The following is a 68,222-nucleotide window of genomic DNA, read 5'->3' as shown; positions in this document are numbered from 1 at the left end:
GTTTATTGAGAACTAAGAAAGTTATAGGCATTTAAAGTTTGAGCCAATCAGATTGCAGCGCGCGTGATTTCATGATAATTCTTATATATCATATTGTAGAACCTTCTAATATATCACTATATTTAAAATTTCAAAGTATTTTGTCAAAAAACAAGAAAGATAATGAGACTTTAGTATCAGCCAATCAGAGCGAAGCGCACGTGCATGCGCGTGAGTTCATGATAATTTGACCATATCTTCTTGTCTATAATACTTATATATACGTATATTCTGAGTTTCAACACATTTCATCAATATATAGAAAAGTTACGGCTATATCTATTATATTGGTCATTTCACGTGTTGCACGTGCGCGCTCTTGCAAGCAGGTGCGCGCAAAATGACCTTGATTCCGCAAATCTACATGACATGTCTACTTACCCTAAAAAGGTTTTACCTACATCAGATGTACAGTTTACAAGATCATTCGCGGACAAATAAGTACCCAGGAAGAAGAAAAATAATAATAAGAAACAGAGTAAAAACAATATGTTCCCAAACTTCGTTTGGGGAACATAATAAAGACAAACAATTACACTTTTGTTACGTGCTTCTCATTTGTTCCGTGTTGAATGACTAAGTTCTTGTAGTCAGATATTCATTTTCATTAAGATTTGGAACAGGAAATTAATATCGCCTACGTTGAAATGGGATATAGAAAGCGTTACTGTAAACAAAATTATCAGTGTTCTTTGTTTGCTCTTTATTGCTATAGATAACAGAGTAAAAAGAATACATTGAAATCTAAAGTCAATGAGAGCTGACATATCAAAGAATTGATTTGTTATACCTTGATTTGATTTTTTTACTCTCTTATTTGTCGAAATATAGATGTTTCACTTAAAATTCTGTCTTCAAAGACTGATCATGAAGTACCGTTTATGCGGTATTTCTCGTGTTGCAAATTCTGTAAAAAAAAAAAAAAAAAAAAAAAGGTAGATATGTACATAGCGTAAGTTATTTTTTGCGGTATTTCAAAAAAAGGGTACACAATTACCGACATTATTTCTGCGTGTTTTACTTTTTGCGAATAAAAATTGATCGCAAAAAATGCGAAAAATAGATTATAGCAAAAAAAACAAAAAAAAAAAAATAAAAAAACAAAAAAAAAAACGGATAGATGGTAAATGAAATGATACAGAAAAATAGTCTTTTTTTACTCAAATAGAGAAAATATTTTCAAATAAAGTTTCAACAGTTATTTTAAATTATTACATACAGTGCAGAATGTAAAAAAAAAAAAAAAAAAAAAAAAAAAATGGTTTGTATAACTATACAAAAGTACCCTGAAAATAGGATGCGGTGTAGAAGTGTTGATAAAAAATATTTTAAAACAACATGCATGATTCAAATTCCTACTTGTTGTTTTTATTTAAAGGAGAAAACATTTTTTTTTATTATTAATTACAATAAATCTCACCTTTTTAAAGGACATCTCACAAGGTAACTGCAAAAAAAAACATCTTCGAAACTAAAAAAATAAATCAGGAAAACTCCTATATATTTGTGTACCTTGTTAAACAAATGCTGTATTATTAAAATTAAATGTCCGCTTACTACTGAGCTCTTTAAGGATCATCTATTTAAGGTTGTAAACAAGGAGGTTTATATAAGTTTTATAATTTCCTGAGCCTCTATCGAAATAACAATACCTGTTATATTTAGGGGAAAAATCATTGGCATGTACTCTTATCACATATAAACCATAATAAAATACTAACCAGTCTTAGTGCAATTAAGAGATCACAGAAAAAAGTAAAACAAAGGCCCATGTGTTAGTTAATACACAATTGCAAAATTGTTCTACTTGTATCTTCCTTATACAGCTCAACGCACTTTTTAAACTCACATGGTTTTCGCACAAATTAAGGTCACATTTTTCTTGCAATGAAACAGTTATCGAGTTTCAGTACGAGACATAACACTTATATTAATAAATTTTTCATTTTTAATGTGCATATTCTCTAAACTCATTATCTTAAGTTTTAAAAGTCAATGTTCTAAAAGGGAATTTGTTTCTAAATTGTATGATGTTAAATGTGTATGATTCTATCATAGGTATTTACGTAATTAATCGAACGTTCTTTATTACTATTTGGTTGAAATGTTCAAATTGACTTCTTACAGATGAGTATTTTCCTAAGTACTTTGCACATTTTCCATACTTGTCTTGCTTTTGTCGAAATGCAGGGCCGAAAAATGACAAAACTGCATAAAGAAAGCATGTGTAAGGATAGGATAATAAAGTATTTTTTGTCTTTCAACATAGTAAATTGTAAATATTGAAAAGAAAATTCCTTTACATTTATGGTCTGAAACTGTGAAATTTTGCTTTGGAAGGTATCTTTCATGATGCTAGATTTTAGGAAGTTAACCTGAAAAAATGCCATCTTTTTAACATGGAAAGCAGTCGGACAGATGAGAAATACTTCTATCATCTTGCGCTTTAGTGTCATATTAATGTACAGAAAATACAGAAGTTATATGAATATATACACTGTTTCTGTATTAAGACAAGGCAAAATTATGCTTTAAAGTGAACGGATACAAAGAAGGTTGCATTTGATAAGAAACCATGAAAAAACCATTAGGAAACTCTCATAATATGTCATTCAAGAGCGTATAAAAATTCTACCAATTATTATGTGTGAATTATGTTTAAAGTAATGAAATATGATCAAAATAGAGTTATAAATCATTTTTAAAATATTTTTTGTTGCCACGTTACACAATTTTGCATTATAACAGTGACCTTAATTTGTGCGAAAAGCCATGTGAGTTTAAAAAGTGCGTTGAGCTGTACACTCTTGTGCTCTTGTGATTTGAAAAGTAGCAATTTTGAGGGTTCGTTTTACCAATTGTCTCGTTTTTCAGTTGGTGCATTTGTTTATTGATTATCTATTAATATCATAAAAAAGAATGAATATTTACAACGTGTAAAATGGTATAGAAAATTTTGTAACTTATGCAGAATGCCATCCTTTTGGATAAAAACCGATTTTTTTTCAGTATGAAGAAGGTAATAAATTAACATTAACGTTCTGCAGCTAAATCTTAAAATAGAACCGTTTCACCTTATATCAAATCATTGTGATTTCCCAAGTGCAAGTAATTGTTTGAATGACAGAGGAGAAAAGTCATGATTGCTCGCGAGTAGATTTACGAATAAAATTGGGGAGGAAATTGCCTAATTATAGGTTTTATATTGAGAACTCTTTTTTATCGGTACCTTTAGTTTCAATAAAAGTTAAGCTTAATTATTTAAAAATCTTTTTAACATCTTTTACAGAAAGATATTAAACCAAACGGTAGCCACTGTACCTAGTCATTTCCTTTCTTATACATACAGTTTAGTAGCTTAATCAAGTCGATTCCAAAAGCTGTTTCGATCAACTTAACTATAGAGACCAAATATGGGAATAAGTAATTAACAGCAACCAATCTCAAAGTCCATTAAAGCAATTATAATAACTCATTTAAAATTTAAACAAATATTTTTTTACGTATCCTCAATTCCTAGAGTATACTAGTACCATTATTTTTTAGAGGTGGCATTTCACCTATGCCTGTAAAATACCCAATAAAGAATATGGCATCATCCATATATATCAAAAATTGCGAAGCAGGAAATATTTTCCTAAAACAGTGAGAATTTCACTTATTTCAATTTCCTTATAAAAGTTTTTTGAGATATAATAACCATGACTATTATTTGTAAAAGGAAGTTATGATCATAAAAGAAGAAGTAACACTAGATGAGATCTCGTTGCGAGCAACGAGAGGTCTTCCGTCCGATTCTGAAATACAAAACGAAAAATCCAGCCAAAAAAGTGATAAAAAATACGGACACGGGGGATCGAACCCGGGTCGCCAGCGTGAAAATCCAACACGCTTTTTGTTATTCCGAACGCGCTATCCATTACGCTAGTGAGGCCACTGCTCTAAATGTACTTGTATACATGTATACAGAAAATGTCTTAGAATTATGAAAGGCGGGCCACTATTCATAATTTTGCACCAAACGCCACGAGTAAATTTTCGCGCCTCTCCTTTTGAATGTCTTATCAAATAGGGCCATTCCAAGTTTTTTTCTCTGTTTAGCGTCCATCCATCTTTCTAAAACCTAGCTACCTATTCGCAAAAAACACACAAGTCAAAAAAAATAAACACATATTTTATAGTAAAGAGTATAACGTAAAATTAAAAAGATATCATTTCATTTATCTATTTTTCATAAAGAAAGTTATTTTCTTCAGCAAAATCAAGGTATTAAATACTGAAACTATTCCAATAATGAAATATTATACAAATATTTAGAATTTTGACCTGAATAATTAATTTTCGGACTCCTGATTCTGTTTGTTTTTTCTGACATGGGGGTGTCAAAAACCAAGGCGCACGCGGACGCTAAACATAGAAAAAACTTGGAATGGCCTAAGGTGTGATAGCTTCAATGAAATGACAAAGAGCGTTCTTATCGCCAAAATTTCGAGGTGTAGAAAGTATATATAACACATCACATATCGTATATAGGCAAGTGACACTAAAGCAGTGAAACGGCTATGAATGGTTCACTTTTTTAAATTTCCTGTTTATCACGAAGTGGACTATTCCAAATACCTACACTTTCATGAAAATGTTGAAATGTTTCACCGAAAAAATGCCTCGCCCTACGACGGTTAAGGAACAAGATACCATTTATGTTCAATAACTTAGATTGAGAAAAAATGTTTATATAAAGTCAATTAAACGATCTTTTAAAAATAGTTTTCTTATCTTTTGAAAAAAAATCTTATTGTTGTCTTTTCTTTAGTTTAATATGACACAACTGTGCACGGGAAAACAGTGATCAAACTTTATTCTTACTGTATACCGGTATATTGTTTCTTGAAAAACCATTGCTTATAACCATGATTTAAATCTGTTTTTCCTTGGTGTTAAAAAAAGGTTGTTGAAATCATATTTCATTTATACATGTATATAGTTTTTGTTTTTTTTCTACTTTGAGAACCAGCCAAAACCAATTAAAAGAAGGCGTTTAAGAAGACCATGGATTAAAACTTAAGTTTTACAAGAATTGCAACGTAACTATGACGTGACAATCAATGTATTCATCTACATTTCATTGATCCTTATGTTACTTTCGGTCAACCAAACGCTTGGCTGCCTCCGTAAACCCCTATTCGCTAAATGGCGAGACATCCGCCATTTTGGACCCACTTCAGATTTTCAAATGTTAATATCTCGAGTTTGGATTTATTAATTTACAAACAAATTATATATTTAGCCTAATTAAATGGGTGTCTATCAACCATACTAAAATAATTCAAAAATATTGAAAAACAAAAAAGTTAGAAAATTTGACTTTTTAAATTCGCATCTTGTAACGACAGGAAGTAGAAACGACGAACTAAAGTTCGCGTCCTGGACAGTACTTATCACGATCTATAATCCCTGAAAGTTTCACAGTGACATCTTTCGCCGTTCTTGAGATTAACCCTGGACAAAATGTCATTTTAAAATCAGAAAAGTGTCCGTAACTTGGCACCAGAAAGGAATTTCCAAAAAATCTCTCGGATAAAATAACTTCAGATAATAACACATTATTCTTGCAAATTTCATGAAAATCCGCCCAGTAGTCTTCGAGAAATCGCGTGCACAAAATTAAATGTACGGAAAAATAATAATAACTAGATACGATCTCGTTGCGAGCAACGAGAGGTCTTCCGTCCGATTCTGAAATGAAAAAAAAAAACCGTAAAATCGAGCTGAAAAAGTAAAAAAAAAAAAAAAGTGGACACAAGGGGGGTTGAACTCAAGACGCCAACATGAAAATCCAACGCTAAATTCTGCGCTCTTCGGACCACTGTTTCTTCATCTACTTGTACGTCTACAATAGTGCATGTGTCTTAGAATTATGAAAAGCGGGTTACCATTCATATTTTCGCACAAAACGCCACGAGTCTTTTCTTTGGAATGTTCTATTAAAAAGATGTGATAGCTTGAATTAAATTAATAAAAGAAATCTGACTAGTTACACTTTCATGAAAAGGTTGGAATGTTTCGCCAAAAAAAAACATACCTCGCCCTACGACGGTCAAGGAATCACACACCATTTAATATGTTCATTAGGTTGCATCAGATTTTTGAGAAAAACATTCTTGTATAAACTTTATTAAGCGATCTTTTAAAATATGGTTTTCTTATCTTTGTCTTTTCTATAAGTTTAATATGACACAAGTGTGCAAGGGAAAAATCCCAGAGGCCACGTTTTACACTTACTATATATATAGTCTCTTGAAAAACTACTACTTATAACCATGATTTCAGATCTGTTTTTCTATTATGCAAAACAAAAGGTTGTAGATATCGTATTTCATTTGTACATGTAGTCTCATCTTTGTTTTTTTTTACATTGAGAACTGGCTAAAACCAATTATAGATGACGTTTGAGAACACTCTGGATTAAAACCGAGTTTGACACGGAATTTCAACGTAACTACGACGTGTCAATCCAAGTATTCCTTTACATTTCATTTATCCATACATTATTTTCATTCAAGCAAACGCTCGGCTGCATCTATAAACCCCTATTGCGAAATGGCAGAGTCTACGGAGGCGGCCGCCATTTTGGACTCGCTTCAGATTTTTCAATGTTAATATCTAGAGTTTGGATTTATTAATTTTCAAACAAATTATATATCAAGCATCACTACAAGGGTTTCTATTAACCATGCGAAAAGAATTCAAAAATATTGAAAAACAAAAAAGTTAGAAAATACGACTTTTTAAATTTGCATCCTGTAACGACAGGAAGTACTGACGACGAACAAGATGTCGCGTTCCGGATAGTAATTACCACAATCTATCATCCCTGAAAGTTTCATTTTGATATCTATTACAGTTCTTGAGTTTAACCGTGGACAAAATGTCATTTTAAAATCAGGAAATGTCCCGTAACTTGGCACCAGAAGGGAATTTCCAAACATTCTCTCGGATAAATAACTTCAGATAACAACACATTGTTTCCGTAAATTTCATGAAAATCCATCCAGTAGTCTTCGAGAAATCGCGTGCACAAAATTAGATGGTCACAAAAATAATAATAACTAGAAACGATCTCGTTGCGAGCAACGAGAGGAGGTCTTCCGTCCGATTCTCAAAAAAAAAAACCCTGTAAAATCGAGCTGAAAAAGTAATTTGAAAAAGTCGTACAGATGGGTGATTGAAGCAGGGTTGCAGCAAGTATTTCCAACGCGCTTACCTTTACTATGTTGGGACCACTCTTCTAAATTTATTTGTATATATTTCTGCAACAGTATACTAAGTATCTGTATTGAAATTGTGAAAGGCTGGTCACTATTCATAATTTCGCGCCAAACGTCACGTATAAATCTTCACGCCTTCTTTGGAAAGTTCTATTAAAAAGCTGTGATAGCTTCAATGAGATTAAAATAAGAACGTTCTTATAGCTTAAATTGTGAGTTTTAAAAGTCATTTAAAACGTTCAATGTACGAGACATATTAAAATATATCGTTTATACGGAAGTAATACGAAAGCAGTGGAATATGGCTATGATTCTTTAACATATTTCAATTTCCCAATGAGTTACACATTCATTAAAAAACTGAAACTGCAAAACGTGCTTCACCCAACGACGGTCAAGAATTAAGATACCATTTATGTTCAATAACTTGAATTAGATCTATTAGAAAACAAATGATTACATTAACTTCATTAAACAATCTTTTGAAAAAATGGTTTACTTATTTTATTCTTTTCTATTAGTTTGCATGGGAAAACAGTGGCCGCGTTTCATACTCACTGAATATATTGTTTCTTGATAAACTTATGCTTACATGTATATTAATCGTGATTCAAGATCTGTTGTTTCATGATGCAAAACAAAAGGTTGTATATATTAATAGTATTTCATTTGTACATGTAGTCTCGTCTTTTTCTACTTTGAGAACCAGATAAAATCAATTTGAGAAGATCTCGCATTAAAACGAATTGCAACGTAACTACGACGTGACAATCAAAGTACTCTTTTACATTTCATTTATCCTTATGTTAGTTTCGTTCAACCAAACGCTCAGCTGACTCCATAACCCCCTACGCGCTAAATGTCGGAGTTGACAGAGACAGACGCCATTTTGGATACGCTTCGAATTTTCAAATGTTAATATCTAGAGTTTGAATTTATCAATTTATAAACAAATTATACATTAAGCCTAATTAGAAGGGTTTCTATTAAACATATTAAAATAATTCAAAAATATTGAAAAACAAAAAAGTTAGAAAATTCGACTTTTTAAATTTTCATCTGGAAACAACAGGAAGTACTGACGACGAACAAAAGGTCGCGTCCTGGATAGCGAATATCACGATCTATAATCCCTGAAAGTTTCACATTAATATCTTTTACCGTTCTTGAGATTAACCGCAGACAAAATGTCATTTTAAATTCCGGAAAGGGTCTGTAACTTGGCACCGGAAGCAACTTTCCAAAAAATCTCTCGGATAAAATAATTTCAGTTTACAACACATTGTTTCTGAGAATTTCGTGAAAATCCACCGAGTAGTCTTCGAGAAATCGCGTGCACAAAATTAGATGGTCAGAAAAATAATAATAACTAGAAACGATCTCGTTGTGAGCAACGAGAGGTCTTCCGTCCGATTCTGAAAAAAAACCCTGCAAAATCGAGCTGAAAAAGTAATTTGAAAAATTTGTACAGATGGGTGATTGAACCAGGGTTACCAGCAAGTATTTCCAACGTGCTTACCTTCACTATATTGGGACCACTCTTCTAAATTTATTTGTATATATTTCTGCAACAGTGTATCTGTCTTGAAATTGTTAAAGGCTGGTCACTAATCATAATTTCACGCCAAACGGCACGTATAAATCTTCACGCCTTCTTTGGAAAGTTCTATTAAAAAAGGTGTGATAGCTTCGATGAAATTAAACTAAGAACGTTCTTATAGCTTAAATTGTGAGTTTTAAAAGTCATTTAATACGTTCAATGTACGAGACATAAAACATATCGTTTATACGGAAGTAATACGAAAGCAGTGGAATATGGCTATGATTCTTTAACATATTTCAATTTCCCAAATAGTTACACATTCATTAAAAAACGGAAAAACGTGCCTCACCCAACGACGGTCAAGAATTTAGATACCATTTATGTTCAATAACTTGAATTAGATCTATTAGAAAATAAATGTTAACAAAAACTTCATTAAACGATCTTTTGAAAAAATGGTTTACTTATTTTGTTCTTTTCTATTAGTTTGCATGGGAAAACAGTGGCCGCGTTTTATACACACTGAATATATTGTTTCTTGATAAACTTATGCTTGCATGTATATTAATCGTGATTCAAGATCTGTTGTTCCATGATGCAAAACAAAAGGTTGTATATATAGTATTTCTTTTGTACATGTAGTCGTTTTTTACTTTGAGAACCATATAAAACCAATTTGAGAAGATCTCGCATTAAAACTTCAGTTAAAACAGAATTGCAACGAAACTACGACGTGACAATCAAAGTTCTCTTTTACATTTTATTTATCCTTATGTTAGTTTCGTTCAACCAAACGCTCAGCTGACTCCATAACACCCTACGCGCTAAATGTCGGAGTTGAAAGAGACAGACGCCATTTTGGATACGCTTCGAATTTTCAAATGTTAATATCTAGAGTTTGAATTTATCAATTTACAAACAAATTATATATCAAGCCTAATTAGAAGGGTTTCTATTAAACATATTAAAATAATTCAAAAATATTGAAAAACAAAAAAGTTAGAAAATTCGACTTTTTAAATTTTCATCTGGAAACAACAGGAAGTACTGACGACGAACGAAAGGTCGCGTCCTGGATAGGGAATATCACGATCTATAATCCCTGAAAGTTTCACATTAATACCTTTTACCGTTCTTGAGATTAACCACGGACAAAATGTCATTTTAAATTCAGGAAAAGGTCTGTGACTTGGCACCGGAAGCGAATTTCCAAAAAATCTCTCGGATAAAATAACTTCAGATCACAACACATTGTTTCTGAGAATTTCGTGAAAATCCATCCAGTAGTCTTCGGGAAATCGCGTGCACAAAATTAGATGGTCAGGAAAATAATAATAATAAGAAGAAACAATAGAATCGCTATAAGGTCTTCCGTGAAGACGGAAGACCTTAATAATAAGAAACAATAGAATTGCTATAAGGTCTTCCGTGAAGACGGAAGACCTTAATAAGAAGAAGAAACAGTAGAATCACTATAAGGTCTTCCGTGAAGACGGAAGACCTTAATAAGAAACAGTGGAATCACTATAAGGTCTTCCGTGAAGACGGAAGACCTTAAATATTTTTTTTATTCTCAATTGTTTAAAGTTTCATACTCTGTGCCAACATAACATTTTTTATATTTAGATTGATTTTAGATTTATGTAGACAAGTTTGCCAGCTTTTTATTTATGTAACATTATTTACCTGTTTATGGCCCACGTATTAATGAAATATAAACATGCAATGTTATTATCCAGAAAAAATAAAATATAAGAACACGACGAATTCACGAAAGTTTCATTATTAAAAAAGAAATCAATAATTTTGTGACAGTGTATTTCTATGAAAGAAGAGTTGACATGGGAGTTTATCCTATCTGTGTAAATTAGTTTGTTTACAATGTCTGATTCATTAAACACACAGACAACCGTTCCCATCATTTTCAATATTAATCATATTACTGCTGATAACGCGCACGTCCTCGGTTCCGTGTCCTGCGTGTACACTCTTACTGCATTTATTCTATTAAACGGGTATTCATTATGATATATTCTTTTAAACACCTATCTATATCTAGATTTCGACCTCATCAGAACTTCTTTGAAGAAAACATGGTGTATATATAGAGCATCAAAACAATCCTCATACAAATATAATGCTTACACACAGAATTCTGATTTTACGAGGGCCGTTCAAAAATTACGCGGACTGTGCTATTATTTACTCTTACAGACGTCATACAGTTAAGAAATTTCACAGAAATATGTATCTTAAAGATTTCAATAAATTTTGGGCAAAATTTCTGTATATTAAAAAAATTCTACTAAAATTATCGGTATGTTGATATCGCTGATGGAGAGGTACGGAGCACGACAAAAAATTTGAAGCAAAAGCATGCGGAATCCAAAATTTAACTCATTAATTTTCTATAATTCGCGATATTTTTTGACAATTTTCTCAAATGTATCTTTAAATTGTTCTATTATTATGTATTTAGATTTCTGATGTGATATTTGAAGTACTAACAGAAATATAGTGATTTTTCTCTGATGCGATTCGCGTGAAAACGATTGTGAAAATGACGTCTCCTGAATTGATGGCGCACCACACTTTTGTAAAATTATGTGTAATGCTCGAGATATCGCCATCATAGATCCAAAATATGCATAATAAAACATGTAGTAAACAAGGGTATTCGTGACATTCGTCCACAAATAGCAAATTGAAATTTTAGACCGTTAGACCTCTGCAAAAGGGCTATACGGGAGGACGGGAAGAAGATTATCGACGAAAACTTTATCCTCACTGTAAAGAACGTGATTGAGAGTCACCAATATCACAATATATCTCATAAATACCTGCAGCTTTTGGTTTTAAAACAAAAAAGAATATTCTTTACTTGTTTAATAGATTTTAAGCTTGACAAGAAATGGTGTTTGGATGTTGAGTAGATAAGGTAACTCAAACTGTACAGGTACTCTTGGGAAAATGTTGAGAAATGAAAGCTCAATCACATATTTTTTTATAATGCCTATCACGTCGAAGATTTTGACTTAATAATGTGTCCTGAAAAATCACTCAAAATTGATACCAATTTACAACATTTTGATATGAAAATTTGAAGACCATATAAGTAAAGATTCTTTTATATAATGTGTGACATTTTGCCCGATTATGTCGTCAAATATTTTTTCTGTGCAACAAGTCCGCGTAATTTTTGAACGGCCCTCGTATCTTATCATAAAAACATGTAATATTGGGAAATATATATTTTTTTCGACATGAAAGCTATCATGTCATTAATAAAGATTATAAATTTGAAAATTCTGAGGCCGAGAAGGGGCTTAAGAATATCAAACTTAATTCTGGTTGTAATAGTGATTTGGTTGGATAAAATTAAGTTTATATAATTGTATATCTGTCTTGCCTTCGTCCCATGTACGTCACAAACGTTAACATATCAATATGCTTAAATTTTGTTATAAAACATGTACGAGGTTTACGTACAATAGCATGCATTTTGTATTAATATACTAATCTTGATTGATACAAACTTGAAGTCTTTTGCAGAGAATACAACGGGAAAAAACGTAACGTTGTCTTTGTGACGTAACTGACGTCATAATCAAATGTGCACAAAACAAGCACTCGAATCGTCGAAATTGTGTACTAAAACTGATGACAAAAGCAAAGCGGCGACCTACCTTAAAATATGTAAAATTTGATGGCATATTTGAAGAGAAAATCTTTTTATATCAGTTTACGGTTAAAAAGGGGAAAAGCTGCCCTCCTGATATCAATATCATATATATTTTCAATATCATATATATGATATTTGATATTGATTATTGACATATATCAATATATGTCAAATGCTTACTGACGTACTTTCATACTAACTCTTAGTATATACACTTATTTTCTGTTTTTATGATCCTGACAAGAAGTAAACTTGTGTGACCGATGTCCAGGGGAGGCTTACTTCTCCATGGCACCTGATCTCTGCCTTTGATGCTCTTCATGTCTATGTTACTTTTCAAAAAAAAATCCTTTAAGCACTCTTACATACTTCGAAAATGGATAAGGATGATCTTATTTAAGTAAAACTAGCGATTTATGAGTCGGTAAGAATAAATACAGTTTCTCTTCCTTGACTATTGAAAACATATCAAAGAATTTCGTGAGACAGTGAATTAAAAATATAAGTGGTGAAATGTCTTTAGATTACTTCCTGTAAATATGATATATTTTTGAAAAGCCAGTTTAAAAAAAAGATTCAAACGTAACACATGTGATCAGCCATCTTATTTTACCTAATCAAGTTCTCTGGCTAGATGTAATCATGTACATGTACAATGTATATTGAAAATGACTTTATTAAGGTTTTTTTTTTAATTTTATAAAATACCATAATGAAAATGAAACACAAAATTACTACACCAATCATTTTGACTCTTAAATCATCTGTTATTTATTAGCAAATTTATTTTCTATTTAATTGCAAGCATCTGAGAAAATCACTGATTTCATGAAGGTATTTTTTTTAATTTAAGATACGAAGTAAACCACGAAGTCAAGTCCACAAAGAAAATCAAATTTTACATAATCTCTCTATATATTTTTTTGTTTTCTCTGTGATTAATTTTTGAAAAATAACCGAAATGATTTCTTGATGATTACATTTGAATGTATATTTCGCCAAGTGAAAGGTCAGGAGACTGATTTGCATGCCAATCTTGTGCGGCTGACATCAATGGGCGGGGACTATTGAAATTAACATGTTATTCTATTATACTGCATTCTTATTTATATTTACATTTTTGTTTAACATATTTATGTTAATATAAGGAATCGCAGTCAATAGTTTGTTGGATATGCCATGGACCTCGACGATAGTTTGAAACGTTAATAGGATAACATGCATAATAGGGCTTCGCCCGCAAAATATGCAAAATATCCCACGTTTCCAACTATCGTTGATGCCCTGGTATACCCCAAAAATTAGGCACTTGATCCTTAAAAATTCACGGAAATTTTACTCAAAAACACAAAATCAGTGCATGTTAGTCATTTTTGATACACAGTTTTAGGTTATGTGGAATCGATATTGAATTATGACCCCTTCAAATAGCATACATTCTTAATAAACGACAGGGCCAAGATGGCTTACCGGTAAGTGAGCGTTATCAGCCTTTTTTACAATTTGATAATATACTTTGAAAGTAGATCAGCAAGAGTACATCGACAAATAAAAGTTATTTTCACGTGGAGCTGACCCGTAAAAAGAAAAATAAAAGTCAAATCGCACAGCTTTTAATCTATTTAGAAATAAATCCAGGAGAGATTGTCGGCTTTACTGTTTTTTAATGAGATAAATGGGAGTTTTATGTTTCGCTGCAAATTGATGTTCAAGGACAGTGGTCAGTATTTAAAATGACTACACCAAAACAGTTTTAATGGTCTTCTTTCATTCTTTTCATCGAACCACCCAATGATAAAGTATCATCAGTTTTAATGAGTGCTTCTCTACATGCATGTTTTAGTAGTGAAGTTTAACACAGTCTTAGATAAATCGTTTTTCAAAGACTTACTTAAATACAGAAACGTTTACGTCGTTCATGAATTTGGAATCGAGCATTCAATTTGCTGTTTTTAACCAGTATAAATATTGTATGTCAATGATACAGAATTTGAGTGAAATTTTCTGGACATTAAATTTACTCATGTATTGATATATTAATGATTTTAATTAAAGATGACTTGAGAATAAATCCCAAAAAAATGAAGAAATCCCAAGTTTTCTTTAGTACTTTATATATGCGCCTTTATGTTGTTTTCTATGTAATTCTATAATACGGGATTTTATATCATTAGGGCCCCGCAAGGATTTGCGGGTGCCCTATAGTAATCACTCTGTCCGTCCGTCTGTCTGTCTGTCTGTCTAGCTGTCCGTCTGTCACTCTTCCGTCCACAAATTTTCTGTTTTTTTCTAATAACTTTTTTTATGGTTGCCCAATCAAGTTCAAATTTGGTATGGTAGTTCAGTAGGCAGAAATACATATTTTGATGCTAAGTTTGGTTCTCTATGTCTTCTGGTTATGAGCTGGGTTGGTGGGGTAGATTCCTTAACTATGCATAAGAATGAACGGGCAACTTTTTTTATGGTAGCCCAATCAAGTACAAATTTGGTACGGTAGTTCAGTAGGCAGAAATACATATTTTGATGCTAAGTTTGGTTCTCTATGTCCCATGGTTTGGAGCTGGGGTGGTGGGGTACATTCCTTAACTTTATATAAAAATGCATTGGCAAAGAGAGATAACTGCTGAAGATGTTCCCATTGTAAACTGAATGCTGCTAGGAGTCCCTTGGGATTAATTAGCTTTCCTCCTGAAGAAAATCCAGAGCATTATCTTTATCTGTCACATTGAGATTAATTACTACCTCTGTCTGCAAATGAAGTTTGTTTTGAAGTTAAATCAATTTGGAATGCTATGAACACTCTGAAATGTGGATTTAAATATAAATTTTTATTATTTATTTTTGTTTGATAGAACTTATGATTTCATTGAATTCTAAAAAAGAAGAAATAGATTAAGGAAGATTTTTTGATTGACTTTTTTCACTTTTTTTTTAATATATTAATTCAAGAATATAATTAATTTTTAATGTGGTTGTATAAAAACCCCATTCTATCATTAATACTGAAAAAGTTCTTATTGTAAATTTAGAAGAAAATGATGAGAGAGGTACAATTAATCCCTTGGGATTAATTATCTAGCCTGCTGCAGAAAATTTAGTAGGCTTTTCTTTATCTGTCGCTTTAAGATTAATGAAAACCTTTGTCTGCAACTGCTGTTTGTTTGAAGTTAGGTCAAGCCTTCATGATATTTGCATTCATTGAAGGCTGGCATTTTATATAACACAAGCTTCATAATTGTTTAAATATACATTCAATGTTAAGTTGTTCTTTACTGCCTAATGTAAATACAAGGATATTATTTTCAGGTTTTTGAATATTCAGGAATTATCTTAAAATTTTAAGAATACAGTTGGTGTTGCTTATTCTTCATACATTTATTAATCATTCTGTAAGCTGCACCCTTTTAATTCTACCCCATGGCGGGGCCCTTGCTGACTGGTCAGTTTTCTAGTTGTTTTAAAGTCTAAATTAACATACTTTACCTAACAAACATTGTTCAGGTTACATATCTGAACATATCCCTTTGGGAAATTTTGCTGATTTGTGAAAAAAGCTTGTATGTGTTATTTATGTTTAAAGAATAAGGTGATCGGTAATTTAGGTAGAAACGTAATTTCCTTCTGATTTCTCCAGGGTTGAGAGGTTTTTTTTACTCTCATTGAGGCTGGGGAGGTAAGAAATACTTCTGCTGAAGTAAACAGAACAGAAAAAAAAACAGAAAGAGACCTTATTAGTATAAACACGCCGTTTTCAGACGTGTTTTTAGCTCACCTGAGCCGAAGGCTCAAGTGAGCTTTTCTGATCAAAATTTGTCCGTCGTCTGTCGTCGTTGGCGTTGTCGTTGTTGTTGTTGTCGTCGTTGTAAACTTTTTACATTTTCATCTTCTCCTCAAGAACCACTGGGCCAATTTCAACCAAACTTGGCACAGAGTATCCTTGGGTGAAGGGGATTCAAGTTTCTTCAAATGAAGGGCCACGCCCTTTTCCAAGGGGAGATAATCATGAATTTGTTAAAAATTAATGGCATTTTAAAAAAATCTTCTTCTCCAGAACCGCTGGGCCAGGAAAGATGAAACTCATGTGGAAGCATCCTCAGGTAGTGTAGATTCAAGTTTGTTCAAATCATGACCCCCAGGGCTAGGGTGGGGCCAAAATGGCCGACCCAAGTTTTACATAGGAATATATAGGAAAAATCTTTAAAAATCTTCTTCTCCAGAACCACTGGGCCAGGAAAGATGAAACTCATGTGGAATCATCCTCAGGTAGTGTAGATTCAAGTTTGTTCATATCATGACCCCCGGGGCAAGGGTGGGGCCAAAATGGCCGACCTTAGTTTTACATAGGAATATATAAGAAAAATATTTAAAAATCTTCTTCTCCAGAACCACTGGGCCAGGAAAGATGAAACTCCTGTGGAATCATCCTCAGGTAGTGTAGATTCAAGTTTGTTCAAATCATGACCCCTGGGGCAAGGGTGGGGCCAAAATGGCTGACCCTTGTTTTACATAGGAATATATAGGAAAAATCTTTAAAAATCTTCTTCTCAAGAACCACTGGGCCAGGAAAGATGAAACTCATGTGGAATCATCCTCAGGTAGTGTAGATTCAAGTTTGTTCAAATCATGACCCCCGGGACAAGGGTGGGGCCAAAATGGCTGACCCTTGTTTTACATAGGAATATATAGGAAAAATCTTTAAAAATCTTCTTCTCAAGAACCACTGGGCCAGGAAAGATGAAACTCATGTGGAAGCATCCTCAGGTAGTGTAGATTCAAGTTTGTTCAAATCATGACCCCCGAGGCTAGGGTGGGGCCAAAATGGCCGACCAAAGTTTTACATAGGGAAATATAGGGAAATCTTTTAAAGTCTTCTTTTCAAGTACTTCAAAGCTATGATTAGTGATATTTATATGGAATCATCCTCAGGTAGTGTAGATTCTAATTTGTTCAAATGATGAACGCCTGGAGGGGGGGGGATGATAAATTCAAGCCCAAGTGCTCAGGTGAGCGCTGTGGCCCCTGGGCCTCTTGTTATTTTTTTTTTATTTTTTTATGTTTTTTTTTGATAACAGTTGCTAAGTTTGTTTAGTTGCTTTCTTAAATTATTCTGTATTTTTTGAAACAATGAAGTTTAATTTCAAAATTTTTGTTTCATCGTATCATTTATTGGTACATGCAAAAGATACTTGCGATATACGGGTTTTGTAATATTTTCTTCCTTATTATGTCATCTCGTTCTGTTAAATTTAGATGGGGAAAGCTACAGAATATAAAAACTTCCTTGAAAGGCATGTTAATCTGTCTAGTGGAACAAATTTTTAATGTTGAATTTTGTGATTCTAAAGAGGAAATAAGATTTATTTTTATGTATTTGGAGTGTATCCTTGCGAACAAAAAACCACGAAAAACTTAACTGTGTCTTTGACCACTGTATAAACGATGTTTGACATAGCAAGTATATTTTGCATCTTAGATTTTTTAAAGAAACGACAATATATAAAAGATACATTTCTTTTCACATTCATAAATACACGTTATGTCATGTTAGCATTATAGGATTAACATCACTTATTTCAAGATCTTGTATATAGTTTATAATGAGCATTCTTTTGTAAATAAGAAAAGATGTGTATAGCAGATAAAAATTCCATTTTTTCTCCCAATTTCCGTGACTTTATGCATGGTCCATTAACTTTATTGTTAATTCCGCAGGTTTTTTTAGCATTGTATTTCTAGAGTAATTTACAACCCGGTTATCCATCTCCTTCTCCGTTGTATTTTTGTGTAGCAGCTTGTGTATTTATGTGGCGAACTGATGATATTCATCTACATCGAAGTATTCTTCTTCCATCATTATCTCTCTGTCTTCGGTCATATCGACTTGATGCCAAGAAGTGGCGAAGAATCACGTTGATGGTTATGCATGTACATATTGTAGCGTCCAGTGTACTTATAAATTCACTTTTACCGGAAACATTTTATATTTTCAATTTTCAACAGAATACTTTTGTTCTAATTTAATTATGTTTTGAAATTTAGAATTTTCAGTGCTTTTCGATGGATTTTCCTGTTTTTTCTCGGCCATTACAAGGACCACACGGCGAGTGAGACCGGTAGGCAGGGAATGCTCACTTCTCCATAGCACCTAATCCCAACTGTGACGTTTTAGAGGTCCATGTTTGTTCTGTTCCTGATTTGTATTGTTTGAATGGGCTTTCGAGCTTGAACACTGTTCGTTATCTCCATTTATTTAATTGTTCAAAAGAACACTTGTTAATGCTTGTATATATACTGCTACATCTACTATTTAATTAACTTTGAAAGTACTCTACTAGTCTGTGATCCATTATGTTTGAGATTGCATGAATAACCTTCAATGAAATTTGTGTGACAGGTTTAAAAGGGGTTTGTTAAAAACTATATAACAATGAAGACTGCATTAAGTCAATTCAAGTGTCATTAATGGTATACAATCAAAGCTTCTGAACTCGTCCGCCCTAACATATGTCAAAATTGATGTCGTAACCACTTAACTTATCTAAATAAATATTACTCCTTTGGTTGGAATCATTAAGTTACGTAAACTCCTTGAACAAGTAGTGAAGTAGAGCAAAATGAGTGAAGTTTATTGAAATTAATTTTCCCTCTCAGATTGGCGCCATGGTGTTGGACTGGTTCCATTCTATTCTCAGGGATCAATATTATTTCTGTTTGTGATCAGTGATATATGATGCTATAATATTGTGGGCTTTGGTATTCCTTTTTTAAATTCTATTCTAAATCAGTTCTTAATTATAGTCATCTCAATAAATGTCAATGTTAACTTGATGCGAAATTTCAGTTTTCTGCGATTTACATTAACGATTATTGATAAACTGTCCTCCTATTTGCAAACTGGTTGTTGTATATGACAAGGTAGAAGAATGTGATACTGTAATAATATTTTTTAGCTCGTGCGATTTAAACCATAATGTCATTTTTAACAAATACTTTTATTGTATCACACATAGGCAAAACATTGTATAAACACAGTAAGAACATAAGTTGACAAAAATATTAAAATTTCACATTTATTACCTTTTAAATCTGAACAAGTATTAAAAAGTACATGTATAATAAAAAAAAAATATCAAAAACAATATCTAACGCTGGGATACGAGTCATTTTTCTAACCATAGATATAAATAATCAATTGTTAACAGGAAAATGATTGAATTGATATCTGTGTTCTATACTAATACTTTTACCTTATTGCTATGTAATAATGGATTTCAAATATATGAAATATATATATTTCTTTGCCTGCCTTCATTGCTTTTTTTGGTTTTACCTAGGACCTTATACTAATATAGTATATATTATTGGCCTTTTTTACATCAACTGAATGCCCCTGAGTTAGGACATCCCATAAATTTTTATTTACTTTTTTAACAATAAAAATAGTTAATGAGATTCATGTAATTTTTAAGGAGATGAATTCAATTGAAAATGAATAACTCTAATTAAATCTAAAAGTTCTTCTGAAAAATGTCGTTCATTAAAAGTACTTTTAGTAATTTATACATCACTTTATTGAGAAAATCGATTATATCGAAAAACTGTAAATATATATCTTTACACGATTTATGTTTTTTTTTCCACAATTTGATTCGATTCTATAAACTATTTTAAGAATGGAATTATTAACTGAGGTATCAAATCTTTATGAAGAAAATGTTTTTGAATGTGATATTACTTGTAATAGCTCCTGGAAAGTTTCACATGTCAAGCTCTACATGTAAGTCATCTGTTCAGTAAAATTCAGCACACATTTGTCTTACACTTAATTTATTAGGAAATTAATAATTTGTAACGTATTAGTATTGTTTTTTAAATTACGAATGTGATATGTGTTTCACGTCTGTTAGATGCATTGTCTCAGCCACTGTGAAATCTTTTAACTTCTTTTTCCCTGGCTTGCAAATTGTGTAAAACAGCCATCGTATAGTCTGTCTTATGATATTTCTGAATTTTGGATCTCCGAATAAGTAGATGAACGGATTTATGACATTGTTAATGAAGAATGTCCTTGCAATCAAAGGAAATGTTGCCAGGACGATGGGACTAGGGGGCGCTACGTAACCGTGTTTGAATGTAGAGATGGCGTCAAGAATACAGTTAGGTATATAACACAAAATAAAAGCAACTGTTATTGCTATCATCATTTTTGTGATTCTTGGATTGGATTTCCGAACGTTGTCATTGAAGGCAAACTGTTCTTGTTCTTTAGCGTGCTGATTGAGGGAGTAAATAACTAAACTATACAGGACCACTAATGCTAAAAACACAATAGCGTACAATGAAAACAACACGGTAGAAAATATGAATGGATAATTCGTATGTGCCATGTCCGAGTTTATCGTACAGTCAAAACCTGTGATGTTGAACTTCAGATTGCGTTCCCTTATGCCTTGGATTAATATAGTCGGCCATGAAAACACAATTGCTAGAACTACAGAGACAACGCATGCTAGCCTAGCCTGAGATATGGTTGTACTCTTGCTGAATGGATGACATATCTTCTTGTATCTCCCTATTGCCATGACGACAATCACAAAAGCCGAAGCAATTTTGAACACATTTCCTAGAAAACGCCCCACTTGACATAACGTTTCATTGAAAAATAAAAAAGGAAGAACGTTGTCCGCGATTTCAAATGGCATGCTGATACTGCATGTTAAAAGGTCAATGACGGCTAAGGCTAAAATGTAGAATTTAAACGTCGTGGAGGGATATTTCCGGATGTATACAACAAGGACGATTATATTTCCAATTACTCCCACAAAAATAAGAATTCCTAGGAAGATCACTGTAGGCATTCGCTGATACGCAGCATCGTAATTTTGTTCTTCACGACTCTTGTAGTTGGCTTCTCCATTCATCATGTTGTCCAGCGAGGAATCATCAATTCCGAGCTCACCGTACAGAGTTACCAAATCCATTGACTCTCACAGATCTATAAAAGACAGAATACTTCTCATTATACTGAATTAGAGAACTGCTCTTCAAAGAAAAGAATGTTTTTCAATCCTGCGTATTTGCTCCTTATTCCCTATTCTAAAATATAAAATATTGGAATAGGCAATGTATAAGTAATACATGTAGTGATCCATAGTCTTTTAAATATAATTACGAGATGATTCAACTGTATTCTTTTGCATTCGTATAAAACATTCACATTGGAGTTAACAGTGTAATTTTATTCTTTAGAACCTCACATGGAGAAATTTTTACCACATACAGCTTTTGTTTATTAATAATGAACGACAAAATCTTTATCATTCCTTTATTGTTTCCTGGTCCATGTCGACTCCTGTTTTCTATTGGTTCGTAATGGTTGTCTGTATCTATCAATGTTTAACATTATCTCTCTAATTACACCATGAAACGGAAGTCCTGCCTCATAAAACCAAAATTATAGTGACACTAGCTTCATAAAACTGAAGATATATAAGTAATAATCCATAGAAAGTGTTGTTTTCCTGGAGAGAAAGTTTTCAATTTCAGTACATCAGCAGTATCCATAATTGATCAAGTGAATGTTCTGGGACATCACGGCTCGCATCCATTATTTCTTACAAAGTGTTACCCGTTCCGTGATTATACATACCAAAAGACTAGAAAGCGTGGTGATTGGCTGCACCATGTATTTGATAGGACAGTCACCTAACTAACAATTTCGTTTCACCAGCAGGGATGAGTGGTCGGAAAACCGTATGTCTATTATAGTTAATTCCGATCACATCAAACTACTATGATGAATGGTAATCATAACAAAATTTTATCCTGTGAATAATCACACTTCATAAAATAAAGGGATTACACTTGACATATTCGATATTTCAGCGAACACGACAATTGTAACCGTTACAACTCGTAATCATACACATGTGTTTTTTTATGTTCGTATTATATTCAATGACATGGACTTGAAGTTATAGTTAATTACATCACGTCCATTTTAGAAAATATTAATACGACAGATCACAAAAGAAGGAGTATTGTTAGTTGAGGGGGGATGAGACCGTATAAACCGAGGTTCCGTGTCGCAGTAGGTGCTGACACGAAAATAACCCCTCACTGCTCAATGGCCGTAAGTGCCGAGTGAAAGGACAAACTTTGCAGCTTTTCACCGGCAAGTGGTGGCGTCTCCATATGAGTGAAAACTACTCAAGAGGGACGTTATACAACATGCAATCAATCAATCAATCATTCAATCAATCAAGAGTTTTAATTGTGTTTGCTGATAAGGGCTTTGTATTGACCATAGAATTTGCGAAATTTTGACTTTAAACGAGGTAGTTGATATTACTGTTACATTGTCTTATTTGTCAACAGTTTTCCCTGTTTAAAAAAATTGATCGTCAATAGAGTTTGGTATTACAGGTGACAAAGGTACATTGCTACATACATATGTAAAAGTGAAGTTGATGCTAGAAAATTTGAGGTCATCACGCTCATTTAAAGTGTTCTTAGAATGACATTGATGTCTTTCTCTTCAGAATTACCCAAATGTGACAGATGTTTCACACTCTTTGATGTCTTTTATATCTATTTATCAATTGGATATGTCGAATCTATGTAGGAGTAAAATAAGCATATTGGTAATTGATAAAATATCGTCTTTTTTTCAAAATATTGAATGGAAGGCCACAACGCTATTCGATCGAGTCAGTCCATTTTAAAAACGTCCATAGTACGTCAATCTCGATTTTCCCAAGAAAAGATTGCCTTACGCTTCTTTTCTTATTCTTAGATATACCCTTTAGTTACGGACAATTCTGGGATCTGGCGTCAGAATGTATTTACACGTTTTATCATATATACTCTTTAAATGTCGTTAAAAAGAGCTTTAAGTTCATTGCATGTCATATCGTTTAGATTTTACACATGTATTATGTTTGTTATATACATGTACTCCATTAAAAAATAAGAATAAACTAAATTTTTGATTAAAGCAGTATGAGCTGCATTTTCGAAAATTTTACTTTGTTAAAATGTGTGTTTATGATAAATTTTATGTTATTTAAACTTTTTGATCAATTAGACTCTAAAATAAAGCATTAAATTGTTTCAGAAGAAAGACTTCTATACAATCGAATATACAGAATTATATAAGAAATCGTTATTGTAAAGGATGACAATAATGTAATTTTGATTCAGTTAAAACTTATAAATAGTTCTTACATCGCAAATATGAACAACAGAGGTTAATAAACATTCTTTTTTCTATCATTGAAATATTTTTTTTACAATTTTGCAACAAGAAATTTCGATATCAAAGTTGCAGCTCATATTGCTTTAACTATACATGCATTTACACCATTTTACCTTTAATAGATTTTTAATAAAATCAGTTTAGATTACCTTTGGCTGTGCAGGAAAGCACTGTTCAACACATTGCGTTTTTCCTTTATCCCAAAACATTATTTCCTAGTTGTAGACTGATAGATTAATTCATCCGTTTGTTTCTCTCTAATTACAAACTGTGCACGGTGGAGCTTTTTAAAGGTTAAATATGTTCAGCGTTTAATTGATTTTTTCACTGCCGTGCCTATTTCTCGTTTTATTTCTCGAAGGTCCCTATCTTCTGTGTTTTTGTACCTATATTTAATTAACGTATCCTACACGGAATTGTAGTACTTTCTCATTTATAAATCTAATCAAATACATAAAGTTTACCAGCAAATTCTGCATTTTCTTCTTTAATTTTTGTTACTTCGTCATGGCAACAGAAAAATGTGGGATTTTCTGACTGTATTCTATTTGTTTTTTGTGTTTGCTTTTGTTGTGTGTACTTCTGGTCCTGCAGATAACATAATCGTTTTTTTGGTTGGCAAAATTTAATCGAAATTGGCTGTGTGAATATTGACTGTCCAGTCTGAATATTTGTCAGAATCAATATTCATGTGGAAGTTAATTATAGTTTGATGGATACATCAAAGATTAATACCCGTCAACTAAACCGAGACGTCTGACCAATGTTCTGATTTAAGGTCAAAATTACATTTTAGAAATACTCAACATGCATTGCAAAACACTCCCAATCTTAGGTTATTTCAAACCTTCTTCTTGACATTCACCAAAATGCCAGATTTCCATGATGCTGATTGTGGTAATTTTTTGTTTCTTCTATTTCATATATACATTGCGTACATCTTATAAACGGGTCATGGATTATTTGAAGAGAAATTCCCTTTGATTACACAATTTTCGAGAAAAAATTCGGTCAGATGGTAATTTTCAATTTGCTGAGTGCAAGGTAATGAAGCTTATTAGTGTTTCAGTATTGAAAATAATCTCGTCCAAGATTCCTAGATCTTTGTTTAGGTGGCGCATATACTGTTTCTTTTCTATTAAAAGTGTTGCATTAAGAAAGACACAAATGTAGTTTGGAAGAACATTTGAAAAATTACAATGTAACTTATATATACAACTATACTTTTGAAGCTCAAAGCAAATAAATAAATTATTTTAAAGCTATGTTTATAAACTTGACATTGATGAAACACGGAGTCATTCGTAGCCAGGAAAAAATATCGATGAATGGTTTTCGATTTGCAAAATAAATTCATATATCTGTAATGTATTACTCTGAGAAACTCAACAGTCTGTGTAGAACCTCAAACCATCCTAAAGAGCTGAATATGCTATATTTAAGCATTTATTGAGGAAACTCCAATTTTTTTTTAACGGAACCAAGTGCTTTAAATTTGTTCGAGCTTGAACCTACCTTTTAAATTCGGATACGGTGTAATGCTCCGAAAAAGAGTCAATATTTATACCCTTCACATCGAGTGCATTTTCGAATCTTATTGTATGAACGGGAACCTGTTAATAAAAGAAAAAAATATCAAAATTTCTCTGCCCATCCTTGACACTGTCATTCAAATTAAGATATAGTATCATTTCCAACAGATTATGACTGAGTTTATCATCAACACATTTTAATAATAAGGAAACGGAGTAGTATAAGCTTTTGAAACTTGTTTCCGAATCCTTTTTGATCTTTGCACTTCCTTCCTGTTTTTCTTGCTTGTCATATTCAAATAAAATATGGTTTAAACTAACACATTTTGTTGTACATGTCGTCAACAATAGCGTAAAAGATATTCATATGTGACCGTTTGGCAGGAGATACTCACTCCTCCATGGCACCTGATCCCTCCTCTGATGTTTTGGAGGTTCATGTTTGCTCTGCTCCTATTTTTGCATTGTTTTATGGACTTTTAATCTTGAATACTGTTCCTTATTTCCATATATTTCATACATATAAATGATAAAAAAGTTTTATAAAGTCTATTAGTGTAGATAATATTTGTAGCTAGAAACACTTTCATAAAAATCTTCATTGCAAAATCCCTCTCAATCTCTGTGACAAAAATATCAACTGCCTGAAAAAAATCTAAAAGGTCGTCGAAGATGTTTGTGTATCTAATGAAAGTCTGTTTATCATAATATATTCTTTGTAGCCTAAAATAATCTCTGAATCACCTCAAGTTGATCTCTTGATTAAGCCTAACAATCTCAAAACAGGGAGACTAAGAAAATATATGTGACATACGGTTATATGTGTATCGAAAAATAATTCTGCATAGCATCAGTTAGTCCATGCAGTCTAAATAAATAAATCTCTCTAGTTTATGATATATTTTATGAAGTCGAAAAAGTTTATATTTGTGATTAAAGAAAAAAATCAACAGTATTGCATAAATCGTTATGGTGCTTTGTTTTTTCTCTGCTCAGAATCCACTTCCCATCCTCTGCCGTTCATGATATTATATTTGTGTGTATTGTTGATTGCCATTTAATACACAATACAACAATGGAATATCAAATATTCAGTATTATTTGGGGGATTTCAAGTGAAAAGAAATGAATTGCTGTTCCATTACACTATTGATTATGTTCCCCAAACGAAGTTGGGGAACATATTGTTTTTACTCTGTTTCTTATTATTATTATTATTATTATTCCTGGGAAAATTTTGTCTTTGAGTGATCTTGTAAACTACACATCCGACTTAGGTAAAACCTTTTTAGGGTCACTAGGGATGTTATGTAGATTTGCCGAACGAAGGTCATTTTGCGCGCACGTGCTTGCAAGAGCGAGCACGTGCAACACGTTAAATGGCCAATATAAGGTATATTGACTTAACTTTTCTATTTTTTGATGAAATGCTTTGAAACTCATAATGTAAGGATATATTAGTAGTATAGACAAGATGACATGGTCAAAATAGCAAGATCTCACGCGCATGCACGTGCGCTTTGCTCTGATTGGCTGAAACTAAAGTCTCAATATCTTTCTTGTTTTTTGACGAAATCCTTTGAAATTTTCAACATAGCCATGCATTACGATATCCTACAACATGATATATAGCAATTATCATGAAAACACGTGTATGCACGTGCGCTGCAATCTGATTGGCTGAAACTTCAAATAGCTATAACTCCCTTGGTTTTCAACCAAACAGGATGGGTTTTGGAACATAGATACATAACAATGGACTTCTACAAGGGGGTATGGTCACCATGCACATGCATACACGTGCGTGTACTTGCGCTGCAATCTGATTGGCTGAAACTTAAAACACCTATAACTCCCTTGATTTTCAACCAAACAAGATGGGATTTGGAGCATAGATATATATAATGGACTTCTACAAGAAGGTATGGTTACCATGCACATGCATACATGTGCGTGTACGTGTGCTGCAATCTGATTGGCTGAAACTTTAAATAGCTATAACTCCCTTGGTTTTCAACCAAATGGGGTGAGATTTAGAACATAGATAGATGTAATGGACTTCTACAAGAAGGTATGGTCATCATACTCATGTATGCACGTGCGTGCATGTGAAATGGGTAAAATAAAAAATACACTTGAATGAGCGTTTTGTTTTTTTTTTATACTTTTGGATTAAATACTTTGATATTTAGCATATTAAAATATATAGATCGTGTAGACAATATGATATGGTCATTACGCACATGCATTAACATGTGTAAGTGTGCAATGATAAAATTTGAATGAACATAGTATACACTTTTGGGTAAACGTTGTTAAAGTCTCAAATGCATAGAGTTTGTCTTATTTAATTACGCTTACAGGGAATATGACTATAAAAGGGAGTTGGGGAGCGTTTGGGGAACATCTGTAACGGTCCCCGTTACAATTAGCACTAGTTGTTAGTTGGTTTTATATTGACTTTTCTGTGTGTATGTACATTTCATTTGTCGTCAAAAATCATTGATAGTAATCCCACCCATTGTTATTAAATAAAGCAATTTAATACATTAACAACACGTAAATACGGATCCTCATCCTGAACATTTCTGAACACACCTGATACCGTTATGTTCAGGTATGATCAAAGGTTTGGGGACATTATGCACCATATTTTATATATATTATTGACACATGTTACAGTACCGGATGTAAATATAACACGATAGTCTTTGTATATAGTACTTTACATCAGTAAGAGTGATTTAGATATACACAGTACTTTGATCTTTTATGTTCATTGATTCTAGTAGAGTTTAAAAAGTCAAACACCGAGTAAGCTCAGAGGGTTATTGAAGTATTCCAGGGTAAAATATTGTGAGACATTGACCTTGTTAAAAAAGATTGTGTGACAAGTGTTTACATTCAATGATTTATGACAAACCTAACATATAACATGCTTAATCTTTGCTCTAGTTTTAAGATCACATTGTTTTGTAATTGCTCTTGCTAAAAGTGGATTAAACATGAGATTATCTTAAATAAAGTTTCACTTACCGTGCAAGCTGGAAGGCAAATTCCTATGATTTGTTTTAACACCAACACGTGTTTTCTGGTGGAAAAATTAATCAAAGGATCGGTCGCAGCCTACACACTTAAAAATCCACATTATGTTAAACTGTATGACGTTGTTCACGTGACTAATTAAATACTACAGAAGAAAAACATAAAATTACATCACTTGGCCAGAAATCCAAGATGTCAATGAAATGCACCCCAGAGTAATTATAAATCTGCCCACCACAATTCTCGAGTCAGCGATAAGGGAATCACCTTCACCTATGGCAGTGCACGCGGTCTTGGATTCAAGCAAATAGTTTAAATTGTCAACATTTCATTGAATATAAACGCTCTCTCAATGTGAATTTCCGAATGGACAAAATGATGGTTTGGTTCCACATTGTTAGGTTTATTGCCTCATCGTTTTATCAGAGCTCAAAGAATATGTGTTGAATACATCATATTCTCCTGGACAGGGCGATGGGTTCATTGCTTGTGCCATGGATATGTGTATTCTGGGAAGTACATGCATTAGTAAAGCACTTTAAGATGTCGTTCAATTTTACTCTGTAATCTCAAAAAGCTTTATGTATTTATTTTTTTTCTTAATCTTATCATTATGATATAAAACATGCTTGCAATTTGTGACTTTTACTCTACTAAATACTCAGTAACACGAAATCGCGTTGCTTTTTTTGCAAGATTGCGTTTTTTCTAGCAATTAGGTCAACTACTATCACAGAAATCAGTATGCAATGCACCCCTCAAAATGTTAACTTTATCTGAAAGGTAAGCCTATCGTATAACAAACGAAATAACATTTCGATAGGTTAAGCTTAAGAGAGAAATAAGGTTTTTTTCTGAACGGAAGAATCTTATTATCCTCAAGATAAAATCAGTTGATCTAATGTGATAGTCCTCGGCGGAGCATGTCTGCTACTTGTATAGTCTGAAAGTGTAGATGAAAAAGGTAAAGTTTACGAAAAGTGATCGATTGCAAAAAATCTATAATGAATACAAAAAAGTGAAAAGGGCATAAACACGATCCCTCGGAAATATCAGCGGCGGGATCAGGTGCCTAGGAGGATTAAGCATCCCCTGTAGATAACACACGCCGTGATCTGAATGTTTTGATTAGGTAGATATTACTTTTCGTAGTGAAATGAACTAAAAAAAAACAAAGGCCAAAAAATGGTATGATTTGAAAAATATGGAGATAACTAACATAAGTTGAGCTCAAAGTCCATTCAAACAAGAACCTCTAAAACATCAGAGGTGGGATCACTTGCAATGGAGAAGCAAGAAAAGTAAAGTAAAATTCAGAAAAACGTGTATTTCCTAAGTGAAAAACAGTAAATATATGTATTTCCTAAATAGAATTGAAATTTCATATATTTCTTAAATTCAGGGATTTCTTGAAATTCCTGATACCACATATATATTTATTGTAACATATAGATATGAAACAAAATGAAATAAAAGTTCCTAGCAAGCAGCATTTTTTTTTTAATATCTAAATTATAATAAAGGATCTTTATATTCGGTGAGGGAGGATATAAGGTTATTTATTGAGTCGAAGTCTGTTGTGTAAGACATGGACCATTAGTGGTGAAATGGAACCTGTCAAAGATTATTAAAATCATTGAAATTTGATGTTTGATTTATTAGTTTTTAAACTCATAAAATGTCAGATAATCACAGACATGAGATTCAATATAACCAATGATTGATCACAAGGTTAACTAATGCATCCGTATCTGTAAGAATCTGCTGCTTTTATTGAAGTACACCTATTTTTCAGAGCTAGAATAGTGAAATACTAAGAAAGTACATAAACCTTAGTGTAGCACGGGAATTATGACTTGTTTTCTACTCAAGACATTTTTATTTATATTAAAAAATGAGACAACTGATAACATAAATGAGACAGAAAATTAACATCTCTTAGAAGGGACCGCCTCAGGTGTATATGTATGTAAAATATGTCTTTGAAACTAATTCTACATGTACATGTACGTCATTTATCATTCTGACTGTCTCGTAAAGAATAAACAGTACTTTTATTTGTTCAGTTAGTAGTTATTGACAAAAAACCTTAACATAGAATACATTAACATGAGAAAAGAATATTACGTGAGGAAATTAGATCTTTCTCTCTTGCCATGTTCTGTATACATTTTCTCTAGATTTACCGCTTGTCCCTGCAAAAAAAGTCATTTCCCAGACCACACATTAAGTGTGAGGTTATCGCCTATTCTGATATAAATACAATGCATTTCTAACCAGTATTATTAGAACATGTTCACTTTGACTATTGAACAGATAGACTTTTCTGTACCGCTTTAGTTTCATATGTGATTTGTTAAGTTATATGTAAAATTTTTAAATTCATAGAAGAAGAGAGTATGTGTATAACATACATTCCTGAACACTGTTCATAATAGCAAGGGTACCGCAAGACAAAGCATCCCCTCACAAAAGAAAATATTGATCATGATATGAATTATTACTTGCTTTACGTTCGTTAGGCATGCATTTCTCTCCCCAATACACAAAAGAGCAATACTATCCCCCCTCCCAAACAAGAACACTCAATAGCTGTCCTAATCACAACACAAAAACGTGACTATCCCATCTCCCAAACACAAATTACTTAATCCTCTCCAATTATATTGAGAAGGAATGAGTTTATTAAGCTTAAAAACTTACGATTTTTTTCAAAATTTATTGATTGCATCTTTAACTTCAAGGTATTTTTACATCTGTATTTTTTTATTTAAAGAGAAATAAGGTTTTCAACGTTAAGGCTTTCAAAACAGCTGTAATTGTAACATAATTGGGTCACTTATGTGTTTTATTTGATTGATTATTTTACTCAATTTGCGCTGTTTGGATTCAACTGCGATGTAAATTTTCGTTAGGTATGCTATTGGTTTGAGATCTAAATAAATTTAATGCCATATTTGAAATAAAGGAATTTAAAAGGTACAGTAAAAAAAGGAATGTAAAGCATATATGATCAGTGTCTAAATTTGTGAAGTGCAACCAGTTTTTCGGTAATTCTGAATAATACTTCCCGTCCTGTTGATTTCCTTTAAAGACGTCAACATTAAAAAAAACTCCTGCATGGCTACCAGTATTGCGGTTCATTAATAACCGTGGGTTTACACTGCTTTTATAAAGTAAATTTTAGTTATTACAATCTTGTGATAAGCTTGCATTTGATGCAAATATTGTGTGGTCATGTTAGTATTCTTGTTACTTTGCATTTCAATTTCTATATCAGCCTATCAGCTAGAAGACTAAATCGTTCAATGTATTAATTTTCATATATCTTTCAGATGAACGTTTTCTCCAGTGGTAACTGTTGCTCTCATCTATGAAGTGTGTCGCATCAGAGTTGAACAGGTCGGAGAGAATACTCGAAATCGGGTATTATCCGTGAAATCGCGTATAATACCCGATATTAGGGTATCGTTGAATCCGCGAAATCGGGTATTCCCTGCAACTTTCTTTAAAAACAAAAGAATAAAGCAACGGCGCATTATGTCAGTTACTGTTACTTGTACATCAGTATCTTGTGGATTTATTTTTATTAAACCTAATTCATACGGTTGTCAAATAAGTTTAAAATCACACGACAAACACTGCTGGGGTAACAAAAAGGACACAATGGCGTTATTATTTTTCAGTATAATTTCTAAAAACAAATACTAGTAACTACACTACGTTTGTCTTTATTTCCCATTAAAGTATTCCATATACTTAATTTTCTAATTTGTGCACTATTCACAAAATGTGCAACTTTAAAGAAATTAAACGACTAATTCCGCATTATGTATTTTTACTGAAAAATGTATGGCGTCCCTTTCACGTGAAATATAAATTATTCCTAACAGTTAGAGAGTACAGTAAAAGCGAGAATTGTATATCTCTGCCATAATAGAAAACCAACGTTATTATAAAGAAGAAAATAAAATAAGATTAAATAAATACCTACGGGAAAACAGTTTGAAAATAGGTAATTGAAGGTGAGTATCTTTTTTATGTCAATTTAGCATGGAAATTTTTAAATTTTTTGGTTGCATTTTAATCGATACAAGATATGCTATTTTTTTCTTTATTTTATGCATTTGTGTGAAAATTGAGAGCGAGAAGTCATATAAACAGGATTTTCTTGGGGTTTTTTTTGTTGTTGTTTTTTTTTTGGGGGGGGGGTATAAATAAAAGTCAAATGTGTACATCTTTTCATGAGCTTATAATACATTGAATTTAAATTCTCAATATAGATCGAGGTACAGTCATATTGAAATATGAATTACATAGTCAAAATTTCACATTTCTTGTAGTTTTTACGTTTATGAATATGTTAATGAACAAACTGAAACAATGGAGTGTTCAATTGCCTTGGAAACTCTTGTCTTACTTTTTGGGAATATAATTCCTCATCGGACATTAAAATTTCATAAAAATTGTAGCCACTTCCTTTCTTTATTAGACTATTTGATAGACAGGGTAAATTTTACCTCTTTACCTTCTATATTTTTCTTATATCGCTATCTTATACCTCATTATAATATGCGAATACAATGCATTATCTGACTGGTTCTAGACAATATGTCACAGTTTTCTTTTAGTAATTTTATCTATGATACTTATTACTCATGGCAATAACTTTTTCTAATACTTATCTGTAATGAAAAAATGTGTTAAAAAATAAACATGAATTCTAGTTACTTGTAGTCTCATATTGTGTTAGAAAATAACAGGTTGCTTTTTGTTTACCTATATAATTTTTATTTGAGGAATAAATCTTCCCTACAATTAAAAATATATAACCGAGTTTAACCGACCGTGACATTCAAAGAGAGGTCTCTTGGACACATGTAGAACACATTCGAGGTTGTTTTGTCAGAGGTGGTCAAGAAGCCTTTAGCCCCCCACCCCCCTTTTGAAGTCGCCAAGAAGTGGTAAAATATTGATGACTTAGCGAAATTAATCGATCAACAGTTATGTTCTCTCATAAGCTGTATTCTTGAAACAATTACTGTCTCTGCTAAAATGTATGAATGATAAAAAAAAAAAAGATTTTCCAAAAATAAAAAAAAAAAGAAGTTTTTTTTAGCCGAAATTTTAGACATTTTTATCATTACATTATTTATACATTCATAAATGAATTTGATTTTATGTACAAGATGAATGTGAAAGTAATTAATGACGGATAATTAGATACGATAGACAATCCCTTGATTATACATGGCATCATATCTTGTGTGTGAAATGTGTTTCCGTATAATTTGATTTATTTACAAATTGTTCATATTTGTCGTGTTGATGTGGAATTATTATAAATTCCCGAATTCTGATACTTTACCATTCTGTTGTGTTGGGAATGAACATTAGGAAGATGCATATACTTTCAACATTATGAAAAATATAAAGCAAATCGAACGCCTTTTTGTGTGCAGATCATGAAATGTACTGACCTCCGCGGTAATTTGTTGTCATGAGCGCATTAATCTTTGACGCCCAAATTCTTACTTGGCTAGTGATACCTTTAGAAAACATGGGTATCTAGATGAAAGTTAACCCGGCAACATGCGCCGTCCCATTGTTTAAGTTTTATTAGGTGATTACACCTCCTATACCCGATTTCGCGGATTCAACGATACCCTAATATCGGGTATTATACGCGATTTCACGGATAATATCCGATTTCGAGTATTCTCCCCGACTTGTTGAATTACCAAAATGAATTTTACTTCCTTCTTTAGAAAAAATCTGTTTCTTCATAGTTTACCACATACTGTTGGTTTCTTGTTATTTCTGAGAACATATGAAGCGAAAATATCTCTTGTTACGCAACGAAAGAAACAGCCTTATTTTTTTTACTGTCGGTTTTCTATGAAAAATGAAATATGAAGATAACATACTAAATTCAAAAGTCCATGCAAGTAATATAAAATTGTGTCAGGGTAAACCCGGACATCTTAAATTATCAGAGGTGGGATCAGATGCCATGGAGAATAAAACATTACCCGCCGAGAGCTCTTGTAAGACAAATCCTTCGTCAAATCAAATGATTCAAATGAAATACAATTTATTAAACAAAAAAACGATGGTCAGGTTCGACCTTATCTAGTGAAATATATGGAGATAATGAACGGTATTTAACCTCTGCATGGCTTAAAATTGACTTCAGATGAAATTGTAGATACATTTGTATAATAAACATGTTTTTCAGTAGCCTTTCTCGATTTAAAAGTGCTCTTTGATACAAAGAACATCCTCTTTTGCATATCGTATAAACCTTACAAAGAATCGAATCAACCTCGAGTTATAATTCCAATTTATGATGACGTTTGAAAAGGTGAAGTAAATACGTTTAATTATGAATCAAGCAGTTAGTTTGCAAACAAATAAATCTTTTCCTAATAAAACATCCAAATATGAAGGAGTTATGCCAGACCAAGTCGTATCTTCTGTTTTGTAATCAGTGGGAAAATGTTTTAAAAAAAATTAAGATAGAATACACTTTGAAAGAATGACAACTCTTTCATCACAGAACAGTAGCTCTATTTCTTTTAGAATTCTCTCGCTTTATATTTCTCTATGTTCTCTATGTTTGTTTCAGTGTTTCACTGTGATTTTACAAGTTGATGAAACAAAAACATCAGCAGTCAGTTTTAAAGTCATCATTTCGTACGTTCTATGGTCGATACCTTACCAGGAAAACAATCTATCATTAAGTCAAATTCTGACAGACGTTTTTATACTAATTGTCAGACAAGTACGTATTTACACACCGAATTGTCGAAAGATTTTTTCGTTTTATTTCCCGATCATGACAAGGAGCACACGGCGGATTTGACCGGTCGGCAGGGGATGCCCACTCCTGCATGGTACCTGACTCCGCCTCTGAGGTCCTTGTTTGCTCTGCTTCAAAATTTGTATTGTTTAATGGACTTTTGAGATTGTATACTTTTCGTTTTCTCTTTGTATTGCATTGTTAAACATCGATCAATGAAATATATGCGGTAACGAACAGTCAATTAAATATAAGAAATAATGAGCTCATATGGAGATCTTTTTTTTATTTACTGAGTTTACAAAAGTGTGAAGATTTTTTTGCTGACATTTTTAAGTTGCGGGTTCCAATCCCAATGTGGGACGTGTGGAGACCGGTCCTTCGGATGAGACTGTATAAACCGAGGTCCTGTGTCGCAGTAGATGCTGACACGAAAACGATCTCTCCCTGCTCAATAGCCCCAAGTCCCGATTATAGGACAAAATTTGCAGCCCTCCACCGTTAAGTGGTGGCGTCTCGATATGAGTGAACAATTCTCGAGAGTGACATAAAACAACATACAAACAAACAAACATTGACATTTAAGTAGATACAAAATACTTAACAGCTTTGCAAAGCGTTTACACTTTAAAGAAAAAATTGCAAGTCAGATAAGACCTTAAAATTGATGCCCTGTATCACGGTAGGCATTGACACGATAAAAGTCCCTCATTGTTCAATGGTCTTGGGTGTCGAGTTTAAATTCAAAGCCCTTCACCGGTTTATGGTATGGTAAATCATTAGAAATCAATCAAATTCAAACTGCATTTTTGACACCTGATCCCATCTCTGATGTTTATGGAGATTCATGTTTGTCCTGCTCCTATTTTGTTAGCTCAGGTGAGCTTTTCTGATCACATTTTGTCCGTCGTCCGTCCGTCTGTCTGTCTGTCTGTCTGTCTGTCCGTCTGTCCGTCTGTAAACTTTTCACATTTTCGACTTCTTCTCAAGAACCACTGGGCCAATTTTGACCAAACTTGGTACAAAGCATCCTTGGGTGAAGGGGAATTGAAATTTTTAAAATGAAGGGACATATCCCCTCGCAAGGGGAAATATTCAAGAAAAGACAAAAATAGGGTGGGGTCATTAAAAAATCTTCTTCTCAAGAACCACTGGGCCAGAAAAGCCGAAACTTATGTGAAAGCATCCTAGGGTAGTGTAGATATTAAATTGTACAAATCATGACCCCCGGGGGAAGGGCGGGGCCACAATGGGAAATCAAAGTTTTACATAGAAATATATAGGAAAAATCTTTGAAAATCTTCTTCTCAAGAACTACTGGGCCAGAAAAGCTGAAACTTATGTGAAAGCATCCTAGGGTAGTGTAGATATTAAATTGTTCAAATCATGACCCCCGGGGGAAGGGCGGGGCCACAATGGGAAATCAAAGTTTTACATAGAAATATATAGGAAAAATCTTTGAAAATCTTCTTCTCAAGAACTACTGGGCCAGAAAAGCTGAAACTTATGTGGAAGCATTCTAGGGTAGTGTAGATATTAAATTGTTCAAATCATGACCCCCGGGAGAAGGGCGGGGCCACAATGGGGAATCAAAGTTTTGCATAGAAATATAGGAAAAATCTTTGAAAATCTTCTTCTCAAGAACCACTGAGCCAGAAAAGTTGAAGCTTATGTGGAAGCATTCTTGGGTAGTGTAGATTCTTAATTGTTCAAATCATGACCCCCGGGGAAAGAGCGAGGCCACAATGGGGAATCAAAGTTTTACATAGAAATATATAGGAAAAATCTTTGAAAATCTTCTTCTCAAGAACCACTGGGCCAGAAAAGCTGAAACTTATGTGGAAGCATCCTGGTATAGTGTAGATTCTAAATGAAATCATGACCCCCGGGGGAAGGGTGGGGCCACAATTGGTAATCAAAGTTTTACATAGAAATATATTGGAAAAATCTTTGAAAATCTTCTTCTCAAGAACCACCGGGCCAGAAAAGTTGAAACTTATGTGGAAGCATTCTTGGGTAATGTAGATTTTAAATTGTTCAAATCATGACCCCCAGGGGAAGGGTGGAGCCACAATGGGGAATCAAAGTTTTACATAAAAATATATATGAAAAATCTTTGAAAATCTTCTTCTCAGGAACCACTGGGCCAGAAAAGCTGAAACTTATTTGCACATGGAAGGATCCTGGGGTAGTTGATTTCAAAATGTCTTAATTATGATCAGTGGGGTAGGGTGGGGATACATAATGTATTACAAGGGGGAAATCTGGTAAAGAACAGAATGGTCAAAGCTTCTCAGGTGAGGGATGTGGCCCATGGGCCTCTTGTATTGTTTTATGGACTTTTGATCTTAAATACTGTTCGTTTTCTCCATATGTTTCATTAATACTAGTATAAGTAAAATGATGAACTCACTCTGGATCACATGAATTAGTTTCAGCATTAGAGGGAAAATAAAAAAGATTTAAATTTTGCTAGAAAGAAATGTTCAAATTGATAAAGATTTTATTGAAGATTATACAAATCCAAAGTAAAAGTTCTTGATGAATTTAACAATCATAATGAAATCATTCGACTTATTTACATTTCAATATTTACTATATGTATTTATTTATTTTTAGTTTTCTGTTGGTAATTTTTTTTCAGGTAAATTCATTTTTTTTCTCCCCCTCAAAATGCGATGCTATGTCTCAATCTTTTGATTACTTGGAAAATTGTATTGCCTTAAAGTAATACATTGTATTGCCTTAAAGTAATACATTGTATTGCCTTAAAGTAATACATTGTATTGCCTTAAAGTAATACATTATAGTATTTAAAAATACCTTGATAAAAGATTATTTTTTTCAACTTTGTTATTCTTAAAGTAGAGACTTTTGAAGTTTGTAATATTTTTATATTATAAAAACATTTGAAAAAAATGGATGAAATGATTTTTAACAAAGTATAATCACAAAATTGTAAGAATATCTATTTTCATACAGATTTTTCGAAGTCCTGTTTCAAAATGGGAAGGTTAATTATTTTGATCCACGTTCATCAAAGTTTTATCGATTGTTTACAATTGCAACGCACACAAAATGTTGCTTATAATAGGTAATCAAACATTAATATTAAATGTACATCCATCAATATTTAAGTCAATCAGTCTTTATTAATTCAATCAATTGTTTTAATTTCATAACTTCGGATGAGACCGTATAAACCTACGTCTTGTGTTGCAGTAGGTGCTGGAACGAAAAAGATCCATCACTGCTCAATTGCCCTGAGTATCTAGTATAGGACAAAATTAAGTGACCAAAGTCAGTATTTCAGTTGCATAATACCGGAAAATTTGATGGTTGCATATGAAGGTACGACTGTAGTTATTTTAAAAGTTTAAGAACACATTCCCAGTTCATTCCTCTCCGCCTTTCCCATAGTACATGTTTGTGCACAAATGACTGTGGAAGAGTCATTCTTGACAAAGGAAATAAGTATGGTTGATTTCTCGAGTTACAATCAAAGGAATATGCATAATTATAAATGGATAGAAATGGTAGCGTTTTGAGACGTTGACAATGACATTGTCTATGAATACTTGATAGCTCAGCACTTCTGAAATGAAACTTATTCTGGCACATGAAAAAAACTTGTAAATTTGGTGATCAGAATTAATCAGTGATGGCAAAGCTTTTATTTTGCTTCTCTTTTGGACAACAGATGGTATAATACAACCATCTCAATGACTGGTAAACAATTTTTCGGAATTTTGACTCCCCAACTAAGTATATAAAAGGATTGATGACATTGTTAATAAAAAATGCTCTTGCCAAAAGCGGTAGAGTTGCCAATACAACTGGGCTTGGTGGCAAAGCAAGGCCTCTATTGAACGTGGAAGTGGCATCCAAAATGCAGTTCGGTAGATAGGACAAGATAAACGCAACTGTGATTGCAATCATAAGTTTTGTGATTCTGGGATTTGAATTGTTCAGTTTTTCATTCAGATTCTTAGTCGTTAGGTTTTTGGTGTGTTTCCGAAGTGATAAAATAACGAAGGTATATAAAACAGCGAGCAGCAGAAACACTATGACATTTACAGCAAAAATAATTGTGAAATAAATAAAAGGATATTGAGTATTCACAATGTCGTCATCAAGAGAGCAATCAAATCCAGTGATATTTCCTGGAAGATGTACGTGTTTAAGTCCTTGGACGAATGCATTTGGCCAAGAAAGTGCGATGGCAAGAAGAATCGTCGCTCCACAATAAAGACGAGCTTGAAGTAAGGTGGTGGCGGTTGAAAACGGGCGACAAATCTTTTTGTACCTGCTGGCAGCAATCAGAACAAGAACAAAAGCTGATCCTATCTTAAAAACATTGCCAAAGAAACGACCACATTTGCATAGGGCTTCACTATAAAACATAACTGGGTAGGCGTTGTCCACTATCTCCACAGGCATGGCGAAAATACAGGAGAGAAGGTCAATGTCTGCTAGAGTCAGGATGTACAGTCGAAATGTTGACGGTGGGTACTTAAGCGAATACACAATAATGACCACCGTGTTTCCAATTACTCCAATGATAATTAAAACCGTCAGGAAGATAACAGTGGGAAGGCGTTGTTCGGCTTTTGACGCATTGACTTCTTCTAAACTCTGGAAAAGTTGTGTAGAAGTATTTGAAACCACCATTGTCAGATTTTTCATCTTTTAATACTGAAAAAATGAATTAAAAATTCGAATTTTTCAACTTTTCCATCAGAAGATTTCTATCGTAATTTTTTACGAAGCCACAAATTTAAACATTGATGGATAATATGACAAATACATGCAAACGCTTAGTAACATATGTGCTTATAAGCAAACAGAGATGATTGTGCTGATAGGTCCCTTGTTTCCTCTTAGCACTAATTTGAATGTCAACATGACCTGGTCAAATGAATTATGAATACAAATGTCAATGCCCCTACTTCATTTATCCAAGTTAGGAAACCGAATTTGTCACCTTTCTTAAGAACGAGGGCGCTGTTCATTGGCATTCGGTAGGAATCTGAGCGTACTTGAAAAGTGTAAATTTTATCGATAAGTTACTTGGAATTTTAACGTATTTTTAATTTATTTGGTTCCTGTGAAATGGGAAAGGGAAATAATTTCCCGATAGTGAGTTTTGATTTGATGAAAAATAACTTGAAAATTGGCTAGATCAGACATTTGGTACAGAATGGTACATTTTAAAACACGTTTTTCTAAAAAATTTTTCTATCTTTGGGTCTGCTCTCCATGATTATGAAACGTCATTTGTGTGCATTTTAATTCAAAGAAACGAATATACAATTATAAAAAATGAAGAGAAGACTCAGAGACCATAAAAACTGAACTTTTTCCAAAGTTCAAATTGTGTAAATGTGGTGCTTCTTTGTCCTTTTATAAAAATCCATGGTGTGTGTAGCGGTGATAGCTAAGTGTTATGGTTTACCTGTTCAGTGCATTTAAAGTAAAAAGTTTTTGGTTCGAGCCTCACTCAGGGCGTTAATCAATTTCAAACTGCATTTTTGACACCTGATCCCACTTCTGATGTTTTTGGAGGACCGTGTTTCCTCTGCTCATATTTTGTATTGTTTTATAGACTTTTGATCTTGAATACTGTTCGATTTCTCCGTATGTTTCATTAATACTAGTGTTAGTAAAATGATGAATTCTGGATTACATGAATTAGTTTCAGCATTAAAGGGAAAATAAAAAGATTTAAATTTTGCTAGAAAGAAATGTTCAAGATGGGAAAAACTGTAATTGATAAAGATTTTATTGAAGATTAAACAAATCCAAAGTAAAACTACCTGATGAATTTAACAATCGTGATGAAATCATGACTTACATTTGAATACAAATATTTCATTCAACTTATTTTACATTTCAATATTTATAACGGTCATTCGGATGACACCCTATTAACCAATGTATTGTATTGCAGGAGGTATTGGCACGAAAAAGATCCCTAACTCCTCAATGGACAAATACCCTCAGTCAGGTAGAATTTTGCTTCCCTTAACAGACAAGTGGTGGCGTCTGATTTATTGATTGATTGTACGTTGTTTTACGTCCCATTCGAGAATTTTTCACTTAAAAAGAGATGTCACCACATACATACCGATGAAGGGCTTTAAATTTTGACCTTTACTCGGCACTCAGGGCCATTAAGCAGTGAGGGTTCTTTATCGTGCCAATGCCTGCCGTGACACGGGACCACGGTTTTAAGGTCTCATCAGAAGGACCCCAACTTTCACTTCAAGTGGCGAGCACATGGCTAAGGAACAGTTGCTACCCATTTTTTTATCGACTTAGGTCAGTCGCGGCCGATATGCGAACTCACTACCTCCCGTTCACGGAGCGAGCGCTCTACCGACTGAGCTACCGTGAACGGTCTGGTGGCGTCTGCATATGAATGAAAACTGTTAAACAACAACAAAAAACCAGGTTGAAAAATGATTTCGACGGTTTATTATAAAATATTCATGTTAAATTAAACAGTACAATAAAATTGATATGAAACCATATTGGCATTATTTGAATGGCAATTTAATTGTATTATTTTTTTTATTATCATTTTTTAATTTTCTTTTTGTAATTTTTTTCCAGGTAAATTTAATTTTTCCCCCTTAAAAACGCCTACTGTGTCTCAAGCTTGTGATTACTTGGAAAATTGTAATGCCTTTATGAAAATACATTATGGTATTTAAAAATATCTTGATAAAAAATTTGTTCACTTTGTTATTCTGATAAACTAGAGTTAAAAACAAATACTTTTGAACTATGTAATATTTCAAACATGTGTGAAATTATTTTTAGTAAAATATAATCACAAAATTGTACGAATAACTATTTTTATACAGATTTTTTAAGTCCTATTTCAAATTGGGAAGGTTAATTATTTTGAAACACATTCATCAAAGTTTTTTTTCGGTTTTTCACAAATTGGCACGCACGCAAAGTGTTATTTATATTAGGTAATCAAACATTAATATGAAATGTACATCAATCAGTATTAAAGTCAATCATTTTATATTAATTCAATCGTTATAATTTCATAACTTCGGAATAACCGTGTAAATCTAGGTCCTGAGTCGCAGTATGTGCTGGCACGAAAAAAGATCCCTCATTGCTCAATAGCCCTGAGAGCCGAACAAATGGCAAAATTTAGTGGCCAATGTCAGTATCCCAAATGCATAATACCAGAAAATTTGATGATTGGATATGAAGGTACAGCTGTAGTAATTTAGAAGTTTAAGAACACAGACCCAGCTCTTTCGTTCCCGCTTTCTCCCAATAAATGTCGTACACATATGACTGTAGAAGAGTCATCCTCGACGAAGACAATAAGTATGGTTGATGTGTCGGAGTTTCAATCATAGGAAAATACACATAAATGGACAGAAATGGTAGCGTTTTGAGACGTTGACAATGACATTGTCTATGAATACTTGATAGCTCAGCTCTTCTGAAATGAAACATTCTGGCACATGAAATTAATCAGTAATGGCAAAGCTTTTATTTTGCTTCTCTTTCGGACAACAGATGGTATAATACAACCATCTCAATGACTGGTAAACAATTTTTCGGAATTTTGACTCCCCAACTAAGTATATGAAAGGGTTGATGACATTGTTAATGAAAAATGCTCTTGCCAAAAGCGGTAGAGTTGCCAATACAACTGGGCTTGGTGGCAAAGCAAGGCCTCTCTTGAACGTGGAAGTGGCATCCAAAATGCAATTCGGTAGATAGGACAAGATAAACGCAACTGTGATTGCAATCATAAGTTTTGTGATTCTGGGATTTGTTTTGTTCAGTTTTTCATTCAGATTCTTGGTCGTTAGGTTTTTGTTGTGTTTCCGAAGTGATAAAATAACGAAGGTGTATAATACAGCGAGCAACAGAAACACTATGATATTCACAGCAAAAATAATTGTGTAATAAATAAATGGATATTGAGTGTTTACAATGTCTTCATCAAGAGTGCAATCAAAGCCGGTGATATTTCCTGGAAGATGTACATGTTTTAGTCCTTGGACGAATGCGTTTGGCCACGAAAGTGCGATGGCAAGAAGAATCGTCGCTCCACAGTAAAGACGAGCCTGAAGTAAGGTGGTGGCGGTTGAAAACGGGCGACAAATCTTTTTGTACCTGCTGCCAGCGATCAGAACAAGAACAAAGGCTGATCCAATCTTAAAAACATTCCCTATGAAACGACCACATTTGCATAGGGCTTCACTATAAAACATAACTGGGTAGGCGTTGTCCACTATCTCAACAGGCATGGCGAAAACACCGGAGAGAAGGTCAATGATCGCTAAGGACAAGATGTATAACCGGAACATGGACGGTGGGTACTTACGGGAATACACAACGATGACCAATGTGTTTCCAATAACTCCAATAATCATTAAAAGTGTCAGGAAGATCACAGTAGGGAGGCGTTGTTGGGCTTTTGACGCATTGATTTCTTCTAAAGTCGAGTAAATTTTGGTTGATGCATATGAAATCTCCATTGTTATATTTTCCATCCTCTTTTTTATAGTTCATGCAACCTCTAACAAAAGTTCTGAATCTTAAGTAAAAAAAATAGGGGAGATGTGATTGATATTTGGGTCCAGGTTTACATTTCTCTTCGTTTTAAATGTTTTTAAAATTTACTTCGGACCGCCTTCTCTTCCGCTAACTTTCTTCTGTTTTTCTTATATTTTTTTTTCCACTTGATAAAAGATTTATGTATTAAAAAAGGTTTTCTATTTTTGTATTTTTTTCTTCCGTTTGCTTCCGTATCTCATTCTTTCTGCATGTTTCTTTTCACTTTTTTCTTTTATCACATTTTACACCTTGGGAGTTAGGATGTCTTAGAAAACGTTTTTAGAAACTACTGCATGTGACATTTGTCTGATAATTTACTTTGCACACTTATTTACAATTTTTGACAGTATCTAATAAATTACATACTCATTGATTCCTGATAGGTCGCTCATTTTTTTTAAAAGTATTTCAATCTAATAAAAAAAAACAATACAATTACTTTTCATCTTGTTTTGATTTTTTTAATTATTTCGTTATTTTTAAGAAATACAATGAGCAAATGACTTTTGAATGTAAATGTTAATACTTTTATGCAAATGCGTTAAAATACGGGTCTGAGACAATTAACAAAAGAGAAAAACGATTCATCAATGCTGTAATTAAAATGAAATCTATAACATTTTCAATACGGTATTCAAGTGCGTTTAAAATATACATTCCTGCAGTTTCTAACGAAGACATGATTGTTTTCATGGGACTAATATTACCTAAATTCTCAAAGTTTATAGAATGAACATCCTCAATACACTGAAAAATTGATTTTTTTCTTTCTACATCATTAAGAGGTTTTTTTATATTGTAGATTACAATATACGATGTTGATTCTTGTCTGTAGTGTGGAATTATGAATATAATTTTCCTCTTTCATCACAAGGAAGCAATTGCTGTTTTCTTTGCATATTCATAAAGTTAAATCACAGTACCCTTTACCATTCCATCAAAGAATGATAACTCCTCCATCATAGTAGGCTATCTGTTCTGCCTCTTCGGAAATTGTCCCGCTTTGTACTTCTCTTTAGTACTTTTTAGATGATCACATGCCTTTGAATGACGGGAATTAGGGTTATCAAACGATGATTAATTTATAACTCATAGGTTTTAATTGTACTTTTCAGATCAGTAAAATTTAGCGCCTATTGTTATTACAACAAATTGTTCTGGATTAATCGATGAATAGACACAAATTAGAAACTAGTATTAAAGCTGACATGAATTCTTAAAAACGCAACATTTTCATCTATGTACGACTTGTTTCATACCAACTATACCCGTATTCCGCCATATTTCTTTCAGATACATTGTCTCATTGTAACGATATATACCCCAATGCGCTCGTTACACTTGAATGATTTTTCGGTTTGGGAATAGACTTGTGCACATCTCCGATGGTAAAGCATATGAGAACACATGAGGTGATCAAGACATTTCAAAACTACAATAAACAACGTAATAATCATATTTCTGAAAAATTATTGATTTGAATCAAAAGAAAAAAAATGCAAGTTTGGAAGAGAAATTTAGATGCACGAGTACGTATTTTTACAGTGCGCCAATTTATGCAGAATAAACTTGAAATAAATAGCAGTAAAATCTGCAAACACATTTTGAAATTATATCATTTAAATGGAACAAAACAACCAACGTCTTTGATTTGCAGATGCAATTGATGCATATCGAGAAAACGCCTCGAACGCTGTAAACGTACCCATACCTGGTAATAAGGTTACTGCATCGGTTCGAAGATGTGCACAAGTCAAGTGATATATACCCTGAATTCCATTTATTGAAATATGCATCACAAAAAAGAAATAAACTCCGTAAAAGCTCAATAGTAAACACACTGTCATTACTCCGTACAGACTAGCACGTCGATACACTTAGTCCGTGCTGATCAGATTTTGGTCAGGGAAAATATCACAAATGGAAAGAGAAGTTATTTGGTATTTGCGCGGCTGAAAGGGGGGGGGGGGGGGTATTATAACTGCTGTTCATAATCTATAATTGTGAATTGACTATCTACATGTAGTTCTAATATACATTCTATACAAAGTCATGTATACAGTCTGCAGTTGGTTTGCGTCGCAAAATTCATTTGTCAATTATAACTTATTATTTTAGTACTAACCTCAAATCTAAACCAAGTAATTTGATGTACGGTAATTATTTACTTCAAATCTTAAAAACAATTAACCAGAATGCAATTTTTTTTATATGTAAATCTATACGTTCTTTAACACACAAACACACGGAGAAAGGCCATCCCCTGTTCAGATTGACATTTAGGCATTTGATTTTTTTTTTAGGCGGGGGGGGGGGCATACAAAAATAATTCACATGACCGTTATTTAAATATTCTTGGAAGACAGACATTTCTGCCGAATTCAGTTTTAAGATTTTTTTAAAATGTGTCACTCCGACCACAAAGTATTTGCATTTTGAGGAATGTAACTGTTTTATAATTATGTTGTTATAGAGAGTCTTTCGAGATTTCAGTATCCCTGCCTGATAGTCTAGCTATTTTTTTTTATATAAAAATAATTTCTGTAGGAGTATTTGGGAGATAGGGTAGGGATACTTGACACTGGTTGAATACGGATAATTTTTATTTACTCTTTTGTATATTGAACAAACTCTCTCTCTCTCCCTCTCACTCTGTAACCATCAGTTAGGGCAATAATTCGCATTTTGTACTGTACCATTTATTTAGCCTTAGGACAGATCAAGGATTGTTTTCACGGGATGTCGAAACTTCATAATTTCAATAATAATTCTAATTTGGACAAGAAGTTAACCCAAACGCTAAAGAGAAACTAGAGGTATTGAGAGCAATGAGCTCACTAAATGATACCCCCGCCTTCCCATATGGTTATAATGGCAAAGTCCATATATTTTGCTGTTGTCGCTAAACCCAAAATACGTGTCGGATCAAAAAGTAAAATATGTAATAAACCTAAGGAATCTGTGAAAGTTTCATTAAATTTCACTAAGTGGTATAAGAGGATTTGCGGATAAGAGATGGGTACCCCAAAGCGTAACAGACAGACGGACGGACATAACGATTACTATATACCCTCCCACTTTTCAAGCGGGGGATATAATAAACGTGAAATATACATCACATGATTGGGAACATTGGGAACTTTCTCAAATACCTTCTCAAACGCATTGGCGTCGGAAGCAAATTGAAAGTGTGGGGGCTAAGTGCAGAGAATCTTTTTTTTTCATACATTCAAGAAAATCTGACAAGCTAAAAAAAAAAAGGGAAATGTCCTTTTCCACAACACGAAAATTCTATTTCGTAGGGGGATGGAGGTAGGTTCGAACTTAAAATTGTTCTCCAAACTCCAACACTTTCCTCTTTTTTAACCTATGCTGCGACTTGTCTGTGGAAAGTGGTGGTGGTGGTGGTTGTGGGGGGGGGGGGGGGGGGGCTAAACCTACGCAGCAATGTTCAATGTCTATACTACGTGTAAGTATATATTTGTAAAAAAGCCCCCCCCCCGTTCCGACGCCTATGCTCAAACTGTGTCGAACCTGGACCTGGACAACAGACAAGAGAATTTTTAAAAAGCTAATTGAAGGTAGAATGTGGAATTCTCACGGGGTGTTTGCTCTCTCTTTATATATATATGAGCTTTTTCTAATAATCATTAACTATTTATGTCTAGAAATTTAATTCACATTAGATTCTATTTTCATTATCATTGTACCGCAGAATCAAACTCGTTTATTATACCCCTCGCAACAAGTTGCGTGGGGTATAATGTTTTTGACCCCTCAGTCAGTTCTTTTTTTTTTCGTCAGAGCAACTTCTCATAAACCACTGCACAGAGTTTTGTCGAACTTTGAAGATATTTATAGGAGACAATGTGTGTGTAGATTTGCACATCACCAGGAAATTCCGAATTCTTTATTTTTTCGGGAATTTCCGCACTTTTACATTTAGATTTTGGCCATATATTGAATATAGAGATGAACAGTTTGTCAGCGCAATTCCTCATAAACCGCTGCACACAATTTCGTTAAACTTTGCAGATATTTAGGGCACAATGTGTATAGATGTGCATATTACAAGGAAATTACGATTCCTTTGTTTTTTTCTGGGAATTTCAGCACTTCGACTTTTGGGGGAGCGTGGGGTATGTGAACTTGCTCACTTTTTCTTCCCGGCATTGTGCATAAAATTATAAATCACTTTAAATAAAATTATATTAGGTCTAATGATAATAATTAATCATGAATAAATCCAATCTGTTTCAGACGTTTTTATTAAATTATTTTTATGAGAATGTTAATATGCATGTTTTATCCCCCCCCCCCTCCTATCACAGGAAAATATCTTCAAAAGGTGAATGATTCGTAATATGCATGCTTTATTATGAATTTAATGAAGTTATACCATGTAATCATAAATTTTATTTACAACATTTACAGACAAGAGTAATGTTTATTTTTGAAAAAATTACTTGCATTTTTTTCAATCAACCCCACTGAGCTTTCAACCTTTGATATTTTCCCTGACCAAAATAAAATGATCGGCATGGGCCACGTGTGTCCAAGCATCTTTTACTGTTGAGTTAGCACTGGATTACATGACTTCTGAGATACATTTTTCAATAAAAGTAAAATGGGATAATTCTTTCGACATGTGCACATCCCTGTAACGATAGCAGTATATTCAGGTAAATGTTTTATCACTGCGTTTGAAGCGTTTTCTCGACCTGCATGGGTTTTTCCTGTACGTAAATGTATTCCGTGTTAGTGTATTTTCTATATTGCAGCAAATGCATTCAAAAATAATTGAATTCTCGGTATAGTTCTATTTTTTGTTGAATTCTTTCTTTTCAAACATGTATTGGGTCAGTTTATGGACTTCTAAAAACTATGCTATCGGAGATGTGTACCATGTCGACAGCCAGGCTAGAAAATCACTCAAGTGAAACAATTCTGCAAGGCTATATATAGCAGGTACAGAAGGCCAAAATCTTCGATTAAATATGGCGGAATCGAACAAATATGTCGGACAAGGGCGTACAGGAATGTAGTAAGTCGTACAAAGATGAAAACTGATGCCTTTTTAAGAGTTCATGTCAGCTTTAAGGACAAACTCAGCATAGTTTGAATTTTTATGTCTTTTTCCATGGAGTAGAAGAGTTCCAATTCTTGTAGGAACTAATAATGTCTATATACCGGTATGGTGTTATACACTTCTAAAACAATTTTGATTGAAAGAAACATCTAGAATATTTGTTTAGTATTTTTTATATATTTTTCTTCGAATCATCCAAGAATTTTCATTAGTTTTTATCTTTCAAAAAGCCCTAGTAATGCATGCTGAGTTTTTGCCTATTAACATCTTATATGACACTGTCATCTTAAATTAAGAATATCTTTAAAAATTATCAGCAGGTAAGGTACGTTGCATATGTCCTTTAATGAAATATAAAGATAACGAAGAGTACTCAGGCTCAGTCCGTTTAAACAATACAAAACGGGAGCAGAGCAAACAGGAACCTCCAAAAACACCAGAGGCGGATCACGTAACAGGCAGGAGTAAGCAACACGACAGAAATATCCCTAGCAATTTCGATGTGTACGTTTTTCAAGTTATATGAAAAAAGGTAAGCGATATTTGACCAACCGATAGATTATATTTCCTGACAAGATCATTGTATTGACCATAAAACTTCCGAAACAAGTTACATTTATTGAACTTCTTTTTTGTAGTAAAATATCCAGATATTGATTATATTTGTCAAACTTCTTGGTGTCTGGTATTATTATTACTCCTCTTGCTTGAAAAGCAGGGGGTATGTAGTGATGGCTGGGTTTGTCTTTCTGCCCGTCCGTCCAACTGTCTGTACGTTTGTCCTTTACACTTTGGGGTTCCCTACTTTTATCTGCAACTCCTCCTATACTAACCAATAAAATTCATGAGACTTCACAGAATCTTTGTGACATTGTGCCACTGCGCACCTTCTTTTTCATTTTTTTAGATCGGATTTTGGGTTTCCCTTAGCAAAACATGGACATTGCTATTCTTTATATAATGTTAAGGGGTACCCATCCCTTATCCGAAACTCCTCCTTTACCACTGAATACAAAATTTTATGATACCTTCACAGACTCTTTTATACACAGTGCCATTGTGACCTTCTATTTTACTTTTTGATCTGACATTAGTTCAGATTTCTCTAAGCAAAACACGGACTTTACCATTATTATCAAATGGGAGGCTGCATCCTCGCAAGCTAGGGGTCCTGAGTCAACACATTGCTGTTAGTCTAACGGCAACATGTTGACTCAGGACCCCTGGCTTGCGGTTTGGGAGGATGGGGAGACTGTGGTGTCATTTTGAGAAATCAGTGCTCACAGTACCTGGGAATTTCACTGGGATATATCGAATCGAAAAAATAAATGGAAGTTTCTCTTGTTCATTGATGATATCCAATTTTAAATCTTCTGAACACTCTATTGATCTCCGTCATCGTACGTCATGTGTTAACATATGAGCATTCTCTTCAATTCTTGAACACCTGAAGGAATTTCAACCAATTTTGACATTTATGCGTTAGTAAAGAAAAAACTCTTTTGGTCTCCTCTCGGGGGCCTGAGGTATTATGCTAAAAGCATTAAAATTAATGCATTTTTTTGTGCTAGATAACAATCAGTCAAACTGTTGCCTCTCTTGTAATGAGCATTGATCCTTCTTCCAAAATTTGAGGATTTTTTTACCCGAAGGTCGGGGACTTCTGTGTTTGGGTGGGGCTTATAGAGCAAATAATGAAAATGCATTAATTCTTCAAAGATCCTGGCTCTTTTTTCAATTCTTATGCTGGTGTTCAGTCTGTTGTTTCTTTGCTGATGGTGGACGTCTTTTTTCTGCTTTTCTTCTTTGAAAGCCTTCCATCGATTGAAACTTACACATTTCATCAATTTGCATTTTAATCCCTTTTTTCATTGTTGTTATCATCATTCTGTTTAAGTTGAAATTTTTGCTTTTGTCGCCGTACCCGACTTTCTGCAATCTCAGTTCTTATATAAACACATAAACCCAGACTTTACTAGCATAATATGATGTTATTCAAGATTTATATACTGAAAGATTAGACATCGAGAGTATCAGAACAATATTTTAATTCAAAATATAACCGAATATATGATTTTATGGAGAAAAAAAATATTCAGCGAAATTCAATCATCATGAGATATACTTTATTTTCGTGGAATGAGGAGAGGGGGATTAAACACTTTGATTATCGTATCTGTGGTTAGAATATACAGATTTATATCAATATTGTAGAGAACCCTCTTCATTTAGCAAAATTGTATATTTTATTACCAAATATCTTCCAATCAAGTCCATTGATTTGGATACCGGTATTGGTGTTTTATTTGGAAAGTTAAGCTTGTTGATATTTTTCCCTAGGGCAGGGGGTTATATTGCATAAATAATGATAAATAATTTAGTGCATCTGTGAAATCCATTAGGACAAGAGTATCAAGAAATCTTTAAAATGACACGATAATGCAAAGGAAATCAGGAATTTTAAAATCGTAGCAGATATTTAATGACATCGCCAAATCAATTATGCTATCTTAAACTTAACTTCAGTTCTGATGTCGATGTTTACTGTATGTAGCAATCTCTTCAAACAGTTCATTGGCGGTGACCTCTCTTATCTCAAGGTCAAACCTTCGAACTACCTAATGACACAGAACCTCCCACGAATAAACACATAAAACGAAGTATTCTGAGTATTTATTAAGAACCTTATGGTGGATTAGAAATAACAGTTTATCTTTCTGTTGTTTTCTTCCTTGATACTCGATATACTGGATAATTATCTCATGCCAGATTCTTGTATTTATTTGATTTTCACTCGTCCAGAAAGCAGAATTAGAAACTGTTTTAAGGAGCATATATCGATTAATTTGCACATAAAATTCATAATAAAGTGAATCAAAATTGGTAGATTTCTAGATCGATTTCTAGATCATCTTCTAGAACGTAAATCTTTGTTTTATTTCATTCTGAGACAAGTGATGCTGAACACATAGATATTGGTTTTGTCCTTTGTGTCTCTTGATCTGATAGTTATTTTCTTAAAATATGTTGTGTTCTCTATTTTTTTAGCTCACCTGAGCCGAAGGCTCAAGTGAGCTTTTCTGATCACATTTTGTCCGTCGTCCGTCTGTCTGTCTGTCTAGCTGTCTGTCTGTCCGTCCGTCCGTCTGTAAACTTTTCACATTTTCGACTTCTTCTCAAGAACCAGTGGGCCAATTTTAACTAAACTTGGTACAAAGCATCCTTGGGTAAAGGGGAATTCAAATTGTTAAAATGAAGGGCCAAGTCCCCTCACAAGGGGATATAATACAGAAAAGACAAAAATAGGGTGGGGTCATTAAAAAATCTTCTTCTCAAGAACCACTGGGCCAGTTAATCTGAAATTTATGTGGAAGCATTCTGGGGTAGTGTAGATTCTAAATTGTTAAAATCATGACCCCCGGGGATAGGGCGGGGCCACAATGGGGAATCAAAGTTTTACATAGAAATATATAGGAAAAATCTTTAAAAATCTTCTTCTCAAGAACCACTGGGCCAGTTAAGCTGAATCCTTTCTGGAAGCATTCTCGGGTAGTGTAGATTCTAAATTGTTCAAATCATGACCCCTGGGGGTAGGGCGGGGCCACAATGGGGAATCAAAGTTTTACATAGAAATATATAGGAAAAATCTTCAAAAATCTTCTTCTCAACAACCACTGGGCCAGTTAAGCTGAAACTTATTTGGAAGCATCCTGGGGTAGTGTAGATTCTAAATTGTTCAAATCATGACCCCCAGGGGTTGGGCGGGGCCACAATGGGGAATCAATGTTTTACATGGAAATATATAGGAAAAATCTTTGAAAATCTTCTTCTCAAGAACCACTGGGCCAGAAAAGCTGAAACTTATGTGGAAGCATCCTGGGGTAGTGTAGATTCTAAATTATTCAAATCATAACCCCCGGGGATAGGGCGGGGCCACAATGGGGAATCAAAGTTTTACATAGAAATATATAGAATTTTTTTTTTAAATTCTTCTTCTCAAGAACCACTGGGCCAGAAAAGCTGAAACTTATGTGGAAGCATCCTGGGGTAGTGTAGATTCTTAATTATTCAAATCATGACCCCCGGGGATAGGGCGGGGCCACAATGGGGAATCAAAGTTTTACATAGAAATATATAGGAAATTTTTTTTAAAATCTTCTTCTCAAGAACCACTGGGCCAGAAAAGCTGAAACTTATGTGGAAGCATCCTGGGGTAGTGTAGATTTCAAATTGTTTAAATTATGATCAATGAGATAGGATGGGGTCACAATATGTATTACAAGGGGGAAATTTGGTAAAGAACAGAATGGCCAAAGCTTTTCAGGTGAACGATGTGGCCCATGGGCCTCTTGTTTATTAATTGACATGGATATTTTATACTTATAATTAATTAATAATTAATTATAATATATGTCTTTGAGTGTTTCCATATCTTAATACGTCATTTGAATGAGGACAGGGTCATTTGTCTTAAATATTCATAGCAAGTAATACCAATTATTTTAAAATGACTAGGAATTTTCATGCTCTCTGATTGGTCAAGATTCTTTTTTTCAAGAGGTGTGCTCAGCTTTAGTTCTTGAAAAAGCGGGAATCTTAGAAAATCATATTTCTCTGTTTCCATCGCTTCCATGACCATTTATAAGTTTTACATGTCGCATGCAAACCTACAATCCCTGAACGGTGTAAATCTTGCATATTTACACCCGCTGAATATTATTTCCTTAATTTCTTTTCAAAACTATTGCTGTTGATAAGTCAGTAAACAATACTAAGAAAGCTGCCTGCCTGGATTTCTGTTCCATCAATAGTTAATACAATGATTGATTGATTCGTGGATTGATTGCATGTTGTTTTACCTATTCGAGATTAATTCACTCATATACAGAGGTCACCTTATACCGGTGAAGGCCTTCAAATTTGACCTTTACTTGGCACTTACGGCCATTAAGCAACGTCTACCGTGACACAGGGCCTCGGTTTCTAAGGTTTTATCCGAAGGACCCACAACTTTCACTTCAAGGTGCCGAGCGCATGGCGAAGGAAAAGTTGCTACCCATTTTTATCAACTTAAGTCAGTCGCGGCCAAGATTCGAATTCACTACCTTTCGACTAAGCTACCGTGACGGTATATGCATATAATTACATACACATCTGTAATACTATATTTAACATATTTGATTACCTTGATTTTTTTTTATCATAATGATATTAATATAAACAATAAAATAATTAAAAAATAAAATCATTTTGCACAAAGAAAACGATATAGTCAGGTCGTTACTTAATTCAGGCGATCTCAAAGTTAAACCTTGGCTCTGCTATTCTGCGGAAAGGTATAAGAAGGATATGGAGATAACAAACAGTATTCAATCTCAAAGTTCATAAAACAATACAAAATAGGAGCAAAGCAGACACGGACCTCCGAAACATCAGAGGTGGGATCAGGTGCCAATTAGGAGTGAGCATCCCCTGCCGACCGGTCACACCGGCCTTGTGCTCCTTGTCATGATCAGGAAATAACGGAAAAATCCGTCGTCAAATCAGTGTATAAATAATGGACTAACAATTAGTATGAAAAACGTCAGTCAGCATTTTTCTCAATGATAAATTGTATTTGCTGACAAGGTCTATGTATTGACCATAGAATTTACAAAATGATGACTTTAAACGAGACTGTTGATATTCTTGTTTCATCAGCTTGCTTGTCAATAATTTACCTCTTTGAGAAACTGTTCATACGTAGAGCATGCTCTTGCGTATCAAATCAATTGAGATATGTTTACTCCGTATGCAGGTGAAGAAGGTATATTGCTGCATAAGTAAGGGAAGTTGACGATAGAAAAGTTAAAGTCATCACGTTTATCATAAAGCTTAGTTGTTAGATTACCATTATCGTCTTTTTCAAGTAAAATATCCAAGTATGAAACAGATGTGTCAGACTCTGTGGTATCTTTTATCTCAAGCTCACCAGGATATATCGTATCGACGTAGGAATGGAAATGACCATTGTTAATTGACAAAACGTCGTCGATATATCTAAATGTCGAGTTGAAGGCCACAGCAAGTGTTTCCTTCTTATCACGCATACGATTTTGCATAAATTCTGCTTCATATGAAGTTAAAAAGAAGGTCTGCTAATAACGAAGCGCAATTGGTACCCATGGGAATTCCAATAGATTGTTAGAATACCTGGTCTCCAAAAACCACTTAGATATTGTCAATCAGAAACTCAAGCATCTCTTTGATGTCAACTTCAGAGTACTTGTGTGTGCAATCAGAATGTGTTTTAACAAAATAATTTTGCAAATGACCAATGACCAGGTTAGTGAATTTACGGGTTCCATTTTTATTGAAAAAGCAGCTGTCAATGATATCAAAAAGCCTGGAATTTAATTTATCGTGGGGAATGATTGTGTATAAAGTTGGAAGGTCATAAGTTTTTAAGCTGTTGATTTTGGTAAATTCTTGAAATTTCAAATTGTCCAAAAGTTCTTTGGAATTTTTGAGTATATCCATATCTGATTCACACCATTTCTGAATATATTTGCACAGTAAACAGAAGAACGTTGCTTTATTATTTGTTTTTTTTTTGGTAGTACGGATGTATTTATCACAGGAAACAAAATTGACCTGTATTAAAATATCGACTTAGATTTATTTTGGTCGAATTTGTTTCTTCTCATCTCAATGAATTTTGATTTTGTTCGCTTGGATATTCAATGTCTTTGAGATATAGAAAATAATAAAGACATAAAACATTCTGGTTATGTAACTATGTTATTGTCATATCATCTTACAATACTGTCAGACTCGCCAATACAATTGATATATAAGTTGTATTATAAGATAAATGACCTGTAATACTTACAAGTACAAATGGTGTTTATTAAGTAGAGGGAAACGGGAGAAGTACTTCTAGTGTTTTAAACAAACAAATTGTTGTAATTTGGGTCCAAAAAGAGGTTGCAGAGTAAGGGTTTTGTTAAGTGCGATAGTCGTTTAATTTCCTGAGGTGAGGGCTATGCATTCTGAGTAATATTAAACCACAGCACATCTGCAACGTACTCATCTAAATAACTTTGTTACATGTCAGTTTTTTTCCTTTATATACTAAACTGCTTAACATATTTATGTAGAAGATAGTGGGTTGAACATTGTAAGATTTGATGTCAATATTTAGAGAAATACGTTTATGCGCTTTGATCTTTATTTGTAAAAAGACAAAAATGGTAACACTAGTTTTCTACAAGACAGTAAATTCCATGAAAACAAAAGTTGTTATTTTGTAAGCAATGTACATCAAAAGCTTAGGAAATATTATTATGGTTCCACATATGTTTGATATACCGGTACATACATGTATACTGTGTTTTAAATGATTAATTAAAATTAATTTTAAAAAGCCAATTTCAAGTTGAACCTCTAGATATAAGTATTTTGGAATAATCTCACTTGATAGTTTTAGTTGGGGTATTATTATTTTATTTCCCACAAACTAATTAGAAAAGAAGATATATTAAATATTTTTAATATGTTCAAGGAATTTCATTCTTCAGTACGCAAAAGACAAAAAACTTCATTGGTTCTTATTATATTGTTTTATATTGTTATTTGAAAATATACGTGTATTATTACTATCAATTTAGATAAACATTTACAAGATTTAAAATATTACAATATACACTGTAAAAATATAAAAACGTTTTCTTTTAGTTATAATGGAACTAAGAAAAATTTATTTCTTGTAGACTTTATTAGCAAAATATTTTTTAAGTAATTGACATAATGAAAAATGGAATTGGAAAGGAATTGGACGGCACCTGATCCCACCTCTGATGTTTTATAGGTCCGTGTTTGCTCTGCTCCTTTTTTGTATTGTTTTATGGACTTTTGATCTTGAATAATGTTCGGCATCTCCATATTTTTCACGGCATCGATTCTTCTTTATTTGATATATGTGTGCCTTCCTCTTTCATCATGACGAACAAAATGACTGTTTATGAAAATGTTCCCAGTTTATGAAAGATAATTTGAGGTTAAGCAGATGACCGTGTACGTGTAGCTAGGGAAATCCCCTAATTTACTGTGATTTATGTCATCGGTTTTGCATACCGCGTAATTCTATAAGTTGAACACAACGTGTACACGTAGGTGAAAACTTGTAGCTTCTTAAGGGGGCCGACTATAGTTTTATTGTGTGAAAACTACAATAGAGAAACTCTTCGTTTTTATAACATATATAACTTACATTAACTTCAGTGTACATGCAAAGTTTGGGGGAAATCTACCGTCCAGGTATTTTTGAGGGACCGTCTCAAAATACAGGTACATTTACTATAGGATTATATAGGAAAATGCCAATTTTTAGCATTTTAAAGCAAATTATACAAATACTACAATAGACATTTTGTTCAAACTATAATATTTGATGAGTAATACTATATTATAACAATATATGTAAGAAACACAAAATTCTACCGTCTTGTTACCTGAGTGGGCATTTCAAAATGCAAAAAATTAGCAAATTTTACTATTTTTATAGAGTTTTACAAAATATGACGTACATAATGGATTCACATGAAAACATAATAAAAATATTGGAGATATTCTCAAATTTCTATGTTTTAAATTTCAAGAGTGTATGATTATTACTTTTTCTTTAATAATATTTTTATTAACCCATTCTTTAAGAGCTACAGATTATCATAACGTCAAAAACACACTGCAACGACGTCAACCTACCTATCAATTGCAAAAACGGTTAACAAATCATTTATTTAAAATTGTAATTACATTTTTATACCTATAATTTCTTAATTTTATTTAATTTTAATAATTAAGCGAAAAAGTTGCATTAAAACAGTAAATACGCTTCATTTTACTATGATGCGCGAAATATTGCGCAATGGAAACTATAGTCGGCCCCCTTAAACTCAAACTACAGAATATTATTTTTCAGCTGGTGTTTGGTATGAAGTTGAGAACTTATAACGTACATCCAATGTATCTTTTTTATTTCAAATCAAAGATTTATTTGATACAAATGGATTGTAAAGTGTCTTGCTGAAATGACGTTTTGCAGGTACCGGTACACATGCAGATTGTTAAACAGAACACGATGATAGTTACGCATACGTGTAAAATCACTTCTAGGTTTACACATACAAATATACGCACACGGTCAAATGCTTAACCTCTCTTATGAAAACAGAAGACCAAATTATATTGCGATTTTTAATTCAAATTCAAATGTTATAAGATACAGTAATTTTTAAACATAAAAAGGCATGTAAAAAAAAAAAAAGACATTAAGTTTGCAAAATATCTAAAATAATTATATGATTACATATTAAATTCTTACTAGAAACACGAAAAGCTTCAAAGGTAACAAAACATAATCTAAATAAAACAAAAAATACAGAGTAAGCTTGGCCTTGTATTGAAACTTGTGGAGATGATGAACACTACACGGTATTCAAGATCAAAAGTCCATAAAACAATACAAAATAGGAGCAGAGCAACAGCCCACCAGGAAAGAGGACGATAATTGCCACATTAGTCTGTCACGGATTTTCCAAAGTCAAATAAAGTAAAAAAGCATTGGAAAATTCAAACTTGTCAATCTACGTCCGGCACAATGATAGATTGAAAAATATTGTTCTTTATTTTTTCCTTACATAAACCATTCTTGTTTCTGATTTTCCAAGATTATTTTTGTCTGATCGAGTTACAGTCATCTTCGTGGTTTTTATAACATTTTGTAATACATGTACACATGTATCTGCATTAAACTCACAGTTGGATGTGATATTATGACACCATTGACCTTATCTCGTCACTATTAACGTCTTAAGGGAGGGAAGTTTTCATTAAAACAAAATATTTTTTATTGTGTCTACACTTCCTGATACGAAATACGTCCTTCTCCGAATCATCACTTGCGCAAGAACAATCCTATCGATGGCGTATTGTATATGGTACCTCGATTGCACCAGAATTATTTTCTGCACAACCTTAAACAAAAATTGCACGAATAAGGAAAGCTCCATGAAAATATACAGATCTAGTCTACTTTGAATAAGTAAAGTGCATATATAGAAGTTATGAATATTCAAAACTATAAATGTTTTTATATCCCACGCAACAAGTTGCGGGAGGTATAATGTTTTTGACCCGTCAGTCAATCAGTCAGTCAGTGTATCAGTCAGTCCGTCAGTTTTTTTGTTTTTTGGTTTTTTTTTTTTTTTTTGGTCAGAACAACTCCTCATAAACCGCTGACAGAATTTGGTCAAACTTTGCAGATATTTCGGACACAATGTGTAGATGTACATATTACCAGGACACATATTTTTGGCTATATCTTGAATAGGAGATGAACAGTTTATGAGCGCAACTACTCATAAACCGCAGCAAAGAATTTCGTCAAACTCTGCAGTTATTTAGGACACAATGTGTAGATATGGATATTACCAGGAAATTCCGATTCCGTTATTTTTTACGGGAATTTCGGCACTTTTCAACTTATATTTTTGGCCACACCTTGAAAAAGAGATGAAGAGTTTGTCAGCGAAACTCCTCTTTAACCGCTGCACAGAATTTCGATAAACGTAGCATATATATTTAGGACACAATGTGTAGATGTGCATAGTACCAGGAAATTTCGATTCAAAAACTTTTCTGGGAATTTCGACACTTTTCAACTTAGATTATTGGTAATATGTATATAGATATGAACAGATTGTCAGCCGATTCCTCTTAAACCGCTGCACAGAATATTGTCAAACTTTGCAGATATGTAGTACACAGTGTGTAGATGTGCATAATTCTTGGAAATTCCGATTCCTTTATTTTCCTTTCAATTTCCGCACTTTTCAACTTAGATTTTGGGCTATACCTTGAAAATAGAGATGAATAGATTGTCAGCTGACTCCTCTTAAATTTGCACAGAATTTGCTCAAACTTTTCATTTTAGTGCACAGTGTGTATATGTGCATATTACCAGGAAATCCCGATTCCATTATTTTTCTGGGAATTTTGGCACTTTTCAACTTAGATTTTTGCCCATACCTTGAATATGGTAATGAACAGATTGTCAGCCCAAATTCTCATTAACCGCTGCACAGAATTTCGTGAAACTTTGCAGATATTTAGTACACAATGTGTAGATGTGCATATTACCAGGAAATTGGGATTTCTTTATTTTTCCCAGCAATATCAGCACTCCGAGTTTTGGGGTGTGTGGGGTATGTGAGCTTGCTCACTTTTTCTTTCATTTAAAAATCTAATGGCATAAAAAAAGTCAAAATCAGGAATGCAATCCAACTAAACTATTACGATATTGTAAGATCAAATTTAAGAAGACATACAAGATAAATTTTATAAGATAGGACTTGGCTACACATGTATATTTATTATCAATGCAGATTGTGACAACAATGAATAAGTGTACGGTAATAAAACATATTTCTTAATGGTTATATTCATCTTATGTTTTAATCATGCTCAAAGTATAAATGGTTGATGCCACTGATATACATACACACTATTTCTGAAGCAAAATACGTGTATATATATGTGTACAAATACAAATTATTAATATTATAACTTTTTTACTCGATCAAAATCTTGAATTTTCAAAAAATGTTAGATGGGCACATAAATAAGCTTTCATAAAATAGATCTTGTATCAAATATGTTCCTTCAATGTTGTTGAAAATCAATTTCATTTTATGGTTATAAAGTCATTTTAGTTGTTAAATGGCCATAGGTTGAAACTGTCATTAAAAGAAACTTGGTGTTTGGGAAATGATTAAAACTCTATGCATATAAAATGTAAAGAAAATATTTGTCAAACCTTGAGCTCCGTGAAGAACATGATTTATGAGCATTTCTCAAGAGTGATAAAACACGTTCTTTATTCTTTCTATTTACTTATCATACCCATTCCCATGTCCCGGCGATTTGAAACTTTAATAAATGCATAGATTCAGATGATGTGACTTCAACTGATCCACGAACATAATCAGACTCTAATCATGTATTTTCCCGGTGACTTGATCATTTAAGTAAAGATATTTTACTTGGAAAATGGTTAAGAAACAAAACTGTGTGTACGTCAAACCCATAGGGTATATATTCTCCGTTTGTCCTTTCTATATTGATTAAAATTGAAAACATATATCAGGTAATAATCATTACGAATGAGGGTAACGCTTACCCTAAGAAATGTTTTGTTTTGAACTGATTACTTTATTACTAATATAATTTTTATATATGTTTTATAGTTTAATTCGATCATTTACAGTCATTCCATTTTATAGAAGTAAGAATATATGTATAGTTAGAAATAAATAAGACCAACGTCAGCTGTACTGTTTGTTTATTATTTGCAATTTAGAGTTTTCTGTAACATTTCCTAAATTCATGTGGTTTGTCTTTGGATGTTATCTCTAGTTCGGAGTCGAATGTATCATATGCAATGTACAGATACCCTGGCCCCACCCAATATTATAACACAGACATTCAATTCCTTCCTTGTCACAATTTATGTCCGGCATCATAATACTTCCCATATTTTGGCAAGGATTTCGGTCAAGATACAATATGTAATTTCTGCGAACAGATTTAAATTTTCTCACATGGCCCACAAGTAAACCCTTCATTAGTTCGATTGGCATTTGGTAGAATTTTACTCGTGTATATATTTTTTGATCAAGCTCGTGCATGAAATCGTGAGTTTGTGCAGAAAATAATTTTGATGCAATCGGCGTGCCATACTATTCCTGATACGAAGGGCTCGTCACTCGCGCAGGAACAAACCTATTGATGGCGTATTGTCTTACATCTGAATATTTCTAATAGCTAAATTACAAAAACAACAGTTACTTATGTTAAATCCCTAGAACACTAAGTTACATGTACTATATATAGTATTCTAGAAATGTATAAAAAGCCTGAGTACATCGACAGTTGCATTTGTATTCATAAAAGTAAATAAATTCATACAATAATATTCTTTATTATGTTCCCCAAACGAAGTTGGGGAACATATTGTTTTTACTCTGTTTCTTATTATTATGTTCCCCAAACGAAGTTGGGGAACATATTGTTTTTACTCTGTTTCTTATTATTATGTTCCCCAAACGGAGTTTGGGAACATATTGTTTTTACTCGGTTTCTTATTATTATTATTATTATTATTATTATTATTATTCTTTTTTTTCTTCTTTGTTCTCCGGTACTTTTTTTGTCCGCGAGTGTTCTCAGAAACTGTTCACCCAACTAAGTTAAAACCTTTTTAGGGTTAATAGGTGTCAAGTGTAGGTGTGCACAACGAAGGTCATTTTGCGCGCATACGCATGCACGTGCGTGCGCGTGAAATGAGTGAAATGACTGATATACTTATTATAGCCATAACTTTTACATTTTTTATTGAAATGCTTTGAAACTCATTCTATAAGGATATATTAATAGTCTAGATAATATGACATGGTCAAATTAGCACGAACTCACGTGCATGCACGTGCGCTTCCCTCTGATTGGCTGAAACAAAGATTTCAATATCTCTTTTGTTTTTTGACGAAATGCTTTGAAATTTTAAACATAGTAATGCATTAGGATATACTACAATATAATATATAGCAGGTATCATGAAAACACGCGCATGCACGTGCGCTGCAATCTGATTTGCTTAAACTTTAAATGGGTATAACTCCTTTGATTTTCAACCAAACAGGATGGGATTTCGAACATAGATAGACATAGTGGATTCCTACAAAAAGGTAAGGTCATCATGCACATGCATGCACGTGCATGCACATGAGATGGATAAAATCAAAAATACACTTGATGAAGCGTATTTTTTAATACTTTTGGATTAAATGCTTTATTATTTTATTATATTAATGTATATAGATAGTGTAGACAAGAGAATATGGTCATTACGCACATGCATTTACATGTGCACGCGTGCAAATGCTAAAATTTGAATATACTCGGTATACTTCAGGGAAACGTTGTTAAAGTGTAAAATGCATAGAGTTTGTCGTTTTTGATGAAGCTTAAAGGGAGTATGGCACCAAAAGGGAGTTGGGGAGCGTTTGGGGAACATCTGTAACGGTTCCCGTTACAATTAGCCCTAGTTATGTTCCCCAAACGAAGTTGGGGAACATATTGTTTTTACTCTGTTTCTTATTATTATTATTATTATTATTATTATTTTTCTTCTTCTTCTTCCTGGAACTTTTTTGTCCGGGAATGATCTTGTAAACTGTTCGTCCGATGTAGGTAAAACCCTTTTAGGGTTAGTAGACATGTTATGTAGATTTGCGGAATCAAGGTCATTTTGCGCGCACGTGCTTGCAAGAGCGTGCACGTGCAACACGTGAAATGACCAACAAAATAGATATAGCCACAACTGTTCTATTTTTAGATGAAATGCTTTGAAACTCATAATGTAAGAATACATTAGTAGTATAGACAAGATGGCATGGTCAAAATAGCAAGATCTCACGCGCATGCACGTGCGCTTCGCTCTGATTGGCTGAAACTAAAGTCTCAATATCTTTCTTGTTTCTAGTCATAATCTTTTGAAATTTTGAACATAGTCCTACATTATGAAGATCTACAGCATGATATATAAAATTTTTCATGAAAGCATGCGCATGCGCGATTGCTGCAATCTGATTGGCTGAAACTTTAAATGGCTATATCTCCCTTGTTTTTTGACGAAATGCTTTGAAATTTAAAACATAGTCATGCATTAGGATATCCTAAAATATGATATAGAAAAAAAAATTCATGAAATCACGCGCATGCACGTGTGCTGCAATCTGATTGGCTGAAACTTTATATGGCTATATCTCCTTAAAGTTTGTTTTTTGACGAAATGTTTGGAATTTCAAAATATAATCATTCATTTAGATATCCTGCAATACGATAAAGATAAAAAGTTATGAAATCACGCGCATGCATGTGTAATGCAATCTGATTGGCTGAAACTTCAAATGGCTATAACTCCTTTGTTTTTCAACCAAACAGGATGGGATTTAGAACATAGATAAATATAAGGGACTCCTACAAGAAGGTGTAGTCATTTTGTACGTGCGTGCACGTGCATAAAGTAAAATTAAAAATACACTCGAATGATCGAATTTTTTTAATACTTTTGGATTAAATGCTTTTATCTTAAGTATATTAAAATTTTAGATAGTGTAGACAAGATAATATGGTCGTTACGCACATGAACACGCGTGCAATGCCTATTTTTAAATATATTTTGTATTTTTCTATGAAGACCTTGATTAAGTCTAAATTCCATTAAGTATTTCTTATTTGATAGAGATTACAGGGAATATGGCACCAAAAGGGAGTTGGGGAGCGTTTGGGGAACATCTGTAACGGTCCCCGTTACAATTAGCACTAGTTATTATTATTATTATTTTTTTTTTCTTATTTCTTCTCCTGTACTTTTTTTGTCCGCGAGTGTTCTCAGAAACTGTTCACCCAACTGAGCTAAAACCTTTTTAGGGTTAATAGGTGTGTAGTGTAGGTGTGCGGAACGAAGGTCATTTTTCGCGCATACGCATGCACGTGCGTGCGCGTGAAATGAGTGAATTGACTGATATATTTAATATGGATGTAACTTCTATATTTTTTGATGAAATGTTTTGAAACTCATTATATAAGGATATATAAAATGTATAGATATGATTACATGGTCAAATTTGCATGAACTCACGCGCATGCACGTGCGCTTTGCTCTGATTGGCTGAAACAAAATCCTCAATATCTTTTTTGTTTTTCGATGAAATGCTTTGAAATTTATAACATAGTCATACATTAGGATTCCCTACAATATGATATATAAAAATTTTCGTGAAATCACGTGCATGCACGTGCGCTGCAATCTGTTTGGCTGAAACTTTAAATGATTATAACTCCCTTGGTTTCCAACCAAACATGATGGGATTTAGAACATAGATAGACATAAAGGACTCCTACAAGATGGTATGGTCAGCATTTACATGCATGCACGTGCGTGCACGTGCACTTTGCTCTGATTGGCTGAAACAAAAATCTCAATATCTTTTCTGTTTTCTGACAAAATGCTTTGAAATTTAAAACATAGGCATACTTTAAGATGTCCTACAATATGATATATAATAATTGTCATGAAAACACGCGCATGTACGTGCGCTGCAATCTGATTGGCTTAAACTTTAAAATGGCTATAAATCCCTTGTTTTTCAACCAAACAAGATGGGATTAAGAACATAGACAGGCATAATGGACTCCTACAAGAAGGTATGGTCATCATGCACGTGCGTGCACGTGCAATGAGTAAAATAGTGTAGACAAGATGATATAGTCATTACGCTCATGCAATGTTGTTTAAGTCTTAAATGCATAGATTCTGCCTATTTTAATGAAACTTACAGGAATATGGCACTAAAAGGGAGTTGGGTAGCGTTTGGGGAACATCTGTAACGGTTCCCGTTACAATTAGCACTAGTTATTATTATTTTTCTTCTTCTTCTTCTTCTTCTTCCTGGGTACTTTTTTGTCCGGGAGTGATCTTGTAAACTGTTCATCCGATGTAGGTAAAACCTTTATAGGGTCATTGGACATGTTATGTAGATTTGCGGAATCAAGGTCATTTTGCGCGCACGTGCTTGCAAGAGCGCGCACGTGCAACACGTGAAATGACCAATATAATAGATATAGCTTAAATTTTTCTATTTTTTGATGAAATGCTTTGAAACTCATAATATGAAGATATATTTGTGGTATAAATATGATGACATGATCAAAATTGCAAGATCTCACGCACATGCACGTGCACTTCGCTCTGATTGGCTGAAACTAAAGTCTCAATATCTTTCTTGTTTTTTGACAAAATCCTTTGAAATTTTGAACATAGTCATACACTATGAAGATCTATAGCATGATATATAAGAATTATAAAGAAAGCATGCGCATGCACGTGTGCTGCAATCTGATTGGCTGAAACTTTAAATGACTATATCTTGCTAAGTTCTCAACGAAACGAGATGAAATTTAGAATATGAATAGGTATAATGGATTTATACATTATGGTACAATTAAAATTGAATACAAGGTCATGCATGCATGCACGTGCGCATGCGCTATACGTAAAAAATCACTAATGTATTTAAAAACAGTGACATTTATATTTTTATGATATTTTTATTGATTCTCACAATATAAAGATATGAAGATAAAGTCTTACAGGAAAATGGCACAAAAAGGGATTTTGGGAGCGTTTGGGGAACATCTGTAACGGTCCCCGTTACAATTAAAACTAGTTTTAATATGCCTTATGTATTTTTAATACTTGAATGGCTTCCACAATACATGTTTAGATACAGATTAAAATTATAATTCAAATTGATTTTTGAACCAATAAGGATGCTTTACAATGTTTTTCATATATATATTTTTAAAAAAAGGCAATATGAAAATTCTTGAAGCAGCTTAATGCAGGTGCTATAATGACAAATGATTGATTGATTCATTGATTACTATTGTTTAACGCCAAGTCGAGAGTATTTCAGCCAATCAGCCATGTTTCAGTGATAAGACCACTGATATGATAAGTACAAATTTATGTTTAGTGAAATATTCAATCAGACGTTTCTATATTCCTGCATTAAACAGGATATATTGTTATCTTTTTTGAATCAGTGATTTATAATACACAATTTTGCTTTTAATACTAAAATATGTTCACTTGTAATAAAAACATTCTTGTCCATAATATTTTAAAGAGTGCTGTCAATGATGCATCAGAATCAAAACATTTAGTTTTAATCCAACATTCATAAAAAGAAAGAGACTTATTGAACAAGTACATGTATATGTACTTCACAATAAAGATAAGCATTTTATCTCTGAGTCAATTTTAATATTCGAACGATATGCATACCAATATGTCTTCCTCAATTAAGAGTCTGTAGATCTAACCTCTGTTAGTCGAATTGACTCTGTAATAGCGAAACTTTTCTTTTGCTTTTCTTTAGGACAACAGATGGTGTAGTATAACCATCTCAGAGATTGGTGAATGATGTTTCGGAATTTTGATTCCCCGATTAAGTATATGAAAGGGTTGATGATATTGTTAATGAAGAATGCTCTGGCTAAAAGCGGTAGAGTTCCCAAAACAATGGGGCTTGGCGGGAAAATGTTACCTCTTTTGAATGTAGAGATAGCATCCAAAATACAGTTTGGAAGATAGCACACAATAAAAGCCACCGTAATTGCAATCATAAGTTTTGTAATTCTTGGGTTCGTTTTGTTCAGTCTTTCATTCATATTTTTTGTCGATTGCTTTCTAGTATGTTTACGAAGTGACAAAATCACAAGAGTATATAGCACAGTTAGCAACAAAAATACTAACGCGTACAAAACGAAGAGAATAGTAGAATAAATGAATGGATATTTTGTGTCTCTAATATTATCATCAATAGAACAGTCAAAACCAGTAACATTCCCAGGAAAATACACTTGTTTAATCCCTTGTATGATTGCATTTGGCCACGAAAAGGCAATGGCCAGAAGGATGGCGGCCGCGCAGCACAGACGAGCCTGAATTAAAGTGGTGGCGGTAGAAAACGGGTGACAAATCTTTTTGTATCTACCCGCTGCCATCACAACAAGAACAAAAGCTGATCCAATCTTAAATACATTCCCAAAGAAACGACCACATTTGCAGAAAGCTTCACTATAAAACATAACCGGGTAGGCGTTGTCCACAACTTCAACGGGCATGGCGAAAATACAGGAGAGAAGGTCAATGACCGCTAGGGTCAGGATGTACAGTCGAAATGTGGACGGTGGATACTTTAGGGAATACACAATAATGACCACCGTGTTTCCAATTACTCCAATGATAATTAGAATGGTTAGGAAAATAACGGTGGGGAGTCGTTGTTCCGCTTTTGACGCATTGATTTCTTCTAAAGTCTGGAAAAGTTGTGTAGAAGTATTTGAAATCACCATTGTCAGATTTTCCATCTTTTGATGCTGAAAGAAAAATGAATACAAAATTTGGGTTTTTCAACTTTCCAATAAGATTTTCATCACAGTTTTTCACATAGCCACAATATAAAGAATAATGGATAATATAACAATTACACGCAACCGCTTAGTAACATATGTGCCTCTTAGTAGCAGACAGAGAAAACAGCGTTGATAGGCCCTTTGTTTCCTCTAAGCACTAATTTGAATGTCAACATGACCTGGTCAAATGAATTATGAATACAAATGTCAATGCCCCTACTTCATTTATCCAAGTTAGGAAATCGAATTTGTCACCATTCTTAATTTGTTACACTATTTCT

At 33.3% G+C, this 68,222-nt stretch overlaps 4 protein-coding genes across 5 annotated transcripts; all 4 read right to left on the bottom strand.

Annotated features, from left to right (window-relative positions):
- Window positions 1–20,394: 20,394 nt before the first annotated feature.
- LOC134244117 (C3a anaphylatoxin chemotactic receptor-like) lies at window positions 20,395–28,760 on the bottom strand. Of its 2 annotated transcripts, XM_062726392.1 has the most exons (3): window positions 28,358–28,760; window positions 25,305–25,402; window positions 20,395–21,527 (listed from the first exon to the last, which is right to left on the bottom strand). In XM_062726392.1, exon 3 carries the CDS (start codon window positions 21,511–21,513, stop codon window positions 20,407–20,409), a length of 1,107 nt encoding a protein of 368 aa, XP_062582376.1. In that variant the 5' UTR covers window positions 21,514–21,527; window positions 25,305–25,402; window positions 28,358–28,760; the 3' UTR covers window positions 20,395–20,406. The 2 variants fall into 2 exon arrangements, with proteins under 2 accessions (XP_062582376.1, XP_062582377.1); XM_062726393.1 differs by lacking the exons at window positions 25,305–25,402; window positions 28,358–28,760 and adding an exon at window positions 23,939–24,034.
- A 9,382-nt stretch (window positions 28,761–38,142) lies between these two features.
- Window positions 38,143–39,857, bottom strand: LOC134244116 (rhodopsin, GQ-coupled-like). Its single transcript, XM_062726391.1, has one exon. It carries the CDS (start codon window positions 39,852–39,854, stop codon window positions 38,820–38,822), a length of 1,035 nt encoding a protein of 344 aa, XP_062582375.1. The 5' UTR covers window positions 39,855–39,857; the 3' UTR covers window positions 38,143–38,819.
- Window positions 39,858–42,239: 2,382 nt separating this feature from the next.
- LOC134244115 (rhodopsin, GQ-coupled-like) lies at window positions 42,240–43,708 on the bottom strand. Its single transcript, XM_062726389.1, has one exon. It carries the CDS (start codon window positions 43,703–43,705, stop codon window positions 42,671–42,673), a length of 1,035 nt encoding a protein of 344 aa, XP_062582373.1. The 5' UTR covers window positions 43,706–43,708; the 3' UTR covers window positions 42,240–42,670.
- Window positions 43,709–66,783: 23,075 nt separating this feature from the next.
- LOC134244114 (C3a anaphylatoxin chemotactic receptor-like) lies at window positions 66,784–67,935 on the bottom strand. Its single transcript, XM_062726388.1, has one exon. The coding sequence runs from the start codon at window positions 67,894–67,896 to the stop codon at window positions 66,826–66,828; it is 1,071 nt and encodes a 356-aa protein (XP_062582372.1). The 5' UTR covers window positions 67,897–67,935; the 3' UTR covers window positions 66,784–66,825.
- Window positions 67,936–68,222: the final 287 nt, after the last annotated feature.

The sequence above is a fragment of the Saccostrea cucullata genome, unplaced genomic scaffold, assembly GCF_032062105.1.
Source record: "Saccostrea cucullata isolate Sc308-1 unplaced genomic scaffold, CSIRO_AGI_Scuc_v1 ctg2388, whole genome shotgun sequence".
Lineage (NCBI taxonomy): Eukaryota > Metazoa > Mollusca > Bivalvia > Ostreida > Ostreidae > Saccostrea > Saccostrea cuccullata.
This window is presented reverse-complemented; position numbering and strand designations above follow the sequence as displayed.

What these genes read in the sequence shown, in the direction of transcription:
- LOC134244117 (XM_062726392.1), bottom strand. Translation starts at nt 21,513, where the DNA reads ATGGATTTGGTAACTCTGTACGGTGAGCTCGGAATTGATGATTCCTCG.
- LOC134244116 (XM_062726391.1), bottom strand. Translation starts at nt 39,854, where the DNA reads ATGAAAAATCTGACAATGGTGGTTTCAAATACTTCTACACAACTTTTC.
- LOC134244115 (XM_062726389.1), bottom strand. Translation starts at nt 43,705, where the DNA reads ATGGAAAATATAACAATGGAGATTTCATATGCATCAACCAAAATTTAC.
- LOC134244114 (XM_062726388.1), bottom strand. Translation starts at nt 67,896, where the DNA reads ATGGAAAATCTGACAATGGTGATTTCAAATACTTCTACACAACTTTTC.